Here is a 72,089-nt window from a genome sequence, read left to right on the forward strand (position 1 = left end):
GCATGTTTGAAGCCACCACTCATGCTTTGTAAAAATTGTGGTCATTGTCGTTTTGTGCCATGGAGTCGATCTCCCCTCACAGAGACCCTATAGGGCAGAGTAGAACTGCCGATTAGGGTTTCCTAGGCTGTAATCTTTATGGGAGCAGATTCCCTGCTCTTTCTTCTCTAAAGCCAGAGCCTCAGTTGCTGGGTATTTGGTTAGCAGCCCAGCGCTTAACCTTGCACCATCAGGGTTCCTTACCCAAAGCATACCCTTTGCCATGTAGTCCATTCCGAGGTACACCAATCCTATAGGACAGAGTAGAACTGACCCATAGGGTTTCCAAGGAGTGGACAATGGATTTGAACTGCCAAATTTGGGTTAGTAGTCAGGCTCTTAATCACTTGGCACTGCTTAAAATACAGTATCCTCGAATTGGGAATAGTGCTCTTACACATTTAGATACACTTTGGACCACATTCGTTTCTTCTTCTGAATGGACTTTCAAAAATACTGTTTCTTTTTCCTATTCACTTTGAAAGTTCTTTTACACAACGGCACGGCCAAAGAATTTTAGACCTGGGAAACACTGTAAGATATGCTTTCTTCTGACTCCATTCTTAGGTTTTTCCTACTGTATTTATTGTCACACAGTATTTTTCATGCTGCATTTATTTAATACATAGACATTTCACAATAAATATTGATGTACCAAGGTTTTGTCTGAAATGTACTTGTTACCTTGACTAAGACAGTTGAGGGGCAGGTCCCAGAAAGTAGCCCCTGGCCTCGCCTAGGTCCTTGCTCCTTACAAGCTGAATGGCTTAAGATGCATCCTTAGCATATACAAGTCGGATAATAAAATTTATGGAACTTTTATTCTAAAATAAATATTTATGGAGTGAAAACAACTCCATTTACAATAGCATCTAAGAGAATAAAATATATAGGAATAAACGTACCCAGAGATGTAAAAGGCTTCTACAGTGAAATTATAAAATACAGCTGAAAGATACTAAAGAAGGCCTAAATAGATGGAAAGACATTCTGTGCTCATGGATTGGAAGACTTAATATAATCAAGATGTCAGTACTACACAAAGTGATCTACAGAGAGAACAAAACCCTAATCAAAATTCCTACACCATTCGTTACAGAAATGGAAAAAAAAATCCTCATTTTTCTATTTAAAGACAAGAGACCCCGGATTGTGAAAGCAATTTTGAAAAAGAATGAAGTAGCAGACCTCACATTTCCTGACTTCCAAACATATTACAAAACTACAGTAGATCAAAGCAGCCTGGTACTGGTTAAATGACAGACACACAGACCAAGGCAACAGAATTGAAAACCCAGAAATAAATCCAAACCTCTATGGTCAACTGATTTTCAGCAAGTGAGCCAAATCCATTTAAAGGAAAAAGAGTAGTCTCTTCAACAAATGGTGCTGGCTAAACTGGATTTCCCCAAGCAGATAAATAAAACAAGAACCATACCTCACACCATACACAAAAATTAAATCAATATGGATCAAAGACCTCGATTTAAGCCTAAAACCATACAGTTCTTGGAAGAAAATATAGGAGTAAACCTTTTTGGACCAAACTAATTTTCAATGATAGATTAGCAAACACAATAATGAATGCACAAGCATCAGATAATATGTAAGTGGGACCTCATAAAAAGTTAAATACTTATGCTCATCAAAAGACAATAAAAATAGAGAAGAGACAGCCTACAGGCTGGGAAAAATTATTTGGGAAGGATATAAGTGACTGGAGTCTAATATCTAAAATATATAGCAAACTTCTACAACTTAATAACAAAAAGACAAATAACCATATAAAAACTGGCCGAAGAACATGAAAAGACATTTCACCAAAGGGAATATTCAAATGGCCAACAGACACATGAGAAGATGCTCAACTTCATTAGCCATCAGGGAAATGCAAATCAAAACCACAATGAGATACCATTTCACTCCCACTAGGATGACTAAGATAAAAAAAAAAAAACACTAAAAAAAATGGAAAATAACAAGTGTTGGAGGTGTCATGGGGAAATCTGAACCCCTCGTCCATTGCTGGTGAAAATGCAAAATGATACAGCCATTTTGCAAAACAGCCTACTGGTTCCTCAAAAAACTGGAAGTGGAGCTGCTATATGACCCAGCAATTCCACTGCAGGTATATGCCCTAGGAATCTGGTAGAAGTGACACAAACAGACATAAGGATACCTTTTTCATCGCAGCACTATTCACAGTAGCAAAACGATGGAAGAACCTAAGTGCCCATCGATCGATTAATGGATAAGTAAACTGTCATACATTCGTACAAGGAAATACTACTCAGTAATCCAGGAGTTCCCGAAACACCTTGGAACATGAAGGAACCTGGAGGGCATTACCTTGAGTGAAATAAGTCAGTCACAAAAAACAAATATTGTATGTTATTACTTTTTTGAAATGATATGAACAAATAAAAATATATAGAAAATAATGTTCATTAGTGTTACCAGAGATGGGGTGGGGGGAAATGAAAATTCACTCACTAGATAGTAAACACTTGTTATTTCTGGTGATGGAAAAAGTAACACCAAATGAGAGTGAAATGTATACAGCTTGATGAAGGCAAACCATGTCAGTAAAATGTACACAAGGAAAAAGAACTTGTTGGTGATAGCATGTAACACACAATTTTGAAAGATAAGCAAAAACAACCAAAAAATATATATGTGAGTATATATATATGCACATAGGCATATATGTGTATAAGTATATATAAGTATACATAAGTGTGTATATAGGTGTAAACATGCATGCATATTAATATATATAATAAATCACATAGAGGAAACAGTAATAAATATTTCTTAGATATAATCAAACACCTCACGGAATTGTTTTTCTGGATTTGAAGTGTTACGACCAGGGTCTCGCGGAACATCTTCGTCCACTGGCATGACATAGTTCATAAAGTTATATTTTACCTCTTAGTTTGCTGAATAGTGTCTGGGATTTCAAAAGCTTGAAAGCGGCCTTCTAAGTTACAACTATTGGTCTCTACTACTCCTCTGCAGCAAAACAGAATGTAGGAAGCCAAAGACTTAAAGAAACTTGTCTACAAGACAAATAGTCTACAGAAACCACGGCCTCATCTGCCCTGAGACCAGAAAAACTAGCTAGTGCCCAGCTATCACTACCATTCCTTGTGATTAGGGCCACAATAGATGGATTATGACAGAATGGGAGAAAAATGTGAAACAAAATCTCAAATTCATTAAAAAAAAAAAACAAGTTTACTGGACTGGTTCAGATTTGAGGACTCCCCAAAATCACTGCCCTGAAATACTCTTCAAATTTTGAACTGAATCAAACCCCTGAGGTCACCTTGTACCTGAATAACAGACTGGCTCCCAAAATAATGAACATCACCTGTAAACACTGTGCTCCTTAAAAATCACCTATATGGGACCAAACGGTCAACAATTTAAACAAAGATGAGAATGTCAGAGTCAGGGAAACGAGATTATAGGAAACAGAAAAACCAGAATGTAAATTAAGACAATGTTCAAGAATTGCGAAGAATGTAACCAATGTCACCGAACAAATTGTGGAGAAATTGTTGAATGGGAACCTAAAACACAGTAAAATATTATTTTTTAAAAAGTAACACGCTTAGAACAGACGGCAGTGGTGCTTGCACAACATGATGAACACAGTGTCACTGAATTGTGCATGTGAAGAAGGTGGGAATCACATGTGTGTTGTTACATATATATTGACCACAATAAAAAGAAAATTTAAAATGTTTATGGAATCAAATAAAGCTCCAGGATTCGTTATACTTTCTGATATATAAGACCTAAGCAAATACACTCCCATTTAAGAAATGCACGCTTAGTCCAAATCCAAAGATTGCTGCTTAAGAGGCCGTTCCTGAAATGAGAAATAAACTCGATTGACATGTGAACCCTCTCAAGCTTGCTCTTTATAAAACCCCTGATTCCAGACTTAACCCCCCAGCCTTCCTACCAGACAGGGCAGACAGCTGTGCTGCCTCTAAAAAGGAAGAAATCCATCACCCAAGGGTCAGTTTTGCCTCAGGCAGCCCTGCTGTTCATTCAAACATCCCAGGCTGCCTTGCAATAAGAAATGTTTGATTTTCACATCACCTGCCTTTGGCACTTCCTACTACATTGTATTTGCATTTTTACATGCACTATATCATTCTCTCAGTGTCCCCTGGCTCTACAAATCTTCTAGGAATGAATGTAAGAGATCTCCTAAGGAAAAGGTCCTCAATATATGTACTTCAGTTTACTTTTTCTTCTGTGTTGTGATTAGGAATACATGGCAACCCGTGTTATTTCCTTAATGCCTACACACTAGGTAATGTGAAAACAACATTTGGTTGCCAAGACAAAGGTGCCGGGAGAAGAGCTGTCACTAAAGAAGCTATCTGGAACTGTCTGACTTTTGAAATAATTATGTACAATTATTGAATTACATTCATTGTCAGAAATACAAACTTAAACACAAATATAAAATAAAATAACCTGAGAAGCAACAAGAACCTACTTTTGGTCATGGAACTAGAGGCTGCTGGCCTTCCTTTGAGGCCGTGGAGCTTATCCGGAAAGAGGATCATGAGTAAGGCTGGTCATGCTGGAGCTCCCAGAGCTTTCAGTAGTGGACAGGAATTTTGGGACACAAGGACTGCTTCCTAAACAATGATGCATACTGTTGTAGGTGAAAACATCACAAGGTTTAGTGAGAGCAAAAAGAAAGTTTTTTTCGGCATACATTCAAAGAGGCAAAAGTTGAAAAGCAGCCAAGCATGCTGGCAGAGCCATGTCTGCCCAAGTCCAAGGAAATATTACAGAATAAGCAAGAATGGGAAAATGGACAAGCATGCTGCCACAGCCATGCCTATCTGAGTCCAAAGAACATTACGAAGTCATCTGTATATATTAACACTACCACATGGGCAAAACCATTGAAAGCTTCACCTGTTCACAGGTTGGCTAGAAATTGTGATCCTACATTGCGAACTGTCTCTCTCAACAATCATTGGTACGGGTTTCAGTATTGACAGTTAGGCAGGTCTTCAATGGTCCAACAAATTTCTATCCACTAAATGTTAACAGAAAAAGATAAGAGTGGAAAGTCTTTTCTGTTCTGGCTTTTCCAAAAGGCTCCCTAAAAGATATTTTCCAAGATTATCTTAGCTATTGTCTTCATGCCTCGGGGCACAGTTGATGTGTCCTTGAGAGTCCTTGCAAGCCCTTGTGAGCCCAGCTTCAGCTGGGTCACCTTTTCTGTACTCAAGGAGAGGGAATAATGACTCCAATATTATTTCCTAAATCAATACACGCACTGTGTGCATACACACTCGAAACACAATGGAACTTCTGAGACAATCCTAATTTCAAACACTGAGTTTCCTTGTTGTCATATGTACCCCAGCCTTCATTAGACAACGTTTCCCAAATTTTGTTCATGAAGTATTGGTGCCCTTGTAATAATGCCAGAACCTACCACCTTGAGCTAAGGAGCAGGGTGAGTTTAGGGGCACAAAAGTAGATACGTTGATAAGAAGTCTAGAGTACAGCCTTTGTGCTGTCGATAAGAGAAAGAACCCACAAATGGCCCTAAGAGGTTCATACCACTTGTGTTGGCAATGTAATTTGAAGGAAACAGACGGTAGTGTTTTTTTTTTTTTTTTTTGTAGCATTTTGCCTGTCAGGTCCCCTTCAGGAATGTCTCCTCATCCCAACATGCCCTCCGCCCCTCCCCCACCGTAGAATGTCTTGAGTCCTACATTCTACTCCTGTCTAGATTGAAACTTCTCCCTCCTTTCCTTGGATCTCTGAACATCTGTTGGAGCCAGATCATACTGAGTCCAGGACGTGGCGACTTCACATGCTGAAGCTTGCCAGACAGCTGTGGTCAGTGACCAAGCCTGTGGAGATGACTTCAGCAGGAGATAAGTTGGTGGGGAGGTGGTGTGTTGTGTTATCAGACCCCTGCCACCCCCTCAACCTTTGGAAATTCAAATTTGACACTTCCCTTGGGGACAAGCTCTCTGAGCAGAAGTAAGGAGTAAACTCTTGATACCACCAAGGACATCCCACCAGGGGAGAATGAAGAGGCAGATGGGAAAAATGAAACAGGATGTCGGCAAAAAAGGAAAGGGGTTTTATACCGTGCATCATGAAAAGAAACACTAAGTAGCAGATGGGGAAACCACTCTTTTGAAGGCTCAGTCCTTCAAGAAAGTCTGGAGGATGTCTTTCACTTTAGAAGGTCCATTCCCTGCTATTGAGCTTGCTGGGGGCATTTCAGACAGAGTGGATGTCAACCCTGTTCCATGTGTTGGAAAGAGCATATGAGGATGGCAGGGTGTCTGTCAGGAATTCCTGAGACAGGCTCTGAGAGTCAGTGACACCTTGAGTCTCTTACTTCTGGGTACTCAGAGGCCTGGGGGTTTGGTTGAACTGCTCACAAGTTCTCTACTGGGAAACTTCTCAACTGGAGGGAAGGAACATAAAATTCACTGCAGGGACTTTTCCAATATTTACCATTTCTTCGTTCCATACTGCCACTCATCACTTGAGATTCATTGCGCTGATTCCCAGTGACCAGGCAGGGAATTCGGATGACCTAACACCTGGTTGCCTTTCCTCCACCTCCATTTGCACTTTTCCTTTGTCACAACAGTAACTCCAGTGCTGGAACCAAATATGACCATGAATCCTGGTGCCTCCACGTCTCCTTTCACTGCACTGCCCTTTCCCCAGCCCACTCTTGCACCCCCACACCAAACACCCTGGGAGCGGGACCCACTAACTATTACGACTTTATCATGCTCTCACCCTGCACTGCATGTCACTGTTCCAGTGTTCCTATTCCCTGTTGACTGTGCTTTTCTAAAGGCAGAAAGAATGTCCTTGTCTTCACTTGGACTAGGATATTAACACAAAACAACAATAATATTTGTATCTGCTATCATTTGCTGAATATTTCATGCGAGATTTTCCTCAGTGATTGTTAAAGATACAGTTAAATGTCAAAATTATCTCATGATTTAGAGACCATTCCCGTTGTACATATGGGGAACAACTCATCCAAGGTCACGAGTCAGTAAGAGGAACCCAGGTTGGTTCCAAAAGAAAAAAAAGCCGGTGTTGTTGGGTTAATTCTGACTCATGGTGATCCCAAGCATTTCACAACAGTGTTCCATGGGGTATTTAGTGATTGAGTTTCTTAAGGAGATCACCAGGCATTTGTTTCAGGAAGCCTCTGTGTAGGCTCAAACTACCAACCTTTCGATCACTAGCCGGATCCTTATTCCTTTGTGCCGGGGACTTCCCATGGTTTCAAATTGTATAGTCTTTTACTGTTACAAATAAGGCATTGACGCAGTTAAAAAAAAAAAAAAAAAGAATTCTTTCCGTTACAATTAATCTCCTCTGAAGTGTAATTTGCATGCAATGGAACTTGCCCATTTCAATTTATAATTTAAATACCATCGTGTAACCATCATCCAACCAACATTTAGAGCATGGATTCTGCATCACCTCACTGATGTCTTTCAGGTACTTAGTGAGGAATAGCTTTAGGCTCTGCTGATTTTGGCAGTCACCATTCGGAGGCCACAAGGTAGAGCTGGTGAGAAGCCCCTGAGGACTTCTTATATTTTTGAACAGGAAGAGGATTGACATCTGTCTCTGTGATGAGACCTCTTTACCCATGGTCTCATTAAATGGCTGTGTGGGGAGTTCTTATTATAAAAAGACACTTCCACACTATTGATGAGCACTGTGATGTTGGGAAAGTAGCTTCATTCAGAGAACATGCTGGCCCTGCCCATCTCCCAAAACTGTGATGCTATGGACTCTGCTACCTTGACCCTCCTTGTGCCCTTGATGGCAGCCAGGGCACAGCCAAGCATGCTTCACTTTTCTCCATCATAGGAGGACTTGATTCTTCAGGGTACATTCTCTCTCCAACCCATGACATAGATCTCACAAAAATGAGCCCCAGATCTCCCAGCTCTGTTCATCACCAGCCCTTCTGGCAATCTCCTTCATGCAAACCTGATGTGGAATTTTCAGTCCTGGGTCAAGATGCTGAGAATCTCCTATTACTCTCTCCTAATTCCCAGAATTCATGTCTTACCACTTACAAATTCAGTAAAACAGAGAAAAACAAACACGCAAGAACTCAAGAATATCTACCAAGTCTGTATAACATAAATATTGCAAACACACAGGGCTCTGAATATACAAAACAATTTTAGAAAAGAAGAAGAAAGTATGGGGCTCACACTTCAAGATTTAAAGTATCACTACAAACACACAGTAAACAAAACAGTTTCGTACTGGCATTAGGATAGACATAGAGACTAAAGGAATAGGGTGCCCAGAAATGAATTCATACATCTTTGCCGAATTTGTTTCAACAACGATGCAAGCCCATTCCATGGGAAAAGAATAGTCCCTTCAACAAATGATGCTGGGACAACTGGATCTCCACATGGAAAAGTATGAAGTTGGACACATACTCTACGTCAAATACAAAAATTAACTCTAAAAGGATCAATGACCTGAATATGAGAGCTAAAACCATAAAACCCTTAGAAGTATAACCCAGGGTTATATTTTAGGATTTTTTCCCACATCTTCGTAGATATGACACAGGAAACAATAGATAAATTTCTCTTGGTGAATATTTAAATCTTTTGTGCATCAATGAGCATTATCGAGAAAGTGGAAAGTGCAGACAACTACTGATTGTGAGAATGTACTTGGAATCTCTACTCTGCTTAAGGGTTTCATATCCTGATATATAGACTGCCTAGAGCTAAATACAAAAACACCAACAACCCAACTTAAAAAATGGACAAAAGACTTTAAGGCATTATTCCAAAGAAAATATACAAATCGCCAGTAAGCACATGAAAAGATGTTCAACATTATCAGTCAGTGGGGAAATGCAAATCAAAATGACAGAGAGGTATCATTCCTTATCACGTCGATGGATGTTGCCAGAATAAAAACGAACAAACAAGGAAAAAAAAAAAAAAGATTTGGTGAGGATGTGGACAAACGGGGAGTGCATTGCTACTGGGGATATGATGTGCTGCAGCCACTGTAAAATACACCTTGGTGGCTCCTCAAATAATTTAACACAGAATTACCATATGCCTTGTAATTCCACTCCTAGGCATGTACACAAATGAACTGAAAGTAAGAAAACAGGTACTTGGACACTCACGTTCATTGTAGCATTATTCACTGAATGAAAAAGGTGGAAACAACCCAAGTGTCCATCAAAAGGTGATTGGATAAGCAAAACATGACAAATACATACATGAAATATTACGCAGCCAGAAGAGCAGTGGAGTTCTGTTACTTGCAATAAATGGATGAACCTTGAAAACATTGTTATGCATGAAGTAACTGAAATCCCAAGAACAATTATTGCGTGATCCTACTTACATGAAAATCTACAACACACAAAGATAGAGAGCAGATTAATGGCTAGGAGAACTGAAGGCACAAAGCATAGGGAGTCATTGCTGAAAACAAAGCAACAAGAAAAAGAATATTCAAAACCAAAGGAAAAGAAACCTATGAAACCTAGCATGAATTATTAAATATTGTATTTAATATAAAATTTGTTTCAATAATGATGCAAGCCCATTCCATGGGCAAAGAATAGTCCCTTCAACAAATGATGCTGGGACAACTGGATCTCCACATTTTATATTGTAAAATATGTGGTATTTTACAATATAAAAGAAGGCCAACAACCATTCTGCCAAAAAAAGAGTACATAATTACTACAAAGTACGGTCATCATGTTGGGAATAATGCTACACTGAACATATAAAGCAGACTGGCCAGGCCACAAGGGATCCATTTGTAGTACAGAGAAGAAGTTACTTGATCATTCCAGAAAGAGGTGTCAGTACACTTTTACGCAGTAGAATCCACCAAAAGGAAAGAGAGTCGCCATAAGGTGCAGAAGTCCTTGAGTGGGTACAAGTGAGGTAGGAGGCCTATGTGCAGTCAACTGGGGTCCATCATGGTCACATGACACCCTCTGGTGTGTTTGATGTTGCACACGACATGGGGGAAAATAAAGAAGGTCAGATCACCCTATCAGAGGAAGAGGACGCTGAGATGAAACCTGCAGGATTGGTTTTCTGGATTTTAAGTTATTAGGACCAGAGTCTCATAGAACATCTTGGCATGATATAGTTCATACAGTTATGTTTTATATCCTCATTTGCTAAGTAGTGTTTGTGGTTTTAAAAGCTTGTGAGTGGCCTTCCATGATACAACTGCTGTTCTCCACTCATCTGCAGCAAAAGGCAATGTAGAAAACCAAAGACTCAAAGGAGAAACTTGCCTACAAGACAAAGTCTAAACAAACCTCGAGCTAATCTACCCTGAGGCCAGAAGAACTAGATGGTGCCAGATACCACTACCATCCCTTGTGATCAGGGCCACAATAGATGGATTCTGATAGCATGGGAGATAAATGTGGCACAGAATTTCAACTCATTTAAAAAAATTGGGGGGGGGGACCAAGATGGCTGACTGCGCGGAAGCTCCAGCTGACCCCTCTTGCAACAAAGATTCAGAAAAACAAGTGAAGCAATTACATACATGGCAATCTAGGAACGCTGACCATCAAACTGAGAACTAGGGAATTGACCTGAGTAATAGGGAAGTGAGAATCCGCGTACTGAAGGAAGGTGCAGTCCCGGAGTCAGGTGAGCTGCTCCCCAGCCCCGAGGCCTCAGGGGAATGAGAAACCGCTCGCTGAAGAAGCGACCAGTTCCAGAGCCAGGCAAGCCACGTCCCAGACCTGAACCCTTGCGGAGTCTTGGAAGCAGAGCTATGGAGATGATCGTGGCTTCCTGAGACAAGGCAAACAGGGATGCAGTACTAACCCCCTGGGCAATCTCCACAGGGACCTAGCCCATGCACACGGGCTACACACTCCTCCGGAATCTCAGATAAAACTGTCCTCACCAAACAAGAGAAGTGAGTTTATCTAATTTACTACCTCTGATCTATCTGATCCCTCCCCTCCCTGCCCCAGCCGGCTTCATTAACATTGGAATTCCCTGGGCCAGAAATTGAAGTGCTTTGCAGGTTTTTTTTTTTTTTCTTTTCTAACCCATTCTCCTGGCCTGGAAAAGCAGCAACTAACAATCAGATGAAAAATCCTTTCCTGATTTCTCTAAACTGGAATAGCATTACAGAACAAGCGCCATTCAGGCATAAGAGATCCACAGTCTTTGGCTTTCACCCCTACCTGGAACCAGGTGGCTATTTTAATGCAAAGGCAATTCTTTTAGAGATCAGCTGTAATTGTTGTAGCTGAGCAGTGGGAAGGCAAGTTTTGGACCACTCTACCTATTAAACAGAGACCTCACTGATCTGTAGCATGGAACTGAGGGCTGAGGCTCCATCCACACCACCTAACCACCTGCTAAAGGGGACAGAGGATAGCAATGCCTACCAATTTTTAGAGGTACAAGCATTGGGTGCCTAAGGTACAGCTGCAGAGCCCACCCACCAGACCACCCTAGAGAACATAGATGCTCTTTCCTCACTGGCACTTGGGGGGAAGGCTGTCCACACCCTGCCCTCCTCAGAGTGTGACCCCCTGCCATTACAAGAAACCAGTACATACAACCATCACCACTACTCCTCTAAGTTAGTAGCAGAGAGCCTACACCACACACTAGCTGACCCACTATCAGAACACCTGATTCTATTCAAGCATAGTGAATGGACACATCGGCTCATATACTGGGTAACAGCTCAAACCAGCTGGTAACAGGAATAAGCAATTCAAAAGCTCCAACAATTAAGTTAGCTCATTCTAGTAGTCCATCTGGGTGTATTGAAACAAAACAAAAGAAAACAAGAAGATAAGACTCAGCAAGCAAATATAAAATAAATCATTACAATAACTCATAGATGGCTTGGAGACAGCAGTCGATATCAAATCACATAAAGAAGCAGACCATGATTGCTTCTACAAACCCCCAAATCAAAGAATCAAAATCTTTCCCAAATGAAGATACATTCCTGGAGTTGCCAGATATAGAATATAAGAAACGAATGTACAGAATGCTTCAAGACATCAAGGATGACCTCAGAAATGAAATAAGGCAATCTACAGAAAAAGTCAAGGAACACACAGATAAAGCAGTTGAAGAAATTGAAAAGATTATTCAAGAATGTAGTGAAAAATTAATAAGCTGCAAGAATACACAGAGAGACAGCATTCAGAAATCCCAAAGATTAACAATAAAATTACAGAATTGGACAACTCAATAGGAAGTCAGAGGAGAAGAATCGAGGAATTAGAATGGAGAGTGGGAGAGTTGGAGGATAAGTCAATTGACACCAATGTAATTGAAGAAAAATCAGATAAAAGAATTAAAAAAAATGAAGAACCCCTAAGAATCATGTGGGACTCTATCAAGAAGAATAACTTGCATGTGACTGGAGTTCCAGAAAAGGGAGGAATAACAGAAAATACAGAGAGAATAGCTGAAGATCTGTTGGCAGAAAACTTCCCTGGCATTGTGAAAGATGAAAGGATATATATCCAAATGTTCATCGAACCCCATACAAGACAGATCCCAAAAGAAAATCACCAAAATATATTATCAAATGTGCCAAAACCAAAGATAAAGAGAAAATTTTAAAAGTAGCCAGGGATAAACAAAAAGTCACCTACAAAGGGGAATCAATAAGAATAAGTTCAGACTACTCGGCAGAAACCATGCAGGCAAGAAGGCAATGGGATGACATATATAGAGCTCTGAAGGAGAAAAACTGCCAGCCAAGAATCAAATGCCCAGCAAAACTCTCTCTCAAAGAGAAAGGTGAAATTAAGACATTTACAGATAAACACAAGCTTAGAGAAGTTGCAAAAAACAAACCAAAGCTATAAGAATTACTAAAGAAAATTATTTGGTCAGAAAATCAATAATATCAGATACCAACACAAGGTCACAAAACAGAACATCCTGATATCAACTCAGATAGGGAAATCACAAAAACAAAATAAGATTAATGAAAAAAAAAATGATCAAAACAGGGAATCATTGATGTCTTTATGTAAAAGATGACAATAATCAAAAAAGAGGGACTAAATACAGGAGGCATAGATCTTCCATACAGAGAGGAAACCAAGGCAATATAGGATGATACAAGTTAGGTTTTTACTTAGAGACATAGGGATAAATATTAAGGTAATCACAAAGAGGTCTAACAATTCCATACTTCAAAAAAAAAAAAAAAAAAACCAAGATAAACATAACGACTCAGCAAAAACAAATTCAACTGCTATGAAAATGAGGAACACACAATTTACAAAGAAAAACTTCTCAGCACAAAAAAAGGAAAGGGAAAAATGAAATTGTCAAGAACACACAGAAAAAGGCATCAAAATGACAGCACTAAACTCACACTTATCTATAATTATGCTGAATGTAAATGGCTTAAGTGCACCAATAAAGAGACAGAGTGCCACAGACTGGATAAAACAACATGATGCGTCTATATGCTGCCTACGAGAGACATGCCTTAGACTTAGAGACACAAATAAACTAAAACTCAAAGGATGGAAAAAATATATCAAGCAAACAACAATCAAAAAAGAGCAGGAGTGGCAATATCAATTCCTGACCAAATAGACTTTAAAGTTAAATCCACCACAAATGATAAAAAAGGACACTACATAATGATTAAAGGGACAACTTACCAGGAAGATATAACCATATTAAATATTTATGTCCCCAATGACAAGGCTGCAAGATATATAAAACAAACTCTAACAGAATTGACAAGTGAGATTAGACAACTCCACAATTATAGTAGGAGACTTCAAAACACCACATTCAGTGAAGGACAGGACATCCAGTAAGAAGCTGAACAAAAACACCGAAGATCTAATTGCCACAACCAACTAACTTGATCTCATAGACTTATACAGAACACTCCACCCAACAGCTGCAAAGTATATATTTTTCTAGTGCACGTGGAACATTCTCTAGAATAGACCACATATTAGGTCATAAAGCAAACCTGTACAGAATCCAGAACATTGAAATATTACAAAGCATCTTCTCAGACCATAAGGCCATAAAACCAGAAATCAATAACAGAAAAACTAGGGAAAACAAATCAAATACTTGGAAACTGAACAATACCCTGCTCAAAAAAGACTGGGTTATACAATACATTAAGGAGGGACTAAAGAAATTCATAGGATGCAATGCGACTTAAAACACTTCCTACCAAAACCTTTTGGACACAGCTAAAGCAGTGCTCAGAGGTCAATTTATATCAATTAATGCACACATATAAAGAGAAGAAAGAGCCAAATCAAAGAACTGTCCCTACAACTTGAACAAATAGAAAGAGAGCAACAAAAGAAACCTTCAGGGACCAGAAGAAAACAAATAATAAAAATTAGAGCATAATTGAAAAACAATTGAAAGAGTTAACAAGCCCAAAAGCTGCTTCTTTGAAAAAATCAACAAAATTGATAAACCATTGGCCAGGCTGACTAAAGAAATACAGGAAAGGAAATAAATAACCCAAAAAGGAAATGAGGTGGGCCATATCACAACAGACACAACTGAAATTAAAAGAATCCTATCAGATTACTATGAAAAATTGTACTCTAACAAATTTGAAAATCTAGAAGAAATGGATGAATTCCTAGAAACAGACTACCTACCTAAACTAACACAAACAGAAGTAGAACAACTAAATAGATGCATAACAAAAAAGAGTTGGCTTCACTGCAGAGTTCTACCAAACTTTCAGAGAAGACTTAACTCCACTACTACTAAAGGTATTTCAAAGCATAGAAAAGGATGGAATACTCCCTAACTTATTCTATGAAGCCAGCATATCCCTGATACCAAAACCAGCTAAAGACAACACAAAAAAGAAAATTACAGACTTATATCCTTCATGAACATAGATGCAAAATCCTCAACAAAATTCTAGCCAATAGAATTCAACAACATATCTAAAAAATAATCCACCTCAACCAAGTGGGATTTATACCAGGTAAATAATAAGGATGGTTCAATATTAGAAAAACAATTAGTGTAATCCACCATATAAATAAAACAAAATACAAGAACCACTTGATTTTATGAATTGATGCAGAAAAGGCATTTGACAAAGTCCAGCACCCATTCTTGATACAAACTTTCAACAAAACAGAAATAGAAGGAAAACTCCTCAACATAATAAAGGGCATTTACACAAAACCAACAGCTAACATCATCCTTAATGGAGACATTCTAAAAACATCCCCCTTAAGAACGGGAACCAGACAAGGATGCCCCTTATCACCACTCTTATTCAACATTGTGCTGGAGGTCCTAGCCAGAGCAATTAGGCTGGATAAAGAAATGAAGGGCATCCAGATTGATAAGGAAGAAGTAAAAATATCTCTGTTTGCAGATGACATGATCTTATACACAGAAAACCCTAAAGAATCCTCAAGAAAACTACTGAAACTAATAGTTCAGCAAAGTATCAGGTTACAAGATAAACATACAAAAATTATTTGGATTCCTCTACACCAACGGAAAGAAGATTGAAGAGGAAATCATCAAATCAATTCCATTCACAGTAGTCCCAAAGAAGATAAAATACTTAGGAATAAATCTAACCAGAAACGTAAAAGACCTATACAAAGAAAACTATGAGGTACTACTACAAGAAACCAAAAGGGACATACCTAAGTGGAAAAACATACCTTGCTCATGGATAGGAAGACTTAACATTGTAAAAATGTCTATTCTACTAAAACCCATCTATATATGCAATGCAATTCTGATCCAAATTCCAGCAGCATTTTTGAATGAGATGGAGAAACAAATCACCAACTTCATATGGAAGGGAAAGAAACCCCTGATAAGTAAACCATTGCTGGAAAAGAAGAACAAAGTGAGGGGCCTCACTCTTCCTGATTTTAGAACCTATTATACTACCACAGTAGATAAAAAAGACTGGTACAACAACAGACACATAGACCAATGGAACAGAATTGAGAATCCAGATATAAATCCATCCACATATGAGCAGCTGATATTTGACAAAGGCCCAGTGTCAGTTAATTGGGGAAAAGACAGTCTTTTTAACAAATGATGCTGGCATAACTGGATATCAATGTGCAAAGAAATGAAACAGGACCCGTACCTCACATCATGCACAAAAACTAACTCCAAATGGATCAAAGACCTAAACATAAAGTCTAAAACGGTAAAGATCATGGAAGAAAAAATAGAGACAACGTTAGGAGCCCTAATACATGGCATAAACTGAATACAAAACATTACTAAAAATGCTGAAGAGAAACCAGATAACTGGGAGCTAAAAATAATCAAACACCTATGCTCATCTAAAGACTTCACCAAAAGAGTAAAAAGACCACCTAGAGATTGGGAAAAAATTTTCAGCTATGACATCTCCGACCAGCACCTGATCTCTAAAGTCTACATGATTCTGCTAAGACTCAACCACAAAAAGACAAACAACGCAATTAAAAATGGGAAAACAATATGAACAGACACTTCACTAAAGACGACATTCAGGCAGCTAACAGATACATGAGGAAGTGCTCTCGATCATTAGCCATTAGAGAAATGCAAATCAAAACTACAATAAGATTCCATCTCACTCCAACAAGGCTGGCATTAATCCAAAAACACAAAATAATAAATGTTGGAGAGGCTGTGGAGAGATTTCAACACTTATACACTGCTGGTGGGAATGTGAAATGGTACAACCACTTTGGAAATCTATTCGGCACTTCCTCAAAAAGCTAGAAATAGAACTATCATAGGACCCAGGGATCCCACTCCTCGGAATATATCCTAGAGAAATAAGAGCCTTTACACTAACAGGTATATGCACACCCATGTTTATTGGAGCACTAAGATGGAAGCAACCAAGGTACCCATCAAAGGATGAATGGATAAATAAATTATGGTATATTCACACAATGGAATAGTACACATCGGTAAAGAACAGTGATGAATCTGTGAAACATTTCATAACATGGAGGAACCTGGAAGACATTATGCTGAGTGAAATCAGTCAGTTGCAAAAGGACAAATATTGTATAAGACCACTATTATAAGATTTTGAGAAATAGTTTAAACTGAGAAGAATGCATTGTTTTGTGGTTATGAGAGGGGGGAGGGAGGGAGGGTAGGAGAGGGATATTTACTAATTAGATTGTAGATAAGAACTACTTTAGGTGAAGGGAAGGACAACAGTCAATACAGCAGAGGTCAGCACAACTGGACTAAACCAAAAGCAGTTTCCTGAATAAACTGAGTGCTTCAAAGGTTAGCGAAGCAGGGGCAGGGGTTTGGGGACCATGGTTTCAGGGGACATCTAAGTCCACTGGCATAATAAAATCCATTAAGAAAACATTCTGCATCTCACTTTGAAGAGTGGCATCTGGGATCTTAAATGCTAGCAAGCAGCCATCTAAGATACATCAATGAGTCTCAACCCACCTGGATCAAAGGAGAATGAAGAACACCAAGGACACAAGGTAATTACAAGCCCAAGAGACAGAAAGGGCTACATGAACCAGAGACTACATTGTCCTGAGACCAGAAGATCTAGATGGTGCCTGGGCACAACCGATGACTGCCCTGACAGGGAATACAGTGGATGACCCCTGAGGGAGAGGGGAACAGTGGGATGCAGACCCCAAATTCTCATAAAAAGACCAGACTTTATGGTCTGACTGAGACTAGAAGGACCCTGGTGGTCATGGTCCCCAGACCTTCTGTTGGCCCAGGACAGGAACCATTCCTGCAGCCAGCTCGTCGGACATGCATTGGACTGGATAATGGGTAGTAGAGGGATGCTGGTGAGGAGTGAGCTACTTGGATCAGGTGGACACTTGAGACTATGTTGGCACCTCCTGACTGGAGGGGAGATGGGAGGGTAGAGGGGCTTAGAAGCTTGCGAAATGGACATGGAAAAAGAGAGTGGAAGGAGGGAGCAGACTGTCTCATTAGGGGAGAGAGTAATTGTGGGTATGTAGTAAGGTTTTTTTTAACAAGGTGTATAGGAAACCCTGGTGGAGTAGTGGTTAAGCGCTACAGCTGCTAACCAAAAGGTCAGTGGGTTGAATCCACCTAGGTGCTCCTTGGAAGCTCTACGGAATCGACTCAACGGCAGTGGGTTTGGTTTTGGTAGCAAGGTGTATATAAGTTTTTATCAGAGAGACTGACTTGATCTGTAAACTTTCACTTAAAGCAAAATAAAAAATATATATTTATCATCAAATACAGAAAAAGAGGGGGGCTTACTGGACTGGTTCACACTTGAGGACTTCCTGAAATCACTGCTTTGAGATACTCTTCAAACTTTGAACTGAAACTAATCCCAGTAGCGAAATAACAGATTGGCTCACAAAATAATGAATACCTCTCATAAGTAACGTGCCGCTTTAAAAAAATCATCTATATGAGAGCAAATGGTAAACAATTACTTTAAAACAAAGATGAGAATGTAAGAGTCAGGGGAAGTAGATTATTGGAAGGTTGCAATTGCCTATCTAGGATACAACTATTGGTCTCTACTCCTCCAGAATAAAAGAAAGAAAGAAACCAAAGGCTCAAAGAAGAAACTAGTCTACAGGACAAATAGTCTACATGAGCCATGACCTCATCTACCTTGAAACCAAAAAAAAAAAAAAAAAACTAGATGGTGCCCGGCTACCACCTCCGACCATTCTTATCAGGGCCACAGTAGATGGACCCTGATAGTATGGGAGAAAAATGTGGAATAGAACCTCAAATTCATAAAAAACTAAACAAAAACCAGACTGGTTGAGACTGGAGGACTACTGTCCTGAGATACTCTTTAAACCTTGAGCTGAAACTAGACCTGAGGTTATCTTTTAGCTAAATAATAGATAAAAAAAATCTTTTAGCTAAATAATAGATAGGCTCCTAAAATAAAGAATACCACCCATGACGACTGTGATCCTATAAAAAATCATCTTTATGGGACCAAATAGTCAACAATTACTTTAAAACCAAGGTAAAAATGCAAGGAGGCAGGGCAACTAGATTAATGAAAGTGGAACAACCATAACAGAAATATTGAGAATTTTCACGAATCATGAAGAATGTACCCAATGTCACTGAACAATCTGTGCAGAAATTGTTGAATGAGAACCTAAACTGCTATGTAAGCCTTCACTAGAAACATGTTATTATACTAAAAAGAGTATTTTCTAATTTCCTTTGTGATTTCTTCTTTGAACCAAGAATTATTTAGAAGTATACTGTTTAATTTTCTACTATTTGGAAAATTTATAGATATTTTATTGTTATTGGTTTCTAATTTCATAGCATTGTGGTCAGATAACATACTCTATGACGCCGATCCTCCTGAATGTATTGAAAGCTGTTTTAGGGCAGTGGCATAGTGGTTAAGGGATGTGGCTGCTAACCAAAAGGTCAGCAGTTTGAATTCACCAGTGGCTCCATGGAAACTTCATGGGGCAGTTCTACTGTCTGATGGAGTCACTATGAATCAGAATCGACTCAACAGTATAAGGTACTTAAGGTCCCCTGGTGGTACAATGGTTAAGCACTTGGCCGCTCACCGAAGGCTTAGAGGTTCAAATGCACCAGCCACTTTGTAGGAGAAAGATGTGGCAGCCTTCTTCCATAAGACTACAGCCTTGGAAACCCTATGAGGCACTTATACCCAGTACTAGGGTCGCTATGAGTCAAAACTGACTCAATAGCAATGGGTATCTAAAGTCCTCAGGTGGCACAAGTGGTTTGCTTTTGTCTATTAACCTAAAGGTTGGTGGTTCAAACCTACCCAGTGGCACCACAGAAGAAAGGCCTGGCAATCTGCTTCCATAAAGATTAGAGCCAAGAAAACCCTATGAAACAGTTCTACCGTAACACATGGGGTCAGCATGAGTTAGAATTTGGGTTATACGGTCTAGTTTGATGAATGCTGCATGTATACTTGCAAAGAATTAGACTCTGCAATGGTTAAGTGTATTATTTCTGTAAATGGCAATTAGGTTAATTTGGATGATAATGCTATTCAAATCTTTTATATCCTTACTGATTTGTCTATGTGTTCTAACAATTAATAAGGAAGAGGTGTCACTATCTCTTTTTGTTTGACTTTCTGCAATTTGAATATGATATGCCTGGGTGCAGATTTTTTCGTATATATCTTGCTTTGTCGCTATGAGTAGGAATCGGTCCGACAGCAACGGGGTTTGGTTTTGAATTTATCTTGCTTAGTGTTTTCTGGGGCTACTGGATTTGTAGTTTGGTGTCTGTCAACAATTTTGGAAAATTCTCAGTCCTTCCTGCTTCAAGTCTTTCTTCTGTTCCTTTCTCTCTTCTCCTCTTAGTATTCCCGTTATGCATATGTTACATGTTTTGTGATTGCCCCACAGTTCTTGGATAGTCCTTTTTTTTTCCTCCAATCTTTTTTTCTCTTTGACTTCCAGTTTGAGAAGCTGCTGCTGAAACATCTTCAAGCTCACTGATTCTTCCCTTAGCTATTTCCAGCCTACTAGTAGGGGCATCAAATGCCTTATTCATTTCTGTTGCAAATTTTGATTTCTCACATTTCCTTATTGTTCACAATTTTTTTGGTTAGACTACTCATCTATTCTTGCATGTTGTCCACTTTTTCCATGAGAGCCCTTAACATATTAATCATAGTTATTTGAAATCCCCAGTCTGATCATTCTAAAACCTCTGGCATTATCTGAGTCTGCTTGTGATACCTGCCCTTTCCCTTCAGATTGTTTTTTGCTTTATAGTATGCCTTGTAATTTTCTGTTGAAAGCCAGCATGATGTATAGGTAAAAGGAACTGTATTCTTTTGGATGTAAAGTTTTGTTAATGTTCATGCAGAGGTAAAGTGTGGGGGAAGGGAATGCTTGTCGGAACATAAGTCATATTATGTCACTCTTCTACTTAAACCCTGCCTTTTCTCTCAAAGGAAAAGTCAAAGTCCTTTAAGTGGCTGACAATTCCTACATGATCTGGCATCCATTACTACTTTGGTATCACCTCCTACTGCATTGCCCCCTTGCTCCATTACAGCCTCACTGGTTTCCTTACTGTTTCTCCAACACTTCAGGCATGCCCTTGCCTCAGGACCTTTGTACTTGTGCCCTCTCCTGAAATGGTCTTCCTTCAGCCATTCCCACGGCTTGTGCTCGACTCAAATGTCACCTTATCATAGACACCTTCCCTTCCACCCTACATTAAAAGCAATCCTTCCTTCCCCCATCTACCTTCTCACCCTCTCCTAGAATTACCTTTCCTCTTATGCAGCTTCATGTTTTTTCTCCAAAGCACATTTCACCATCTTATTTGTCTGTTTATTTATTATCTGTCTTCCTGACAATAGGAGGTATGTTCCATAAGGGCAGAGTCTTGCCGTTTTTCATTCACTGCTGGATACCCACTGCCTAGAACAGTGCCCGGTACATAGCAGCACTCAATAAGCATTTGTTGGATAGAATACTAAAGAACAGACTAATCAATGGAAAGATGCAATTATTGGGCAGCACTGAGAACTGGAAAACCTGCTTTAGAGCCTTGATTCTGACTCCATAAAAACTTTCCCAATGACTTCCCCTTTCTGCTTCCCTAGACTTCCTTGCTCCAGCCCCATCTCTTTCATAGCCTTTCCAGCTTTCCACCCAATGCTGGAAGCGGCAGTGCCTGAAGCAGATGGTCCACCGGGCACAGGTAGGACACAAAGTGATGGTGCAAGGGCAGGGAAGGCAGTTGCGATAGCTTATCCATATCCATACCTTAGCTTTGGTTGGCTGTGCTGAAAAAGAGCCACGTAAATCCTGTAGGATGCCACTAGACAACATAATAGACAATTTGCCATAAATAAGGAAGAGTTCACTGACTCAGCTGATAAGACATTGAGACTCTTCATCTTGGAGTTGTCCAGTCATCCAGGCTCTGGGCACAATCTTTAGTTCACAAAGAAGCCATGGTATAAAAGATCTAACTGTGAAAACAGATTGTTTGGGCTCAGATCCTGACTCTGTCACTTACCAACTATGGTATCTTGGAAAATTTGTGTCATTAAACTGGGTCAGTTAAAAGGATATAATATCAATCACATACAGATTTTGGAAGGACTAAATAAGTGTGAAGTGGTAACTACAGAAACGGGCACAGAGGGAGGGCTCTATGAGAGGTATCGTTACAATTATTAAATATTACCATCACCACCCCAGTACATACAAAATGAACTTCAGTATTTTCAAGGGTGGGAAAATTAATATACAGAAAAAAAATTATTTTTAATGCTCTTTTAACACAGATATCATCTAAGCCTTCGTAATTACACCATGTGATGCAAAAAGACCAAAACTGTCTATAAACCTTTGATGAAGAAAATCATCGTAATTTCAAAAAGAATGAAATATCTTACTGTAAAGTTTTCACCCACCTTGTTCTTCCCAACACCTATGAGAAGTCCTAAACGCACACAAAGATAAAAGAGCAAAATAGGATGAAAATCCCAATGAATTAATGTCGGAAAATTGTATGATGTTCTTTAACATTAAAAATAAATAAATCTGACTTTAAAGTATTACACACTACTAAAAACTTGATGATGACATGTGATAGTTTAACGTACATTTTCACCCATATGAATTAAAATTTAAACAATTCTTTGATGCATTTTTGTAACAGTTTTAGTATAACTAAAATACATGTAAACATTAGAAAACTCTCTGAAAATAAAAGTTTTTTTTTTTTTTTTTTTTTAAATCACTGCTTCATACTCCAAATCTAAATAGCTTCATATAAAGCACTGGTCTTTGTGATTCACAAAAAGCAGATGACAATTCCTGAACACGAGCTGAAGTGACAGGAGAAACTCCCAATACTACTATAGCCCTGAGTATGAGCCCTGATTCTAATAACCCGTCTTCATTAATTCCTTTTCATTTCATCTTTGTGAAAGAGGGAAGGGACAAGGCAGAAAGAGAGGGCTAGGTGTGCCTACTCTGTTCTGCACATCTAGTTCAGTGCCCGGAACAATAACATACAAGTATTCATCAGAGCACAAAAAGACGTTAAACACCAAATAAGGAGGAAGACTAACTTCCTAATATTTATATGCATACATTGATATATATAGATATAGATGCACTCGCACATACGAAGATGCACTCGCACAGACACGGATGCACTCACACAGATATACATATTTATATATATATTTCTGTATAGATATTTGTGATATGTGTATTTCTATATATATTTATATTTGTGTATATTTTATATACATTTATACGTATATTTATATATGTACGCTTATATATTTATACGGAAACCCTGGTGGCATAGTGGTTAAGTGCTATGGCTGCTAGCCAAAGGGTTGGCAGTTCAAATCTGCCAGGCACTCCTTGGAAACTCTATGGTGCAGTTCTACTCTGTCCTATAGGGTCGCTATGAGTCAGAATCGACTTCGACGGCACTGGGTGTATATTTATATACTCATACACTTATTTATACACTCACTCATATATGCACATTTGTATTATGTATATGTGTGTGTATATATATGTAGATATAGATAAACAGATACAGATATATAAGCAGTGGGTTTTTTTTTAATATAGAGCTATGTTGTTAGGTTGTTGTTAGGTGCCGTCGAGTTGGTTCCAACTCATAGCGACTCTATATGCACAACAGAACGAAACACTGCCCGGTCCTGCGCCATTCTCACAATCGTTGTTATGCTTGAACTCATTGTTGCAGCCACTGTGTCAATCCACCATACATAATACACTGTACATTACTATTATATACCCAAACCCACTGCTGTCGAGTCAGTTCCAACTTATGGTGACTCTACAGGACAGAGTAGAACTGCCCTATCGGGTTTCCAAGACTGAAAATCTTTACTGAAGCAGACTGCCACATCTGTCTCACGCAGAGAGGCTGGTGGTTTTGAACTGCTGACCTTTCAGTTAGCAGCCAAGCGCTTTAACCACTAAGCCACCAGGCCTCCCTACTGTCATGTACAGTGATTACATGAGCAAATTTTGAAACAAACTGCCTGGGTTTGAATTCTAGCTCAATTTTATCATCTGATTGATCTGGGCAAGTTACTTTCCATCTCTGTGCCTCAGTTTCCTCATCTCTAAAATAGATCTCACTCATAAGGTTGTTGTACAGATTAAATAAAACACACAAGACACTTAGAAAAAGGTCTCACGCACAGAATGTACACAATAAATATTAGCTTTCATTATTATAGAAGCAATACAAACAAATGGCTTAACTAAAGAAATTTCCATTGAGATATAGCTGAGTTCCAAAATTCATGTGCAAAGTCATTTACGTCAACTGCTGAAGTTGTACATTTAGATTCAAGTGATTACTGACGTATGTTATGATCTCCAATAGAGTTCTGGGGACTTTACAGGCAGCCTCTGCATGCCCTTCTCCTATACCATCCACTCCATCTCCCTTGGAGCCTAGGCATCATCTTATTAATTCAAATACTTCCATGAGTTAACTGTTTAGTACTTAAAGACACACCAAAAGCAACCACTAGCATGAAAGTACAGTAAAATGTTCTTATTTCAGAATAGCAAAACCTTTTTCTAACACAATGGTGAATTAGGGAGGACTGTGGGTCAAGAGGAGCCCTGGCACAGTGGCTAAGAGCTCAGCTGCTAACCAAAAGGTCAGCAGTTAGAATCCACTAACCACTCCTTGGAAACCCTGCGGGGTAGATCTACTCTGTCCTAAGGGTTGCTATGAGTTGGAATCAACTCAGTGGCAAGGAGTTTGGTTTGGTGGGTCAAAATGGAAGGGTTGGATGAAGGAGAAAAAAAGAAAAATGGAGAAGAGGAGAAATACGAGAATTTAGACAACTGTGAAAATTTAATTCCTGGATATTCTTTCTTTCTCCTCGCTATAACTGTAAGGACTTTTCTCATATACGGCATATATAAGTAAATCACTGCAATATTTAAAACACTTAGATTTTTGTAAAATTCATTCTCTGAAAACTCTTAGTGGCCCCATTAATCCGTCCCTTAAAAAATCTCAGAATTAAAAAGAAGCGTACACACACAAAAAATAGATAAATAAAAGCATTGCTGTCATTTGAGGGTTTTTTTTTCCTGCAATCAACAAACTGCACACTTGGGAGTTGCTTTTCCAGCGTCAATTTTCACAGACCATCCACTTTTTCTTACCATCATCCCACCACCCTTAATTTAGAAAAGACAGGGCCAGTAAGTGCTCCAAACATCAAGTTTTCTCTCCAAAAGGCCATGTGGCACTTGGGAACACTCCACATTCTCAATTGTCAGCACTTCTGCTAACCCCTGCAGATAAGGAGTATGACTCCGCTGACTTATTGCAAAAAAAAAATACTGATTGTAAAAAACTGTTTCTTAAAATCAGGCATATTTCTATTACCTACCCACCCCACTCCCCACCCTCATTGCTCCCCCACACACAGGTACCCTCAAATAGTCCACGTCAGGGGGGTGCCCCAAGCGGGGTGACCGGCTCCGCTCTTCGTTTATACCACCTGGAGGCCTCTGGAGACACCATACCTTTGGCTGGCAATTCCGTGAACCCTGTCTATTTTAGTTGGCACCTATTCAAAAAGGCAGGTGAGTCTACAAGTCAGGTCTTTAAAACGAGTTTAATAGGAGTCAGCCGGTATGCCCACTCACCTCAAGTTTCTTAAACAGAGGTAATAATTTCTTAAGATGTTTACAATGTCTTAACTATGGGTTAATTAAATCCCTTAGTAAGGATGGTGCACTACGGAAAATCCTCCAGCTTAATGACCCCATTTTCATATACAGAAGGGGAATCTCCAAAATTACAAATTTGAGCTTCTACATGCTAAAAAGCCTGTCAAAATGATGAATTTGAGATAAACGCATATTACATATTATATTACATACGTGATTGCATAGAAACAAGACTAGAAGCCCGTAAACCGGTACGGAGTGTAATAAGAATGCATATATTGAAATACAGTCTTATATATTTATTTCTTAGACCACACCCTCCCTGGGTGGTTTCTCAGGCTCGCCGGGCCAAATGGTCAGCATCACGCTGTCCAGGCGCCCACTGGGTGGAGGCGCCGGCTGTGATGCAGCATCCAAACAGACACCCAGCGTCGTGGTCGCCCCGGGGAAGGTGGACACTCCAGGTGCCCCAGGGAGCCCTCCCCAGGCCCGCCCAGCCCAGCCCGGCCCGGCCCAGCCCTGTCCCGCAGCTCCCCAGGCCGTGGGCCTGCCCCCTGCCACCCCAGTGCTGCCCGCCCGACCCTGAAGTCGGCTGTACAGAACCTGGCCCTGGTGGAGAAAGCAGGGCCATCTTGCGGGCGAGGGCCCCAGGCTCACCTAGGCTTAAGAGCCGCTAGCGCAGGCACAGTAGTCACAGAGCCTCAGAGAGGCCTGTTGTCCTGGTGATGACAGACAGGCGCCTCGCCCGTCCCTAACTTGGGTTCTCTGGCAGCCACTGGCAGTCACAGAACACGTGACCTGTAGGGGCGGTACCCTTTGGGCTGCCCGGCCCCTGACTCTTGGGCGTGGCCTCCTCTCCTCTCCCTTTGGTCTGGAGCATCCTAACTTGGTCACTCTGACGCCCGTCACCTGGCCAATAAAAAAAAAAATAACACAGGTGAAAAACTGTTGAGCTGGAAGCCATCTCAATGGATTTTCTTTATTTAAAAAACTGGCTACACAAGTATTCTTTTGATTATTTTTGATCTTTTGATAACTGAAGACATGTTTTAAACTACCCATAACAGAAGAATTTAAAAAATAAAACCATGCTAAATCCCACCACCTGAGGTAACTAAGGCTCATACTCTAACCTGCTTCCAATCTTCTGTGCAAATACATATCACACTACAGTGTATTATATTTTTTAAATCGGGGGCTAGTCATGCACATTATTTTATAATCTACTTTTTTCCCATTAAAATGATTATCTTTCCCGGACTATTATTTTTTTATAACGAGAGCTTTTTTTTCTTTTTAATTTTATTGTGTTTCAGGTGAAAGTTTACAGCACAATCTCCTATTAAAAAATTTACACACAAATTGTTTTGCGACATTGGTTGCAACCCCCTCATTGTGTCCGCAGTCTCCCCCTTTTCTTTTCAACCCCACGATCCAGGTGTCCATTCATCCACATGATTCTTTGCATGAGGGCTCTCTCCCCATTGGATTTGAAGTTCACTGATAGCAGGGACCTGGGACTCCTTGCCATTTTATCCTCAACAGCAAGGGCAGTGACTGGAATATGGGAGCTACTTAATAAATACCTGTTAAGTTAATGAACCTTTTCCTATAATCATAATCCAGACAGTACATTTGCGTTCAGTTAATGTGAGGATTTTTCAGCTTCAAAAGTATTTTAAAAGTACAGCAGTATGAGATGCATATCTAGTCAATTTTTTTAAACTAAATGTTTTCATTTGAATTTTTTCTCATCGCCTTTTTTAAAGAACTTAAAAAAAACCGTTGCTTTTGAGTCGATTCTAACTCATAGCAACCGTATAATTCCTCTCTAATTCTATGTTTTCAAATACCTGTAACGCATCAGTGTGGGTGAAACTTTCTTATTCCTCCTCCCATCACTGTAGCCTTTTCCCCTAAATCTACACAACTCACTCAGTCTGGGAAGTGGTGGTATTTAAGAGTTCATTTCCTGAAGAAAAGAAACCTTTCATAACATACTTATAAATTCATAATATACTTATAAATTCTGATAAATGTATTATTAAAGCTGAGCTCAGCAAATGGAGTTTCCTAAAAGGAAGTGTAACTATAATTCTCTACTAGAAAAGGAAGAAGGGAGGAAAGGAAGCATTCCTGACAAAACAAGGAAACGTGTGTTCTGCTGCTGTTGTTACTTTCTTTTTATCCAACGATGTTTCTGCCTATAATTTTCTATGACCAACATCAAGTCAAATACGCACAAAATATTGATCCCTATCCATCTGCCATCCTGCTTAAGCCGTTATAATGGGGTGAAACTTGAAAACCTGGACTGCACGGATATATCTGTAAAAGGAATGAAAATTGGTGCAACAGTACACACAATTCAAAAGTTAATAGGGCTCCTATTTATTCTACTTGCCTTCTCTAAAATTAGCTTAATTTTCATATCTCAGTATCAATCAAGCAGAAAAACAATACTACCATAACAAATTAATAGTGGACTGACTGGTATTAGTTTTTTTTCTCTTCCAGGATGTTCTGAAATCAGATAGTGGTGATGGTTGCACACCACAGTGAATAGAGTAAAAGCAACAGAACTGGACACTCCAAAATGGTGAATTTTATGTTATGTGAATTATATCTCAACTTAAAAATAAAGACTTAACAATGGTCTTTAGCAGCAATAAGACATTCATCCTTGATCAGGAGCAAGGAGCCCTTTAAGTGATATTAAAGACAAAGAGCACTAAAAATTCTGAGATAGTATCTGGAGTTCTTTTTCCTCTTGGTCTTCCCCTTTCCCCAAAACACCACTATTCTTTTTGCCCTGTCTTCTAGTTTTTCCCAACACTGCTAAATAGGAAAGACATTTTATAATATATCATTACAAAGTACCCTAAATCAGCTGAGAGTTTTTCTCCTTCATCAATCTGATTTGTCCCAAGCTTGGACTTACTGGAAACCTCTCATTGGTGTGAGAACTGCTGGCCTTAAAGTTTTCTTCTTTCAGATCCTCCTGCACCAAGTCAAGTGGGTTTTGTTTCAAAATCAAAACACATCTGAATTAGTTTTTGGAACGGACTTGACGGCAGGGCTCTGATCACACTAATTTCAGGAAAGTATTAAAAGCTGAGTGCAGCTTCGAACAACAAAAGTAGGTCGATTCTCTGAGATTCTGCAATAAACTAGCCCATACCTCTTTCTCCAGCCTCATCCGGCACAACATCCTCAACTTGCGCTCTTGGCTCCAGCGACTCTATCTGATACCGTTTCCCATTCTCCCTGCCACTCACAGGGCCTTTGCAAGTGCTTTTCCCTCTGCCCAGGGCACGCTGTCTGCCCCTCTTTGCCTAGTTTATTCCCACTCATCTTTCAGATCTACCTGAACCAAATCAAAATATTGGAAGGAGTCGTCAAAACACTGGCCTTGCCTTCTGAAGACAAGGTATTTATTAGGCGTTGAGAAATGAGAGATGGTGGAAAATTAAATCTCTGCAGAATAGGTCCAAGGGCACCCTAGAGGTGACTTCATTTTAAAGAATTTTCATGGAGATCTTGGGAAAGCTAGCGGAGGGACTGAAGAGCTAACCACAGGCTCCCTTCCATTGTACCTGGCACTAAAGGGAGGGTTCAGAGGCATAGGGAGAGTGCCGGAGCACAGGCAAGAGGAGAATTGAAGGGTCCGGAGTGGGATGCTGGGTCGCAGGAGGGCTGTTTGCTTCATTCCCTCCCACGCTCTGCTTGCCCGTTCCTTCTGAAGGAGCAGCCTCAGGGAGCTTCGCCTTCCCCACCGGGACCCCAGGCGCCACTCAAGGCCCCGCGCCTCCTGGCTACTCACCATTCGGGGGCACTGAGGAACGCTGCAGACCGAGCTGGAGCAGCGCTGCTGCCCAGAGTCCTGGTAGGCGGCTGCGCGGTGGGCCACGGGGGCCGGTTCGCTTGGCAGCCATGCCATGGTCAGGGCGTTCGCGGGGTGGCGCGCTACGGTGCGGGCTCTGGCTGCACCAGAACTGCCTAGCCTGCGCCACTCCGCGCTGCGCTCTGCTATGGGTCACAGGCTTCGCGCTCAGCGGGCGGAGAGGGAGGAGAGCAGATCCGGAAAGGCTTGAGGCTCTGGGGCCTGCAGGGGCTGACGGATCCCCAGGGGATGCAGGGTGGATCCTTCGGCCAGGGAGGTGGCTGCAGCTGGTCTTCGCCTTCGCTCTGGACACCTGCAGGCTTCAGTGCCAAAAGGGGCTGCGCACTACGTGGGCGCCGCTGTGGCAGATGGTGAGGGCTGGGAAGGTGAGGAGAAGAGGCTGCTGGGAACCCCCCACCAGTTTGGGTAACCCTTGGTGAGAGGGTGGTGCCATCTCAGAAGCTGAGCCCCCTCTGAAAGGACTGTTAAAGGGGTACTAAGTCTGCCCTTTGCTTCTTGACATTCCACTGGTGTTCTGTTATAAAAGAGGGAATTTTTTTTTTTTTTTTTCAAAAAGAGAATCCTACATGACAACTGCACTCTAAGGAGTCAAACTCACAAAATAGCAAGATTCCACTTCCCTAAAGCATTTTTTTTTTAAAGCATAGCTTGGAAGTTGCTCAGAAAGGGCATGTCCAGGGCCACTTCCATTACTATTTCTGGTACCCCTAGCATTCCTCAGGAGTGCTGGTGGGATTGTCACCTTTATTAGCCACCTCCCAAACCTGGGCTCCATGGCCTGAAGAAGGCCTGAGATTGGGATTTTTTTTTTTTTAATCTGGTCTTAGGAATCAACACTAAATAAGGGTCCCAACGAAGTCTGCTCTAGAGGTCCTGCCCTGGCTAACTCACCGCCTAGCCTGTACCCCCAACATCAGCATCCATCAGTGGAGGATTTGTATTCTTCAGAGGTGGAGTAATAATGGTCAGTATTGCTATAACTAGGGGCATGGGTGGCACTTTGCAGCTTACAAATCCCTTCCATATTCATGGACTGCCCAACAAATATCTACTGAGTGCTTGCAGCATGTCCTCCCCTGTGCTGGACCCTGAATGAGGCTTAAAATGTCCTAAAATGTTCACACTCGAGTGTGGAAGACAGATACTTAAGTTTGAACAGGTGATTGGTGCTCTGTGGAACAGATGACTCTCACCATCTGATGAACTCAGAAACGGATACTGGAAGAGTTTAATTTGCCTACTTTCTTTCGTAGTAACAACTGGGATTGGAACCCAGATCTGATTTACTACAGGTGGACATTTTTCAACTCAATTTGTGAGGGTCAATGAAGAGATATTATCTCCTGTTCTCTCTTCAGGTCAGTCTAAGTGTCAGCTGCAGGGCTCCTATTAGTGTTTAATTTCTTTGGGAAATAAAACTTTGCTTTTAAATACAGATAACTCTAGGATGTTAAATGCAGTGAATCTTGACAGTCATTCACACATAAGTGTAAATTACTTTATTTAGCTTCTTCCTGCCTGACAGCTAGCTGGTACCACAAGGAGTGAGACTTGGCATATCTGGGCAGGAGGGGACATTTTAAAACCTGTTAGTGCTGAGAGTGGAGAGGAGGTGCCTCTGAGCACCTGCAGGAGATACTGACTGACCCACTCAGGATCTGTGTCGAGTACTGCCTTCAGAACACTCAGCTGGATATTACTACCTACATTAGTTTCCTAGGCTGCTGGACAACGTGCCACAAACTGAATGGCTTATGTTGTTGCTGTTAGATACTGTCGAGTCAGTCCTGACTCATAACGACCCTATGTAAAACAGAACGAAACACTGCCTGGTCCTGTGCCATCCTCACAATTGTTATGTTTGAGCCCATTGTTGCAGCTACTGTGTCAACCCATCTCCGTGAGGGTCTTCCTCTTTTTCACTAACCCTCTACCTTACCAAGCATGATGTCCTTCTCCAGGGACTGATCCCTCCTGGCAACATGTCCAAGGTGTGTGAGACGAAGTCTCACCATCTTTGCTGCTAAGGAGCATTCTGGCTGTATTTCTTCCAAGACAGATGTGTTCGTTCTTAGAACAGAAATTTATTGTTTCACATTTCTGGAGTGCGAGTATCTGAAATCAGGCTGTCAGCCTTGTTGACTTTAGCAAGAGCTGCGGTGGTGACACAGGCTGCCTCACAGGAGCAGTGGCCATAGGTAGAGGAACACAGTCACTGCCACTGCTAAGGCCGGAAGGGAGAGAAGAAATACCCCAGCATCTCTCTAAGGCTTTGAACTGATTCTTTACTGCTCGAATCCCTGCTGAGAATTTGCATTTTCACCCCAGATGGATTGAATCAGAATCCACATTTTAACAAGATCCCCCAGTGATTCTTATGTATATTAAATTTTAGAACCACCGCTCTACTAGTAAAGGAGCCCTGGTGATGCGGTGGTTAAGTGCTCAACTACTCACTGAAAGATCGGTGGAACAAACCCAGCAGCTGCTCCAAAGAAGAAATATGTGGCAGTCTGCTTCTGTAAAGATTTATAGCCTTGGAAACCCTATGGGGGCAGTTCTACTCTGTTCTATAGGATTGTTCTCAGTTGTAGTTGACCCGATGGCAGTGAGTCTGGTTTGGGTTTGGCTCTGCTAGTGGTTCTCAGGATTGGTCCCTAACCAGCAGCATTAGCATCACCTGGGAACCTTTAGAAATGCAAGTTTTCAGCAGGAGTTAGAACCAGAATGAAGCAGGTGGAAGCCCTGCCTCTCTTTCCTTCTACCCTTCAAGTTTTTGTAGGTACATCCTATTGGATCAGTCATGTCAAAGCTTGAGGGCAAAGGAGCACAGGTGCTGTGCCCATGAGTGACCATCCTCCCTGTGCAGAACAAGGCAGAGAAAGGTGGAGAGTGGATCTGGGGGGGGGGGGGCAAATGGAAAACATCCAGCATAGTCCATTTAGTCTTTTTTTTCATTTGGATACAATAGTTTAAAAAAACAGGGACATTTCAAAGCCCTGTCAGCCTGTACTACCTGAGAATGAAGCCAACTCAGTCATGCTATCTTGGAAACTAAATTTTAATACTAACCGCCACCAGTGATCTTCATACAAGTTAAATAGAAACGGGGAGATGTAAACAATTATCATAAAATGTAGAGGCTACAGTCCACACTTCCGTAACTGGTCGTGAGTCCTTATTTGGTAATCACTGCTTCCTTTACAGGCTCCTCATTTACTGTTCCCCTTCTACCCTCTGAGGACCTGGGCTCCTAAGAGGTTTATTTTGTTTTTTAAACCTGGTCAAACCAAAAATAAAAACAAAAAACAAACCTAAACCCATTGCCTTTGAGTCCATTATGACATCAAAAAAAAAAAAAAAAAACCGTTGCCATCAAGCTGATTCTAACTCATAGCGACCCCATAGGAGAGGAGAACTGCTACATAGGTTTTCCAAGGAGCGGGTGGTAGATTTGAACTGCCAACCTTTTGGTTAGCAGCCATCTGATTAACCACTGTGCCACCAGGGCTCCTTCTGACTGATAACAACCTTATAAGACAGTAGAACTACCCCATGGGGTTTCCAAGGCTGTAATCTTAAAGAAGCAGACTGCCACATCTTTCTCCTGTGGAGCCACAGGTGGGTTCAAACGTCTAACTTTTCTGTTAGCAGATGAGCGCTTTAACCACTGTGCCACCAGGGCTCCTTTTAAAACTGTTCATGGGTACCCAAACTTTCATTCCTACTAAGGACCTGTCTTTATTAGGCTGCCAGTCCACCTCCTACTGACCATTATTGTTGGACATGAGAGTCACCTTTGGTCCAGACATAATCATCCATGTTCCTATTATGTACCAGCGTTCCAATTTCCCCTTGGCAATCAGAATCAATCACCCCATCCAGTAGAGTGATCTACTCTCCCTGTTGCTTCTGTAACATGAGAAACTTAAAACTACCAGGAAGCAATTTCAGCTCCCACTTCACAGGGCTTTGACTGTGTGTTTATGGATGGAAACATTTCTCCCTTGGGTACCTGGACCTATAAACCCACCAAGGCTGTGAGATGAGATTTAGAACTTTGGTAGGTGTCTTAGTTTTCTAGTGCTGCTATAGAAGAAATACCACAAGTAGATGGCTTCACAAAGACAAATTTATTCTCCTACAGTCCAGGAGGCTAGAAGTATGAATTCAAGGCACCAGTTGCAGAGGAAGGCTTTCTCTCTCTGTTGGCTCTAGAGGAATGTCCTTGTCATCAATCTTCCCCGGTCTAGGAGCTTCTCAGCACAGGTACCCTGGGTACCAAGGATACACTCTGCTTTCTTGGTAGTATGAGGTCCCCCGTCTCTCTGTTCGTTTTTCTCTTTTATACTTCATAAGAGATTGACTTAAGACAAAACCTAATCTTATAGATCGAGTCCTGTCTCATTAACATACCTGTTGATAATATCACCTCATTGACATCATAGAGGTAGGATTTACAGCTCATAGGAAAATCATGTCAGATCACAAAATTTTGGAGAATCACACAATACTGGGAATCATTGCATAGCCATGTTGAAACACAGTTTTGGGGGCATGATTCAATCCATGAGAGTAAGTAATAGTAATGTCTTAGAAGAAATATAGCCAGAAAGCTCATTTGAAGCAAGGATGGTGAGACTTTGTTTCACAACTTTGGACATGTTATCAGGAGGGATCAGTCTCCGGAAAAGGACATCTTCCTTGGTAAATTAGATGGTCAGTGATAAAAAAAAGAAGACCCCCAACTAGATGAATTAACACTGTGGCTGCAACCATGGATTCAAATATAGAAACGATTATGAGGATGGTGGGTGCAGGACCAAGCAGTGTTTTATTCTGTTGTATGTACTGTTGCTATGAGTTGGAATGAACTCAACTGTGCCTAACAACAAAAACAGTAATAGTAATGGTAATATGTAATAATATGGTGGCATTCTTATTTCCACCTTTTGGTTCTTAGACCACTATATACTGTCTATGAGGGAAATGACACCTTACATTTGTTGTTGGTATAAGACATATACTGTATGCTGAGGGAGCACCCCCACCTCACAGGATATTGTCTCCCAGATGGTGTCCTGTGACCTCACATTTCAACCAAGCCACGTGCTTCTGGGTGATGGGGCATATAGTAAAACTCATGGCATGAGCCCATAGCCCCGGTGCCTTTTCTGTAAGATCATTTTCTTGGTTATAGATGGTGTTATGGGTGATTCTATGGCATAGATGAGGCATTTATGAGTCCGCATATGGTGGTGCTACTAGAAGCAAAAATCAAAGGGCACAGTGCATTGGGCAAATCTGCTGCAAAAGACCTCATTAAAGTGTTAGAAAACAAAGCTGTCACTTTAAGGAAGAAGGTGCGCCTGACCCAAGCCATGGTGTTTTCATTCACTTCATATGCATGTGAAAGCTGGACAATGAAGGCAGGCCAAAGAAGAATCGACAGCTTTGAATTACAGTGTTGGCAAAGAATGTTGAGTGCACCACAGACTGCCAAAAGAATGAACAAATCTGCCTTGAAGTACAGCCAGAATGCTCCTTAGAAATGAGGATGGTGAGACTTCATTTCACATACTTTGGACATGTTATCAGGAGGGACCAGTCACTGGAGAAGGACACCAGGCTTGGTAAAGTCGAGGGTCAGTGAAAAAGAGGAAGTCCTTCAATGAGGTGAATTGACACACTGGCTGCAACAATGGGCTCAAGCATAACAATGATCATGAGAGCAGTGTAGGACTGGGCAGTGTTTTGTTGTACATAGTGTCACTATGAGTTGGAGCCAACTAGATGGCACCTAATAGGAACAAACTAGAAGCAAGGCTGGCAAGGAAGGAAAAATCATATGTAGAATAAGGATCTATCCCAATGTTGATAAATAACGGTGATAAAAGGGCATGATAAAAGGGCTCCAATGTACACAGTCTGTCCCCATAGCCAACATCAGGGGCCAAATGGGGAATGATGCCTATGGAGACCCAGGGTTCTTATTCTGCTGCTGTCAAGTTTAACACTCAGCTGTGGTGATGACCAGATCAATAGCCCCTGGTAACCATTAATTTGTCTCTATGAATTTGCTTAATTTTGTTATTTCATATAAATGAGATCATACAATGTTTTCCCTTTGTGTCTAGCATATATCACTTAGCATAATGTTTTCAAGGTTCATGTTGTAGCATATATCGGAACTTAATTTCTCTTCATGGCTTAATAATATTTGACTCTATGGGTATATGATATTTTGTTTATCTAATTGTTCATCGATAGTCATTAGGTTGTTTCTACCTTCTGGCTATCGTTCATAATTCTGCTATGAGTTTTCATGTACCAGTCTCTGTGTGGACATATATTTTCATTTCTCTTGGGTATATGTTTACTAGAGTGGAATAGCTGGGTCACATGGTAACACCATGTTTAATCGTTTGAGAACTGCCAGGCTGATTTCCAGCTGCACAACTTTACATCTCTACCAGCAGTGTATGAGGGTTCTTATTTCTCCACATCCTTGCCAGCACTTGATGTTATCTGACTTTTTGAGATGTCTTGTAATCAAGAGGTCAGTATTTACCAGTGTCCAATACTTAGGTACTACTAGACTACCAGTTCCATTGACTTGACTCTGACTCATGGACACCCCATGCATATCAGAGTAGAACTGTGCTCCATAGGGTTTTCAATGGCAGATTTTTCAGAAATAGATCTGCAGGTCTTTTTTTTTTTTTTTTTTTTGACTTGACTTTGGGAGGGAGTACACAGTCAAAGTTTTAGTTATCATTCAAGAATGTTAACTACTTATACCACCCAAGGAAAATAGGCAGGTAGCAACATGCCTTGCCTTGCAACTTGCCTTGTAACTGGCCTTGCAACGTGCATAGCAACCTGTCTTACAACCTGCCTTGCCCTGCAACATGCCCTGCATATTCCCTTGCAAACTGCCTTGCACCTTTCTTGCAACTTGCCTTGAATCTTGCCTTGCAACCTGCCTTGGAACCTGCCTTGGAACCTGCCTTACAACCTGCATTGCAACTTGCCTTGCAACATGGCCTGCAACCTGCCTTACAATCTTCCTTGCAACCTCCCTTGAAAGTTGCCTTGACTTCCAAATTGACGTGCAACAGGCCTTGTAACTTGCCTTGCAACCTGCTTTCCAACATGCATTGTAAACTGCCTTGCAACGTCCATTGCAACATGCTTTTCAAATTGCCTTGCAAACTGCCTTACAAATTGTCTCACAACCTGTTCTGCAACTTGCTTTGCACCTTCCATTGCAACCTGCCTTACAAGCTGATTTGCAACATGCATTGCAACCTGCCTTGCAACCTCCCATGAAACCTGCCTTGCAATTTGCTTTGCCTTGCATCTTGGCTTGCAACATGACTTGTAACTTGCCTTGCAAATTGCCTTGCAACCTGCGTTGCACCCTGCCATACAACCTGCCTTTCAACCTGCCTTGGAAACTCCCTTGCAACTTGCCTTGCAACCAGCCTAGCAACCTTCATTGCAAACTGCCTTACAAGCTCCCTTTCAACCTGCCTTGCAATTTGCCTTGCAACATGGCTTGTTTTGAAAATTGTCTTTCAACATATCTTGAAATCTGTGTTGCAACGTGCCTTACAATGCATTGGAACCTGGCTTGGAATTTGCATTGCAACATGCCTTGCAACTGTCCTTACAACCTTCCTTGCAACCTGCCTTCCCTTTCAATTTTTCTTGCAACCTGCATTGTAACCTGTCTTGTAACCTGCCTTGCAAACTGCATTGCATCCTGCCTTGCAAACTCTCATGAAACCTACCTTGAAATATACGTTGCCTTGCATCAGGCCTTGCAATATGACCTGTAAGTCACCTTGGAAATTCCCTTGAAAATTGCCTTGCAAACTGCCTTGCATCATTTCTTGCAACGTACCTTGCAACCTGCCTTGCAAGTTGCAGTGCAACCTGCCTTGCAACCTGCATTGCATCATGCCTTGCAACCTCCCATGAAGACTGCCTTGCAATTTGAGTTGCTTTGCATCTTGCCTTGCAACCTGCCTCGCAGTCTTCCTTGCAACCTGCCTTGCCTCCTGCCTTGCAACTTGCTTTGCAGCCTGCCTTGCAACCTGTCTTACAACATGGCTTGTCTTGAAAATGTCTTTCAACATACCTTGCAATCTGTGTTGCAACATGCCTTGCAATGCATTGGAACCTGGCTTGGAATTTGCACTGCAACGTGCCTTGCAACCATCCTTACAACCTTCCTTGCAACCTGCCTTGCCTTTCAATTGCTCTTGCAACCTGCATTGTAATCTGCCTTGCAAACTGCGTTGCGTCCTGCCTTGCAAACTCCCAAGAGACCTGCCTTGAAATATACGTTGCCTTGCATCTGGCCTTGCAATATGACCTGTAAGTCGCCTTGGAAATTCCCTTGCAAATTGCCTTGCAACCTGCTTTGCAAGATGCAGTGCAACCTGCCTTGCAACCTGCATTGCATCGTGCCTTGCAACCTCCCATGAAAACTGCCTTGCAATTTGAGCTGCTTTGCATCTTGCCTTGTGACCTGCCTTGCAATCTTCCTTGCAAACTGCTTTGCCTCCTGCCTTGCAACTTGCTTTGCAACCTGTCTTACAACATGGCTTGTCTTGAAAATGTCTTTCAACATACCTTGCAATCTGTGTTGCAACGTGCCTTGCAATGCATTGGAACCTGGCTTGGAATTTGCATTGCAACCTGCCTTGCAACCATCCTTACAACCTTCCTTGCATCCTGCCAACATAGTCTCAAGTGCCCACATGGTGCAAGTAGCTCACTCCTCATCAGCATCTCTCTCCAACCCATTGTCCCGTCCAATCCATGTCCAACGAGAAGAATTCTAGAATGGTTCCTGTCCTGGGCCAACAGAAGATTTGGGGACCCTGACCGCTGGGGTCCTTCTAGTCTCAGTCAGGCCATTAAGTTCGGTCTTTTTATGAGAATTTGGGGTCTGCATTCCTCTGTTCTCCTGCTCTCTCAGGGGTTGTCTGTCGTGTTCTCTGTCAGGGCAGTCATCGGTTGTGGTCGGGCACCATCTAGTTTTTCTGGTCTCAGGATGATGTAGTCTCTAGTTCATGTAGCCCTTTCTGTCTCTTGGGTTCATAATTACCTTGTGAGCTTGGTGTTCTTCATTCTACTTTGATCCAGGTGGGTTCAGACTCATTGACGGATCTTAGATGGCCACTTGTTAGCATTTAAGATCCTAGATGCCACACTTCAAAGTGAGATGCAAAATGTTTTCTTAAGAGATTTTATTTTGCCAATTGACTTAGATGTCCTCTGAAGCCATAGTCCCCAAACCCCTGCCCCTGCTTTGCTGATCTTTGAAGCAGTTTATTCGGGAAACTTCTTTGCTTCTGGTTTAGTCCAGTTGCATTGACCTCCCCTGTATTTAGTGTTGTACTTCCCTTCACCTAAAGTAGGTCTTATCTACTATCCAATCAGTAAATAACCCTCTCCCACCCTCCCTCCCTCCCCATTCTTGTAACCACAAAAGAATATGTTCTTCTCAGTTTAAACTATTTCTCAAGATCTTATAATAGTGGTCTTATACAGTATTTGTCCTTTTGCAACTGACTAATTTCACTCAGCATAATGCCTTCCAGGTTCCTCCATGTTATGAAATGTTTCACAGATTCATCACTGTTCTTTATTGATGTGTGGTATTCCATTGTGTGAATATACCATAATTTATTTATCCATTCATCCGTTGACAACACCTTGGTTGCTTCCATCTTTTTGCTATTGTAAACAGTGCTGCAATAAACATGGGTGTGCATATATCTCTTCGTGTAAAGGTTCTTATTTCTCTAGGATATATTCCAAGGAGTGGGATTGCTGGGTCCTATGGTAGTTCTATTTCTAGCTTTTAAGGAAACACCAAATCTGTTTCCAAAGTGGTTTTAACATTTTACATTCCCACCAGCAGTGTATAAGTGTTCCAATCTCTCCACAGCCTCTCCAAGATTTATTGTGTTTTTTGGATTAATGCCAGCCTTGTTGGAGTGAGATGGAATCTCACTGTAGTTTTAATTTGCATTTCTCTAATGGCTAATGATCGAGAGCATTTCCTCATGTATCTGTTAGCTGCCTGAATGTCTTCTTTAGTGAAGTGTCTGTTCATAGCCTTTGCCCAATTTTCAGTTGGGTTGTTTGTCTTTTTGTGGTTGAGTTTCAGGAGAATCATGTAGATTTGAGAGATCAGACGCTGGTCGGAGATGTAGTAGCTGAAAATTTTTTCCCAGTCTGTAGGTGGTCTTTTTACTCTTTTGGTGGTCTTTAGATGAGCATAGGTGTTTGATTTTTAGGAGCTCCCAGTTATCTGGTTTCTCTTCATCATTTTTAGTAATGCTTTGTATTCTGTTTATGCCTTGTATTAGTGCTCCTAAGATTGTCCTTATTTTTTCCTCCATGATCTTTATTGTTTTAGACTTTATGTTTAGTTCTTTGATCCATTTGGAGTTAGTTTTTGTGCATGGTGTGAGGTATGGGTCCTGTTTCATTTTTTTGCAGATGGATATCCAGTTATTCCAGCATCATTTGTTAAGAAGACTATCTTTTCCCCAGTTAACTGACACTGGGCCTTTGTGAAATATCAGCTGCTCCTATGTGGATGGATTTATATCTGAGCTCTCAATTCTGTTCCATTGATCTATGTGTCTGTTGTTGTACCATTACCCGCTGTTTTGACTGCTGTGGCTGTATAATATGTTCTAAAATCAGGTAGAGTGAGGCCTCCCACTTTCTTCTTCTTTTTCAGTAAAGCTTTATTTACCCGGGGCTTCTTTCCCTTCCATATGAAGTTGGTGATTTGTTTCTCCATCACATTAAAAAATGTAGTTGGAATTTGGTTCAGAAGTGCATTGTATATATACATAGCTTTTGGTAGAATAAATATTTTTATAATGTTAAGTCTTCCTATCCATGAACAAGGTATGTTTTTCCACTTATAGAGGTCCCTTTTAGTTTCTTGCAGTAGTACCTTGTAGTTTTCTTTGTATAGGTCTTTTACATCTTTGGCAAGATTTATTGTTATTTTATCTTCTTGGGGGCTACTGTGAATCGTATTGGTTTGGTGATTTCCTCTTCGATGTTCTTTTTGTTGGTGTAGAGGACTCGAACTGATTTTTGTATGTTTATCTTGTAACCTGAAACTCTGCTGAACTCTTCTATTAGTTTCAGTAGTTTTCTTGAGGATTCCTTAGGGTTTTCTGTGCATAAGATCATGTCATCTGCAAACAGAGATAATTTTACTTCTCCCTTGCCATTCCGGGTGCCATTTATTTCCTTGTCTAGCCTAATTGCTCTGGCTAGGACTTCCAGCACAATGTAGAATGAGAGCGGTGGGTGATAAAGGGCATCCTTGTCTGGTTCCCATTCTCAAGGGAAATGCTTTCAGACTCTCTCCATTTAGGATGATGTTGGCTGTTGGCTTTGTATAAAAATAAAAAATAAAAATTTTGTATAGATGCCCTTTATTATGTTGAGGAATTTTCCTTCTATTCCTGTTTTGCTGAGGGTTTTTATCATGAATCGGTGTTGCACTTTGTCAAATGCCTTTTCTGCATCAATTGATAAGATCACGTGTTTTTTGTCTTTTGTTTTATTTATATGGTGGATTACATTAGTTGTTTTTCTAATATTGAACCAACCTTGCATACCTGGTATAAATCCCACTTGGTCATGTTGGATTTTTTTTTTATATTGTTGAATTCTATTAGCTAGAATTTTATTGAGGATTTTTGCATCTATGTTCATGAGGGATATAGGTCTGTAATTCTCTTTTTTTTGTGGTGTTTTTACCTGGTTTTGGTATCAGGGGTATGCTGGCATCATAGAATGAGTTAGGTAGTATTCCATCCTTTTCTATGCTTTGAAATACCTTTAGTAGTAGTGGTGTTAACTCTTCTCTGAAAGTTTAGTAGAACTCTGCAGTGAAGCCATCCAGGCCAGGGCTTTTTTTGTTGTTGTTGGGAGTTTTTGATTAACTTTTCAATCTCTTCTTTTGTTATGGGCCTATTTAGTTGTTCTACTTCTGATCGTGTTAGTTTAGGTAGGTAGTATGTTTTTAGGAATTCAATCATTTCTTCTAAGTTTTCAAATTTGTTAGAGTACAATTTTTTGTAATAATCTGATATGATTCTTTCAATTTCAGTTGGGTCTGTTGTGATATGGCCCATCTCATTTCTCATTCGGGTTATTTGATTCCTTTCCTGTATTTCTTTAGTCAGTCTGGCCAATGGTTTATCAATTTTTTAAATTTTTTCAAAGAACCCGCTGTTGGCTTTGTTAATTCCTTCAGTTGTTTTTCTGTCCTCTAATTCATTTAATTCTGCTCTAATTTTTATTATTTGTTTTCTTCTGGTGCCTGATGGATTCTTTTGTTGCTCGCTTTCTATTTGTTCAAGTTGTAGGGACAGTTCTCTGATTTTGGCTCTTCCTTCTTTATGTATGTGTGCATTTATTGATATAAATTGACCTCTGAGCACTGCTTTCACTGTGTCCCAGAGGTTTGATAGGAAGTGTTTCAGTCTCGTTGCACTCTATGAATTTCTTTATTCTCTATAATCTTCTATAACCCAGTCTTTTTTGAGCAGGGTATTGTTCAGCTTCCAAGTATTTGATTTCTTTTCCCTGATTTTTCTCTAATTGATTTCTACTTTTATGGCCTTATGGTCTGAGAAGGTGCTTTGTAATATTTCAGTGTTTTGGATTCTGCAAAGGATTGTTTTATGACCTAACATGTGATCTATTTTAGAGAATGTTCCACATGCACTAGAAAAAAAGTATACAATGCAGCTGTTGGGTGGAGTGTTCTGTATAAGTCTATGAGGTCAAGTTGGTTGACTGCAGCAATTAGATCTTCCATGTCTCTACTGAGCGTCTTACTGGAAGTCTTATCCTTCACCGAAAGTGGTGTGTTGAAGTCTCCTACTATAATTGTGGAGGTGTCTATCTCACTTCAATTCTGTTGAAGTTTGTTTTATGTATTCTACTGCCCTGTCATTGGGTGCATAAATATTTAATATGGTTATATCTTCCTGGTCAATTGTCCCTTTAATCATTATGCAGTGTCCTTCTTTATCCTTTGTGGTAGATTTAACTTTAAAGTCTATTTTGTCAGAAATTAATATTGCCACTGCTGCTGTTTTTTGATTGTTGTTTGCTTGATGTATTTTTTTCTGTCCTTTGAGTTTTAGTTTGTGTCTCTACGTCTAAGGTGTGTCTCTTGTAGGCAGCATATAGATGGATCGTGTTTTTTTATCCAGTCTGTGACTTTCTGTCTCTTTATTGGTGCATTTAGTCTATTTACATTCAGCGTAATTATAGATAAGTATGAATTTAGTACTGCCATTTTGATGCCTTTTTCTGTGTGTTGTTGATAATTTCATTTTTCCACTTACTTTTTTGTGCTGAGAAGTTTTTCTTTATAAATTGTGTGTTCCTCATTTTCATAGTAGTTGAATTTATTTTTGCTGAGTCGTTACATTTATCTTGGTTTTCGTTTTGAAGTTTGGAATTGTTAGACCTCTTTGTTGTTACCTTAATATTTACTTCTATTTTTCTGAGTAAAAACCTAATTTGTATCATCCTATATCTCCATGTTTTCCTCTCCATACGGAAGATCTATGCCCCTGTATTTAGTCCCTCTTTTTTGATTATTGTCATCTTTTACATAACTACTTCAATGATTCCCTGTTTTGAGCATTTTTTCTTTTTTAAATAAATCATATTTTGTTTTTGTGTTTTCCCTATTTGAGTTTACATCAGGATGTTCTGTTCTGTGACTGTTTTGTATTTGTATCTGATATTATTGATCTTCTGACCAAAGAATTTCCTTTAGTAGTTCTTGTAGCTTTGGTTTGGTTTTTGCAAATTCTCTAAGCTTGTGTTTATCTGTAAATGTTTTAATTTCGCCTTCATATTTGAGAGAGAGTTTTGCTGGATATATGATCCTTGGTTGGCAGTTTTTCTCCTTCAGTGCTCTATATATGTCATCCCATTGCCTTCTTGACTGCATGGTTTCTGCTGAGTAGTCAGAACTTATTCTTATTGATTCTCCTTTGTAGGTAACTTTTCGTTTATCCCTGGCTGCTTTTCAGATTTTTTCTTTATCTTTGGTTTTGGCAAGTTTGACGATAATATGCTTTGGTGATTTTCTTTTGGGATCTAACTTGTATGGTGTTCGATGAGCATCTTGTATAGATATCCTTTCATCTTTCACGATGCCAGGGTAGTTTTCTGCCAACAGATCTTCAACTATTCTCTCTGTATTTTCTGTTTTCCCTCCCTGTTCTGGAACTCCAAACACATGCAGGTTATTCTTCTTGATAGAGTCCCACATGATTTTTAGGGTTTCTTCATTTTTTTAAATTCTTTTATCTGATTTTTCTTCAACTATATATAAAATAAAAAACACTTTTTTTTATATTGGTGTCAATTGCCTTATCCTCTAACTCCCCCACTCTGCATTCCAGTTCCTCAGTTCTGCTCCTCTGACTTCCTATGGAGTTGTCTAATTCTGTAATTTTATTATTAATCTTTTGGATTTCTGAATGCTGTCTCTCTATGGATTCTTGCAGCTCATTGATTTTTTTCACTATGTTCTTGAATAATCTTTTTGATTTCTTTCAACTGCTTTATCAGTGTGTTCCTTGGCTTTTTCTGTAGATTTCCTTATTTCATTTCTGAGGTCATACCTGATGTCTTCAAGCATTTTGTGTATTGTTTTTTTATATTCTACATCTGGCAATTCCAGGAATGTATCTTCATTTGGGAAAGATTTTGATTCTTTGATTTTGGGGTTTGTAGAAGCAATCATGGTCTGCTTCTTTATGTGATTTGATATCGACTGCTGTCTCCGAGCCATCTATAGGATATTGTAATAATTTATTTTATATTTGCTCACTGAGGCTTTTCTTCTTTTTTTGGTTTGTTTCAATATATCCAGATGGGCTACTAGATTGCGCTATCTTGATTATTGTAGCCTTTGAATCACTTATGTCCTATTACCAGCTGGTTTGAGCAGTTACCAGATATATGAACCTATGAGTTCATTCACTGTTCTTGAGTAGAATCAGCTTAGGTGTGCTGATTGTGGGTCACCTAGTGCGTGGTGTAGGCTGTCACCTCTTTACTTAGAGGAGTAGTGGTTGTATGCACCAGATTCTAGTTGTGGCATGGGGTCACACTCCGAGGAGGGCAGGATGCTGACATCCTTCCCCCACGTACCAGTGAGGTAGGAGTTTCTCTATTCCCAGAGCACTTTGGTGGGTGGGCTGTGCTGCTGTACATTAGGCACCCAAAGCTTGTACCTCTAAAGAGTGGTAGGCGTCACTATCTTCAGACCCCTTTAGCAGGTGGTTAGGGGGTGTGGGTGGAGCTTTAGCCCTCAGTTCCCAGCTGTGGATCAGTGAGGGATCTGTTTAATAGGTAGAGAGGTATCAGACCTCCAAAACTTGTCTTTCCACTGCTTTGCTAAAAGAATTCAGATCTCTATCAGAATTGCCTTTGCATTATAATAGCCACCTGGTTCCCTGTATGGATGAAAGCCAGAGACTGTGGATCTCTTTTGCTTGGCTGGTGCTGGTTCTGTATTATTATTCCAGTTTAGGAAAGAGAGGGAAGGATTTTTCTCTCCCAGATTGTTAATTGCTGCTTCTCTCAGGCCAGGAGAATGGGTTAGAAAAAAAAAAAAACCTGCAGAGCACTTCACTCCCTGGCCCAGGAAATTCCAATGTTAATGAAGGCATCTGGGTCAGGGAGGGGAGGGATCGGATAGATAGGAAGGAGTAGCACAATATAGACAAAGTTACTTATCTTGTTTGGTGAAGACTGTTTTATCTGAGATTCCAGAAAGGCATGTAGCCTGTGTGTGCTGGCTGGGTTGAGATTGCCCCTGAGGCTCAGGGCATCCTGTGCTTGTGCTGTCTCAGGAAGCCGTGATCAGCTCCTTTGCTCCTAGTCCAAAGCCCATTGCCAAGGTTTTCTGGCTGGGAAGCTGCACTCCAGGCACCGAAGCCAGTTGCTCCTTCCCTGTGATTTCTCCTACTTCTGTCAGCTGCGTCGGCGTGTACCCTGCATGCGCTGGCTGGGTTTCCCACTGAGGTTTCTCCAAGGGGTTAGGGCTTTGTCCTGTGCTTGTGCCATCTCAGGGAGCTGTGATCTGCTTCTCTGTGCTTAGAACAAAGGCCAGCGCCAATGTTTTCTGACTGGGACACTGGCTCCAGGCTCCGAAAGCAGTCTCTGCTTCCCTGTGGGTTCTCATCCTCCTGTCAGTCACGTCAGTGTCAGCCTGCTCGCACTGGCTGAGCCTCTGCCGAGGTTACTCCAGGGGGTTAGGGGTTAGGGCTACGTCCTGTGTTTGCCCCATCTCAGTAAGCTGTGATCAGCCCAACCACTCTGGTACCAGGGAACTGTGAGGGCTCAAGGCTGTGGCAGAGGACACCAGTTCCAGAAGCAGTCGTTGCTTCACCGTGCGCCTTTTCTCTCCCCTGTCACTCAGGTCAACTCCTTAGTTCCGTGTTTGATGGCCAGAGTTCATAGATTGTCATGTATGTGATTGATTCACTTGTTTTTCAGAGTCTTTTTTGCAAAAGGGATCCGTGGTAGCTTCTACCTAGTCAGCCATCTTGGCCCTGCCTCCAGCTAATGGAGTTTCTTAAAAGGAAGTGTAACTATAATTCTCCACCAGAAAAGGAAGAAGAAGGGAGGAAAGGAGGCATTCCTAACAAAACAAGAAAACATGTGCTCTGCTGCTGTTGTTACTTTCTTTTTATCCAATGATATTTCTGCCTATAATATTCTCTGACCAACATCAAGTCAAATAAGTACAAAATATTGATCCCTATCCATCTGCCATTCTGCTTAAGCAGTTATAACGGGGTGAACTTGAAAACCTGGATTACACAGGTATCTCTTTAAAAGGAATGAAAATTGGCGCAACAGTACATGTAATTCAAAAGTTAATAGGGCTCCTATTTATTCTATTTGGCTTCTTTAAAATTAGCTTAATTTTCATATCTCAGTGTCATTCAAGCAAAAAAAAAATACTACCATAAAGAATTAATAGTGGACTGACTGGTATTAGTTTTTTTTTTTTTTTCTCTTCCAGAATGTTCCGAAATCAGATGGTGGTGATGGTTGCACAATACAGTGAATAGAGTAAAAGCAACAGAATTGGACACTCCAAACTATTGAATTTTATGTTATATGAATTATATCTCAACTTAAGTAAAGACTTAACAGCGGTCTTTAGCGGCAATAAGACATTCATCCTTGATCAGAAGCAAAGAGCCCTTTAAGTGGTATTAAGGACAAAAAACAGTGAAAATTCTAAGATAGTATCTGAAGTTCTTTATTCTCTTGGTTTTCCCCTCTCCCCAAACCACCACTATTCTTTTTGCCCTGTTGTCTTCTAGTTTTACCCAACATTGCTTAATAGGAAAGACATTTTATATTATTACAAAGCATCCTAAATCAGCCAAGGGTTTTTCTCCTTCACCAAGCTTGGACTGACTGGAAACCTCTCATGAGTGTTAAAGCTCCTGGCCTTGAAGCTTTCTTCTTTCAGATCCCTCAAATCAAGGGGGTTTTGTTTCAAAATCAAAATACAGCTGAATGAGCTTTTCCGAATGGACTTGACAGCAGGGCTCTGACCACACTAATTTGAGGAAAGTATTAAAAGCTGAGTGCACCTTCGAACGACAAAAGTGGGTCGACTCTCAGAGATTCTGCAATAATCTACCCCTACCTCTTTCTCCAGCCTCATCTGGCACGACATCCTCGCCTTGTACCCTTGGCTCCAGAGACTCTATCTGATATCCTGTTTCCCACTTTCCCTGCCATGCACAGGGCCTTTGCACATGCTATTCCCTCTACCCAGGGCATACTCTCCTCCCGTCTTTGCCTAGTTTGTTCCCACTCATCTTTCAGATCTTTCTGAACCAAGTCAAAATATTGGAAGGAGTCTTCCAAACACTGGCCTTGCCTTCTGAAGGCACATTTATTAGATGTTGAGAAATGAGGGATGGTGGAAAATTAAATCTCTGCAGAATAGGTTTGAGGGCACCCTAGAGGCAACTTCATTTTAAAGAATTTTCATGGAGATCTTGGGAAAGCTAGTGGAGGGACTGAAGGGCTGACCACAGGCTCTCTCTGGATGCACCTGGTGCTAAAGAGAAGGGTCAGCGGCATAGGGAGAGTGCCGGAGCACGGGCAAGAGGAGACTTGAAGGGTCCGGATAGGAATGCTGGGTCACAGGAGTGCTGTCTGCCTCATTCCCTCCCAGGTTCTCTGCTTGCCCATTCCTTCTGAAGGAGCAGCCTCAGTGAGCTTCCCCTTCCCCACCGGGACTCCAGGCACCACCCCAGGCCCTGCACCTCCCAGCCACTCACCATCCACTGGCACTGAGGGACACGGCAGACCAAGCTGGAGCAGTGCTGCTGCCCAGCGTCCTGGTAGGCAGCTGCGCGGTGGGCCACGGGGGGCTGCCTCGCTCTGCAGCCATGCCATGGTCTGGGCATTCACTGGGTGACACACTCCGGTGTGGGCTCTTCGGTAGGTCGCTTAGTTACCTAGTGCTGCTATAACAGAAATACCACAAGTAGATGGCTTAACAAAGGCAAATTTATTCTCTTACAGTCTAGGAGGCTAGAAGTCTGAATTCAAGGTGCCAGCTATAGGGGAAGGCTTTCTCTCTCTGTTGGCTCTAGAGGAATGTCCTTGTCATCAATCTTCCCCTGGTCTGGGAGCTTCTCAGCACAGGGACCCTGTATCCCAAGGATACATTCTGCTCCTGGCACTACTTTCTTGGTGGTATGAGGTCCCCCTGTCTCTCTGCTCATTTTTCTCTTTTATACCTCAAAAAAGATTGACTTAATACAAAACCTAATCTTATAGATTGAGTCCTGTCTCATTAACATACCTGTTGATAATCCCACCTCATTGACATCATAGAGGTAGGATTTACAGTGCATAGGAAAATCACATCAGATCACAACATCTTGGACAATCACACAATACTGGGAATCATTGCATAGCCAGGGTGATACACAATTTTAGGGGTAGGATTCAATCCATGACAGTACGTAATAGTAATGTCTTAGAAGGAGTATAGTCAGAATTCTCATTTGAAGTGAGGATGGAGAGACCTTGTCTCACATCTATGGACATGTTATCAGGAGAGACCAGTCTCTGGAAAAGGACATCTTGCTTAGTAAATTAAGGGGTCAGTGAAAAAGAAAAAAAAAGTCCCTCAACTAGATAAATTAACACAGTGGCTGCAACAATAGATTCAAATATAGAAATGATTGTGAGGATGGTAGGGTGCAGGATCAAGCAGTGTTTTATTCTGTTGCACCTACAGCTGCTATGAGTTGGAATGAACTCAACCGTGTCTCACAACAAAAACAACAGTAATAGTAATATGTAATAATATGCAGGCATTCTCATTTCCATCTTTTGGGTTTTAGACCACTGCATACTGTCTATAAGGGAAATGACACCATACATTTGTTGCTGGTATAAGACACATACTGTATGCTGAAGGAGTGTCCAACCTCACAGGGTATTGTCTGCCAGATGGTGTCCTGTGACTTCACATTTCAGTCAAGCCACCTCCTTCTGGGTGATGGGGCGTATAGTAAAACTCATGGCATAAGCCCATAGCCCCAGTGCCTTTTCTGTAAGATCATCTTCTTGGTTATAGATGGTGTTATGTGTGACTCTATGGCATAGATGAGGCATTTATGAGTCCCCATATGGTGGTGCTACTAGAAGCAAAAATCAAACGACCGTGCATTGGGAAAATCTGTAAAGGACCTCTTTAAAGTGTTATAAAGCAAAGATGTCACTTTAAGGAATAAGGTCCGCCTGACCCAAGCCATGGTGTTTTCATTCACTGCATATGCATGTGAAAGCTGGACAATGAAGGAAGACCAAAGAAGAATTGACAGCTTTGAATTACAGTGTTGGCAAAGAATGTTGAGTGCACCACAGACTGCCAAAAGAATGAACAAATCTGCCTTGGAAGAAGTACAGCCAGAATGCTCCTTAGAAATGAGGATGGTGAGACTTCATTTCACATACTTTGGACATGTTATCAGGAGGGACCAGTCACTGGAGAAGGACACCATGCTTGGTAAAGTCGAGGGTCAGTGAAAAAGAGGAAGACCAAAAATGAGGTGAATTGACACAGTGGCTGCAACAATGGGCTCAAGCATAACAATGATCATGAGAGCAGTGTAAGACTGGGAAGTGTTTCATTCTGTTGTACACAGTGTCACCATGAGCTGGAGCTCACTAGATGGCACCTAACAACAACAAAGTAGAAGCAAGGCTAGCAAGGAAGGAAAAATCATATGTAGAATAAGGATCTATTCCAATGTTGGTAAGTAGCTGCAACTTCCATGATAAAAGGGCTCCAATGCACACAATCTGTCCCCATAGCCAACATCAGGAGCCAACTTGGAAATGATGCTTAGGGAGGTTCTTATTCTGCTGTTGTCAAGTTGAACACTCAGCAGTGATGATAACCAGATCAATAGCCCCTGGTAACCATTAATCTGTCTCTATGCATTTGCCTAATTTCAGTATTTCATATAAATGAAATCATACAATATTTGTCCCTTTGTGGCTAGCTTATTTCACTTAGCATAATGTTTTCAATGTTCATACATGTTGTAGCATAAATCAGAAATTCCTTTCTCTTTATGGCTGAATAATATTTGTATGGATATATGACATTTTGTTTATCCAATTGTTCATTGATAGACTTTGGGTTGTTTCTACCTTTTGGCTATTGTTCATAATTCTGTTATGAGTTTTCATGTACAAATTTCTGTGTGGACATATGTTTTCATTTCTCTTGGGTATATATCTACTAGAGTGGAATTGCTGGGTCATACGGTAACACCGTGTTTAATCGTTTGAGAACTGCCAGACTGATTTCCAGCTGCACAATTTTACATCTCTACCAGCAGTGTATGAGCGTTCCTCTTTCTCCACATCCTTGTCAGCACTTGATGTTATCTGACTTTTTGATTCTAGTCATCTTAATGGGTGTGGAGTGTTATCTCATTGTGGTTTTTATTTACATGTCTTGGCATGAAAAGATGCCAAATATCTTCTCATGTGCTTATTAGCTGTATGTATACGTACTTTGGAGAAACACGTATTCAGGTCCTTTGCATATTTTTTAGTTGGATTGTTTGTCTCTTTATTCTTGGGCTGTGAGAGTTCTTTATTCTAGATATAAGTACCTTACCAGATACATGATTTGCAAAAAATTTCCCATATTCTGTGGGTCGTCTTTTCATTTCCTTGTTTCTTGAAATGCTGACTTATGGTTCCAATGACCTCTTTTCTGATAGAGGCAGCTAAGGCCTCATACTCACATGGTGTCTTGTGATCAAGAGGTCAGTATTTACCAGTGCCCAATACTTAGGTACTACTAGGCTACCAGTTTCATTGACTTGACTCTGACTCATGGGCACCCTATGCATGTCAGAGTACAACTGTGCTCCATAGGGTTTTCAATGGCAGGTTTTTCAGAAGTAGATTTGCAGGCCTTTCTTCCGATGTGCCTCTGGGAGGGCTTAAACCGTCAAACTTCTAGTTATCATTCAAGAATGTAAACTATTTATAACACCCAGGGAAAATAGCCAGGTAGGAACTGCCTATCAAATGGAGAATAGTTGACAGTACTCTACAACGCTAAGGGTCTCAACTGCAATTCTACTCTTTGATTTTTCCAAGGCTTTCCCTATGAAAACCCTGGTGGTGTAGTGGTTAAGAGTTTGGCTGCCAATCAAAAGCTAAGCAGTTCGAATCCACCAGGCAGTCCATGGAAACCCTATGGGGCAGTTCTACTCGGTACTACAGGGTTGCTGTGAGTTGGAATCTACTCAAAGGCAAGGGGATCTACCATAGAAAAAAGAAAGAATACCCATTGCTGTCGAAGTGATTTTGACTCAGTGACCCTGCAGGACAGAGTAGAACTGCCTTATAGGGTTTCCAAGGATGTAATCTTTATGAAAGCAGACTCCTACATCTTTCCCCCGCAGAGCACCTGGTGGGTTCGAACTGCCAACCTTTCAGTTAGCAGCTAAGTGCTTTAATTACTGCACCACCAGGGCTCCTTTTCTATCTGCCATGGACATCTAAATTAGCATTGCATTTCTTGTGGCATGAGGCCAAAGTGGTAAGGCAGCTTGCACTGCAGCCTGGATCTGCTCCAGAGCGCTCTCTTGCTATGAACTGCCTTTAGAGCTGTAAGCCTTATGGGTTACCACATAGTAAGTTGTCCCGAAAACACTGTGTCCTTTATTCATGGTGGTAGTACATGAAAGTTCCCTGGGTTCTAGATATAGTCATAGATCAATCGTCTGTAGACATAGTCCTGAGAAAGTGTGCTGCTGTCCTTGCCAGGCGAAGGCAAACTGCTTCTGATTATTTTTGCTGATAGAATACAACTTAAACCCTTTACTGAATCAAAAGCTACATGAGAGTTTCCAGTAGTGACAATGGATCTGGAAGACAGCTGCAATTGGCATCAACAATTGAGTAAGTTGAGGATTAACCACCAATATTCTCCAACTCCTCTGGCTTTTGCTCTGGCAAATCAGACAAGTAACACTGAATGATTAAATATCCTGATTTAACTGTCTTGTTTACACCTCTTGTCTTACCACCCCATGCAATTTAATATTTGACCAAGATTTTTCATTTTTTAAAGAAATATCAGTAGTAGTAGAACTAACATAAGCTAAAAGTAGAGACCTCAGTTTTGCACTTCCATCTCCTGCATGTTCCCGTCTAGTACCGTAATATGTGAGATGCACATGCAGCTCTCAGCTGAAAACATTATTAAACATGGACAATAACCATTCCCCCATCTCTTTTTTCCTGCTCTTGTCCTGGTGCATATAACTAAATTTTATCATCCAAGGACAGTATGCAGAATGATCAATAATAAAACTCAAGCATCTCTAGATAACTCTTTATGGCCTCTGGTCGTGGTAGGAGAAGTATTAAAGCTTCTGCCAGCTACTTCATTTAGCAGGTAGTTTTTCAGTGGCTTGTGCTATGGCCTGTAAGATGCATAAAGTCACCAGGCTGCCAGTCAGATGGTCAGTGAATGTGGGACATTATATATTAGGTTTATGTGAAATATAGGCAGAACATAGGGACTGGGAGAAATCCTGTCATAGAGCATTTAGCATGTAGTTTGAATGCTCTTGCTTCATAGAATGAGCATTTTTGTCTGGTGTAAATCTACAACGACTTAGTTATTTTTTGTTTAGTAACACTTTTTATTTTGCAAGAAATACTTTCAGTAGCAATTTGTTTAAGAATTGAAGTGCATGTTTAGTAAAATATTAAGTACTACATTTTCATGTCTCAGGATAGTTGATTATAAACATGTAAGTTCCCAAAATATCTGTTGACATTTTCCGTCCATCATGGAGCTCAGAGATATCACTGACAACCTGAAAATCTAAATACACATATCTGCTGAAGAAACATCAACAACCACTTCAAAAGTTCCTGGTTATTTTAAGAACACTGCTCAAAGACAGTATTTTTAAAGACATTTTGACATATACAGCACAGGTCTATTACATATCACTCCATGAAATATGACTTTCCAGTTAGATCAAATGGCTGGTCTTCTAAATTAATTTTGTTCATTTTTTCAAGTTCTCTTGTGCACATATGTTGGTTCTATTAATGGGTAAATGATGCTAGTTCTATAGTGGTACCAAGAGATACTTTAAGTAGAAAATCAGTTAAACCCATTCATGGTTCAATTTTTTTTTTGTCTAATACATGAAATCAAAATAATTGTTTTCAAAACTCCTTCTTTTAAAGAAAAATATTTGACACTATTTAAAGTCTATTGTAAATTTAATTCCCCCCGTGATTATATAAATTCGGTTGATAAAATAATACAATTAATAAACTTCTCAATGTTTCTTGAATAAATTTTGATGCCATAATTCATAATTCCAGGATGCTATGATATTCTTTAGTTTTTGAAAAATTTTTGAATTATTTGATGTTTTCTTCCCCCAATGAAACTCCTTCTTCTCTCTCTTCCCCCCCCCCACCTTTTGATTCCCTATTTTTAACAAGTTGGATCTCCTAGAATAGTTTTCTAATTTCTTATTTTCTATCTCTTTGCCTTTCTGCTATACCTTCTGGGAGTTTTTTTCAACTTTATCTTCTAATCCAGCTATTGAGTTGTCATTTTTGATACATCTTAATTTCCTAGAACTATATTTTTGTACTCTGAATAGTCCCCCCTTTTTTTGTTTGTTTTTATAACATCTGTTCTACATTCCTGATAAAGAACAAATGACGAATCTGTGAAGCATCTCCTAACAGGGATGAATCTGGAGGACATTATACTGAGTGAAATGCCAGTTACAAAAGGACAAACATTGAGTGAGACCACTACTGTAAACACTCACGAAAAGTTTAAGTACAAAAAGGAACAATCTTTGATAGCTATGAGGGCAGGGAGGGGTGGGGATGGAAAAACATTTAATAGACAATAGATAAGTAGAAGCTTTGATGAAGGATAAGACAGTACACAATACTGAGAAAGCCAGCACAACCTGAATGAGATATGGTCATGGTAGCTCCATAGACACACCCAGACCCCCTGAGGGCCTGAATTGCTGGGCTGAGAGCTGTGGGGACCATGATCTCAGGGAATATCTAGCTCGATTGGCATAACATAGTTTATAAAGAATATGTTCTACATTCTACTTTGGTGAGTAGCATCTGGGGTCTTAAAAGCCCATGAGCAGCCATCTAGGATACTCCACTGGTCTCACCCCTTCGGGAGCAAGGAAGAATGAAGAAAACTGAAGATACAAGGGAAAGATTAGTCCAAAGGACTAATGGACCACGTCTACCATCGCCTCTACCAGACTGAGTCCAGAACAACAAGATGGTGCCTGGCTACCAATACTGACTCCTGTGACATGGATCACAGTTTAGGGTCCCAGACAGAGCTATAGAAAAATGTAGAAGAAAATTCCAACTCAAAAAGAAAGATCAGGCTTGCTGGCCTGACAGAGATTGGAGAAACCCTGAAAGTATGGCCCCCAGGCACCCTTTCAGGTTGCTCCTGAGGTTCACCCTTTAGCCAAAAAATTGAACAGGTCCATGGAACAAAGCAAGACTGAAGGGGAGCACCAGCCCTGGGGCAGGGACTGGAAGGTAGGGGGTAACAGGAAATCTGGTAACGGGGAAACCAGAGTTGAGAGTGGAGAGTGTTGACATGTCATGGGGTTGTTAACCAATGTCATAAAACAATTTGTGTACTGACTCTGTGATGAGAAACTAGTTTGTTCTGTAAACCTTCATCTAAAGTACAATAAAACGAAAAATAAAAAAGGAGAAAAAATGGGCAAAGGAAATGAACAGATACTTCACCAAAGAAAATATTTAAGAGGCCAACAGACACATGCAGAAATGCTCACAATTCACTAGCCATTCCCCACCAGAGAAATGCAATTCAAATCACAATGAGCTACCTTCTCAACCCAGGATTACCGGCCCAAATCACTAAAACAGGAAATAGCAAATGTTGGAGAGGCTGCAGAGAGATCGGAACTCTTATGCATTGCTGGTGGGAATGCAAAATGATACAACCATTTTGGAAAATAATATGGCACTTCCTTAGAAAGCTAGAAATAGAAATACCATATGATCCAGCAATCCCACTCCTAGGAATATATGCTAGAGAAATAGGAGTCGTCACAGGACACAAGAACACCCATGTTCCTTGCAGTATCGATCACAATAGCAAAAAGGTGGAAACAACCTAGATGCTCATTAACGGATGAATGGATAAGCAAACTGTGGTACATACACACAACGGAGTATTAAACAATGATAAAGAACAACGATGAATCTGTGAAGCATGTCATAACATGGATGAATCTGAATCTGGAGTGCATTATGCTGAGTGAAATAAGTTAATCACAAAAGGACAAATATTGTATGAGACGACTACCGTACTGAAAAGGTTTATACAGAAAAAGAAACAATCTTTGATGGTTACGAGGGAAGGGAGGGGGACTGGAGAAACACTAAATAGACAATTCATAAGTGGTTATCTTTGGTGAAGGGTAAGGCAGTAAACAATAATGGGAAAGCCAGCACAACTTGTACAAGGCAAGGCCGTGGAAGCTCCACTGACATATCCAAACTCCCTGAGGGACCAAATTACTGGGCTGAGGGCTGTGGGGACCATGGTCTCGGGTAATGTCTAGCTCAATTGGCATCACATAGTTTATAAAGAAAATGTTCTACATTCTACTTTGGGGAGTAGCGTCTGGAGTCTTAAAGCCTGTAAGTGGCCATCTAGGATACTCCACTCTTATCACCCCTTCAGGAGCAAGGAAGAATGAAGAAAACTAAAGACATAAGAGAAAAATTAGTCCAAAGGAGTAACGGACCACGATGGCCTCCACCGGCCTGAGTCCAGTACAAATAGATGGTGCCCGGCTACCACCACTGAGTGCTCTGACAGAGATCACAATAGAAGGTCATGGACAGAGCTGGAGAAAAACGAAGAACAAAATTCTAACTTAAAAAGAAAGACAGGAGAGGCGGAGCCAAGATGGCTGACTGGGTAGAAGCTACCTCGGATCTTTCTTGCAAAAAAGACTCAGAAAAACAAGTGAGTCAATCACATACATGACAATCTACGAACCCTGACCATCAAACACAGATCTAAAGAGTTGACCTGAGTGACAGAGACTGAGAACGAACAACCACGGGGAAGCAGCGACTGTTTTCGGAGCCTGGAGCCAGCGTCCCAGTCAGGCAACCTTGGTGCCAGGCTTTGGACTGGGCGCAGGGGAGCTGAGCACGGCATCCTGAGAGGGTACAAACACGGGGCGCAGCCCTAGCCCCCTGAGCTGACCTCAGGGGAAGCCCCGCCAGTACACGCAGGCAGTGCGGCGACGTGGCTGAAAGGAAGAGAAGTCACTGGGAGGCAGCGACTGGTTTTGGAGCTGGGAGTGCAGCGTCCCAGCCGGGGAACCTTGGCGCTGGGCTGTGGACTGAGAGCGGAGGAACTAACCGCGGCAAGCTAGGGACGTGGGCCTGACCCTTGGGGGCAATCTCTACCAAGCCAGCACACACAGTTGATGCACCCACCTTGGGAATCTCAGATAAAACAGTCATCCCAAGCAAGATAAGTAACTTTGTCTATATTCCGAGTTGTTATTCTCTCCTGTTTATCTGACCTCTCCCCTCCCCTTCCCAGACGGCTTCATTAACATTGGAATTTCCTGAGCCAGAGAGTAAACTGCTCTGCAGTTTTTCTTTCTTTCTTTTTTTTTTTTTTTTGGTATTTTCCTAACCTATTCTCCTGGCCTGAGAGAAGCAGCTAAAAAACACCAGGGACCAAAAATCCTTCCCTAATTGGACTAAAAACACAGAACCAGCTCCGGCCAAGAATATGTGATCCACAGTCTTGGGCTTTCATCCCTACAGGGAACAAGGTGGCTATTATACTGCAAAGGCATTTCTGATAGGGATCTGACTGTAATTGTTTTAGCAGATTACTGGAAAGACAAGTTTCCCAGGTCTGATACCTCTGTATATTCAACAGAGCCCTCACTGACCCACAACAGGGAACTGAGGGATAAAGCTCCCCCCAGACCACCTAACCTCCTTCTTTAGGGGTCTAAGGGGGGTGACACCTACCAAGGGCCCGAGGATCCCTCCGGTATGTGGCGAACAGGTCATCCGTGTATACACGTCCATAAAGCATTGGACTGCTGGGGCCCGGGCTGCCAGGATTTCGGCCTTGCCTTCGGAGCCCGGCCATATAGGCAGCCTTGCACTGGAGGCAGCAGCTATTTTCCCTGACCTTTGGCCCGTGCCCTCGTGAGTGTGTCATCTCTACTTCCACTTCTCTTCCCACCACACTGAATCCGCCACCTGCGGATACCTGAGTGTGGACATCAACATCTATCACTGGCTGCAGTGTCACAGGTCACTAGGTGTCTAGGCTCAGGCTGACCTTGGCTGTCTTCTGCCCAGGCAAGGAGCCTAATCCTTCCAAGGAAATCAGGACACGTGCTCACTGGCCGACATCCTTTCTTTCATCCACACAACGGTCGAGATGAGGGGAAAGAGGCCAGGTAGGCCAGGTGAAGGCTGAGTGTGGGGCCTAAGGCTTCTTTCCCAATCGCCATGGTGAGAGCCACCGGAAGGCTGGGCGGAACTTCTGACGGGGACGAGTCACAAACACTGAGCCAATAGGAGAGGTCCGGCCTAACCGGCCAGTTCCGCAGACCCCTCCATTTTACCCATGGACACACAACGGCCCCTTGCGTCTTTGGCCACAAAATCGAGGGCACCCGGGGAATAACTTCACAGTAGGCAACCCCTGATGTGAACACGTTCGACACACTGGGACAGCAGGCAGGTACCTCTTTTCCACTTACGCTAGGATATCACTAGGCAAGGCGCCCTTCCTCAGCATCTGTGGCCTCTCTGTGTGTGTCCACTCAGAGGAATCTCTTCATTCTACCCCTGAGACACATCACAAGTATGAGGGGCCTGAGAGAGAGCCTAGAGATGGAACGGTGGAGGCTTCTGGCTGTACTGCTTCCGCGTGGGTAGAGAATAGCAGGTAGTCTCTCTGGAAGGTCTTAGCTTCTGTTGACTGACACGCGCAATACAGTAGGGGCGGACCCTGGCCAGGTGGAGCTTGTGGGCAGATGCAACCTCTCCGGCGACGAATGATTGCGCTGCTGCTTTGTATGGTGAAAAGCTCCCCCCGCCAAGGGGGATGGGTAGAGAACATTGACCCACACCCGCCAGGGGCCTTTCCTGGGACTAAAGATCCCAACATGGTCTCAACGTCGTCACCCTCTCAACACACACCTTTCCTGCACACGTAATCCTCCTTTCTCCGTCAGGGCCCTATCCTACCAGGAAAAAAAGCAAGCCGCTCAAAAAGGCCGATGCCAGGGAAATCAAGGAAACACGGCCAGTTTCCAAATATTTGCTGTCTACATGTCCCCACCTCCGGTGCAAGGCTGCCTATGTGGCCGGGCTCCGAAGGCAAGGCCGAAATCCTGGCAGCCTGGGCCCCAGCAGTCCAATGCTTTATGGACGAGGGGACACGGATGACCTGTTCGCCACATACAGGAGGGATCCTTGGGCCCTTCACTGGCTCGCCATTCAGCTCCACGACGTCCGCTACTGGCCCTGGCCTTTGCTTTGGCTGGTGCCCCATTGAACGTGTGCTCCGGAGCCATGTTTCTCCACCCACCACTATCATTCTGCCACCAGGGGATATGTGAGTGTGGGAGTCACCATTTGTCACTGGCAGCAGTGTCACAAGTCACTAGACTTCCAGCTACCCGCTGACCTAGGCTGCCTTCTGCCCCAGGCAAGGTCCCGAATCCTTTATCCCAGATGCTGACACCTGGCCACTGGCGGACATTCATTTTTATCAACACAGAGGTCTGAGCGAGGGTCAACGGGCCAAGTAGGTGAAGTCAAGGCCAGGTGGGCAGGATTAAGGCTTCTTTGCCATCACCATAGAGTTCCCCGATCGAAAGAGTGGGCGGAGATTACGGTGGGCCTGGTGAATAGACTGAGCCAATGGCAGAGATCCGGCCTGGCAGGCAGATGACACAGGGCCCTCCATTGTGACCTATGACACCTAGTGGCCACAGGGTTGGAGCACACCCTGGGAAAGGCTACACAGGCACAAGGGAGCCCCTGGTGCGGACTGCTTCAGGGCAGTGGCAGAGCAGGCCAGGTAACTCTTTCCCACTTTCCTGAGGATATCCTATACAAGGCATCCCCACTCACCATCTCTTGCCTCTCTCTCTCTCTGTCTCTCTCTGGATGTGTTCCTTCTCTGAAATCTCTTTCCTTCTCCCCCTGAGTCACTTTACAGCTTGGAGTGCCTGACACAGGGCCTAGAGACAAAAGAGCAAAGGGGTAAGGCCTCTGGCTCTACTGGTTGCCCATGGGCAGAGAAGTTCTGGAAGTCTATCTGGAAGGTCTAGAGAGTAGTGATTGATTGGGGAGCAACATCACGGGCGGACCCTGGCCACGTGAAGCTTGCTGACATGTGGCAGCCTCTCTGGAGACTACTAATTCTGCTGATGACATTCTATGCAAATACCCGGGTGAGTGCAAAGGGCAGAAAACCTTGACACATACCTGCCAGAGGCCTATTCTGGGTCTGAGGAGTCCACCCTGGTCTCCAGCAACTCATCATCTCAGCACACACTTTGCCTGGACGCATGGACACCGCCTCTCTCCACGAATGTCTTCACCTGCTAGGAAACACACGATGTCACTCAGCCAAAGGAGAGCACAGGCAAAGTCAACTGAAGCCCCCATTTTCAAGACTTTGCCCTCTGCTGCTCCACAGCCTCCGGTGGCACACTGCATGTGCGTCACTTCTCGGTAGACAAGGCCGAAATCCGGGCATCCAGGGCCCCAGCCGTCCAGAGTCTACGGATGGCGGCATATGGATCACCTCTTTGCCTCGTACAGCAGGGAGGCCTGGGCCCTAGACTGGCTCCGCTAGAGCTCCACGACCTCAGCTATTTTCCCTGACCTTTGGCCCGTGCCCTCGTGAGTGTGTCATCTCTACTTCCACTTCTCTTCCCTCCACACTGAATCCGCCACCTGCGGATACCTCAGCGTGGACATCAACATCTATCACTGGCTGCAGTGTCACAGGTCACTAGGTGTCTAGGCTCAGGCTGACCTTGGCTGTCTTCTGCCCAGGCAAGGAGCCTAATCCTTCCAAGGAAATCAGGACACGTGCTCACTGGCCGACATCCTTTCTATCATCCACACAGCGGTCTAGATGAGGGGAAAGAGGCCAGGTAGGCCAGGTGAAGGCTGTGTGTGGGGCCTAAGGCTTCTTTCCCAATCGCCATGGTGACAGCCACCGGAAGGCTGGGCAGAACTTCTGACGGGGACGAGTCACAAACACTGAGCCAATAGGAGAGGTCCGGCCTAACCGGCCAGTTCCGCAGAGCCCCCCATTTTACCCATGGACACACAATGGCCCCTTGCGTCTTTGGCCACAAAATCGAGGGCACCCAGGGAATAACTTCACAGTAGGCAACCCCTGATGTGAACACGTTCGACACACTGGGACAGCAGGCAGGTACCTCTTTTCCACTTACGCTAGGATATCACTAGGCGAGGAGCCCTTCCTCAGCATCTGTGGCCTCTCTGTATGTGTTCACTCAGAGGAATCTCTTCATTCTACCCCTGAGACACATCACAAGTATGAGGGGCCTGAGAGAGAGCCTAGACGTGGAACGGGGGAGGCTTCCGGCTGTACTGCTTCCCCGTGGGTAGAGAATAGCAGGTAGTCTCTCTGGAAGGTCTTAGCTTCTGTTGACTGACACGCGCAATACAGTAGGGGCGGACCCTGGCCAGGTGGAGCTTGTGGGCAGATGCAACCTCTCCGGCGACGAATGATTGCGCTGCTGCTTTGTATGCTGAAAAGGCCCCCCCTCCAAGGGGGATGGGTAGAGAACATTGACCCACACCCGCCAGGGGCCTTTCCTGGGACTAAAGATCCCAACATGGTCTCAAAGTCGTCACCCTCTCAACACACACCTTTCCTGCACACATAAACCTGCCTTTCTCTGTCAGGGCTCTATCCTACCAGGAAAAAAAGCAAGCCGCTCGAAAAGGCCGATGCCAGGGAAATCGAGGAAACACGGCCAGTTTCCAAAGTTTTCCTGTCTACACGTTCCCGCCTCCGCTGCTAGGCTGCCTATGTGGGCGGGCTCCGAAGGCAAGGCCGAAATCCTGGCAGCCTGGGCCCCAGCAGTCCAATGCTTTATGGACGTGGGGACACGGATGACCCGTTCGCCACATACAGGAGGGATCCTTGGGCCCTTCACTGGCTCGCCATTCAGCTCCACCACGTCCACTACTGGCCCTGGCCTTTGCTTTGGCTGGTGCCCCATTAAACGTGTGCTCCGGAGCGATGTTTCTCCACCCATCACTATCATTCTGCCACCAGGGGATATGTGAGTGTGGGAGTCACCATTTGTCACTGGCAGCAGTGTCACAAGTCACTAGACTTCCAGCTACTTGCTGACCTAGGCTGCCTTCTGCCCCAGGCAAGGTCCCGAATCCTTTATCCCAGATGCTGACACCTGGGCACTGGCGGACATTGATTTTTATCAACACAGAGGTCTGAGTGAGGGTCAGAGGGCCAGGGAGGGGAAGTCAAGGCCAGGTGGGCGGGGCTCAGGCTTCTTTGCCATCACCATAGAGACAGTCCCCCCACCGCAAGAGTGGGCGGAGCTTGTCATGGGCCTGGTGACAAGACTGAGCCAATGGCAGAGATCCGGCCCGCCAGGCAGATGACACAGGGCCCTCCATTGTGACCTATGACACCTAGTGGCCACAGGATTTGAGCACACCCCGGGAAAGGCTACGCAGGCACAAGGGAGCCCCTAGTGCGGACTGCTTCAGGGCATTGGCAGAGCACGCCAGGTACCTCTTTCCCACTTTCCTGAGGATATCAGTAGGCAAGGCATCCCCACTCAGCATCTCTTGCCTCTCTCTGTCTCTCTCTGCTTGTCTTCGTTCTCTGAAATCTCTTCCTTCTCCCCCTTGTCACTTCACACCTTGGAGTGCCTGACAGAGGGCCTAGAGACCAAAGAGCAAAGGGGGAAGGCCTCTGGCTCTACGGCCTGCCCATGGGGAGAGAAGTTCTGGTAGTCTATCTGGAAGGTCTAGAGAGTAGTGATTCATTGGGGAGCTACATCGTGGGCGGACCTGGCCAGGTGAAGCTTGACATCACCGTGGGACCTGGCCAGGTGAAGCTCCCTGACAAGTGGCAGCCTCTCCGGAGACGACTAATTCCGCTGATAACATTCTATGCAAATAACCGGCTGAGTGCCATGGGCAGAAAACATTGACACATACCTGCCAGAGTCCTATTCTGGGTCTCAAGTGTCCACCCTGGTCTCTAGCAACTCATCATCTCAGCACACACTTTGCCTGGACGCATGGACACCGCCTCTCTCCACGAATGTCTTCACCTGCTAGGAAACACACGATGTCACTAAGCCAAAGGAGAGCACAGGCAAAGTCAACTGAAGCCCCCATTTTCAAGACTTTGCCCTCTGCTGCTCCACAGCCTCCGGTGGCACACTGCATGTGCGTCACTTCTCGGTAGACAAGGCCGAAATCCGGGCATCCAGGGCCCCAGCCGTCCAGAGTCTACGGATGGCGGCATATGGATCACCTCTTTGCCTCGTACAGCAGGGAGGCCTGGGCCCTAGACTGGCTCCGCTAGAGCTCCACGACCTCAGCTATTTTCCCTGACCTTTGGCCCGTGCCCTCGTGAGTGTGTCATCTCTACTTCCACTTCTCTTTCCTCCACACTGAATCCGCCACCTGCGGATACCTCAGCGTGGACATCAACATCTATCACTGGCTGCAGTGTCACAGGTCACTAGGTGTCTAGGCTCAGGCTGACCTTGGCTGTCTTCTGCCCAGGCAAGGAGCCTAATCCTTCCAAGGAAATCAGGACACGTGCTCACTGGCCGACATCCTTTCTATCATCCACACAGCGGTCTAGATGAGGGGAAAGAGGCCAGGTAGGCCAGGTGAAGGCTGTGTGTGGGGCCTAAGGCTTCTTTCCCAATCGCCATGGTGACAGCCACCGGAAGGCTGGGCGGAACTTCTGACGGGGACGAGTCACAAACACTGAGCCAATAGGAGAGGTCCGGCCTAACCGGCCAGTTCCGCAGAGCCCCCCATTTTACCCATGGGCACACAACGGCCCCTTGCGTCTTTGGCCACAAAATCGAGGGCACCCAGGGAATAACTTCACAGTAGGCAACCCCTGATGTGAACACGTTCGACACACTGGGACAGCAGGCAGGTACCTCTTTTCCACTTACGCTAGGATATCACTAGGCGAGGAGCCCTTCCTCAGCATCTGTGGCCTCTCTGTATGTGTTCACTCAGAGGAATCTCTTCATTCTACCCCTGAGACACATCACAAGTATGAGGGGCCTGAGAGAGAGCCTAGACATGGAACGGGGGAGGCTTCAGGCTGGCTGTACTGCTTCCCCGTGGGTAGAGAATAGCAGGTAGTCTCTCTGGAAGGTCTTAGCTTCTGTTGACTGACACGCGCAATACAGTAGGGGCGGACCCTGGCCAGGTGGAGCTTGTGGGCAGATGCAACCTCTCCGGCGACGAATGATTGCGCTGCTGCTTTGTATGGTGAAAAGCTCCCCCCCCGCCAAGGGGGATGGGTAGAGAACATTGACCCACACCCGCCAGGGGCCTTTCCTGGGACTAAAGATCCCAACATGGTCTCAACGTCGTCACCCTCTCAACACACACCTTTCCTGCACACGTAATCCTGCCTTTCTCCGTCAGGGCCCTATCCTACCAGGAAAAAAAGCAAGCCGCTCAAAAAGGCCGATGCCAGGGAAATCGAGGAAACACGGAGAGTTTCCAAAGTTTTGCTGTCTACACGTTCCCGCCTCTGCTGCAAGGCTGCCTATGTGGCTGGGCTCCGAAGGCAAGGCCGAAATCCTGGCAGCCTGGGCCCCAGCAGTCCAATGCTTTATGGACGTGGGGACACGGATGACCCGTTCGCCACATACAGGAGGGATCCTTGGGCCCTTCACTGGCTCGCCATTCAGCTCCACCACGTCCACTACTGGCCCTGGCCTTTGCTTTGGCTGGTGCCCCATTGAACGTGTGCTCCGGAGCGATGTTTCTCCACCCATCACTATCATTCTGCCACCAGGGGATATGTGAGTGTGGGAGTCACCATTTGTCACTGGCAGCAGTGTCACAAGTCACTAGACTTCCAGCTACCCGCTGACCTAGGCTGCCTTCTGCCCCAGGCAAGGTCCCGAATCCTTTATCCCAGATGCTGACACCTGGGCACTGGCGGACATTGGTTTTTATCAACACAGAGGTCTGAGTGAGGGTCAGAGGGCCAGGTAGGTGAAGTGAAGGCCAGGTGGGCGGGGCTCAGGCTTCTTTGCCATCACCATAGAGACAGTCCCCCCACCGCAAGAGTGGGCGGAGCTTGTCATGGGCCTGGTGACAAGACTGAGCCAATGGCACAGATCTGCCCGCCAGGCAGATGACACAGGGCCCTCCATTGTGACCTATGACACCTAGTGGCCACAGGGTTGGAGCACACCCCGGGAAAGGCTACGCAGGCACAAGGGAGCCCCTGGTGCGGACTGCTTCAGGGCATTGGCAGAGCACGCCAGGTACCTCTTTCCCACTTTCCTGAGGATATCAGTAGGCAAGGCATCCCCACTCAGCATCTCTTGCCTCTCTCTGTCTCTCTCTGCTTGTCTTCGTTCTCTGAAATCTCTTCCTTCTCCCCCTTGTCACTTCACACCTTGGAGTGCCTGACAAAGGGCCTAGAGACCAAAGAGCAAAGGGGGAAGGCCTCTGGCTCTACGGCTTGCCCATGGGGAGAGAAGTTCTGGTAGTCTATCTGGAAGGTCTAGAGAGTAGTGATTCATTGGGGAGCTACATCGCGGGCGGACCTGGCCAGGTGAAGCTTGACATCACCGTGGGACCTGGCCAGGTGAAGCTCCCTGACAAGTGGCAGCCTCTCCGGAGACGACTAATTCCGCTGATAACATTCTATGCAAATAACCGGCTGAGTGCCATGGGCAGAAAACATTGACACATACCTGCCAGAGTCCTATTCTGGGTCTCAAGTGTCCACCCTGGTCTCCAGCAACTCATCATCTCAGCACACACTTTGCCTGGACGCATGGACACCGCCTCTCTCCACGAATGTCTTCACCTGCTAGGAAACACACGATGTCACTAAGCCAAAGGAGAGCACAGGCAAAGTCAACTGAAGCCCCCATTTTCAAGACTTTGCCCTCTGCTGCTCCACAGCCTCCGGTGGCACACTGCATGTGCGTCACTTCTCGGTAGACAAGGCCGAAATCCGGGCATCCAGGGCCCCAGCCGTCCAGAGTCTACGGATGGCGGCATATGGATCACCTCTTTGCCTCGTACAGCAGGGAGGCCTGGGCCCTAGACTGGCTCCGCTAGAGCTCCACGACCTCAGCTATTTTCCCTGACCTTTGGCCCGTGCCCTCGTGAGTGTGTCATCTCTACTTCCACTTCTCTTTCCTCCACACTGAATCCGCCACCTGCGGATACCTCAGCGTGGACATCAACATCTATCACTGGCTGCAGTGTCACAGGTCACTAGGTGTCTAGGCTCAGGCTGACCTTGGCTGTCTTCTGCCCAGGCAAGGAGCCTAATCCTTCCAAGGAAATCAGGACACGTGCTCACTGGCCGACATCCTTTCTATCATCCACACAGCGGTCTAGATGAGGGGAAAGAGGCCAGGTAGGCCAGGTGAAGGCTGTGTGTGGGGCCTAAGGCTTCTTTCCCAATCGCCATGGTGACAGCCACCGGAAGGCTGGGCGGAACTTCTGACGGGGACGAGTCACAAACACTGAGCCAATAGGAGAGGTCCGGCCTAACCGGCCAGTTCCGCAGAGCCCCCCATTTTACCCATGGGCACACAACGGCCCCTTGCGTCTTTGGCCACAAAATCGAGGGCACCCAGGGAATAACTTCACAGTAGGCAACCCCTGATGTGAACACGTTCGACACACTGGGACAGCAGGCAGGTACCTCTTTTCCACTTACGCTAGGATATCACTAGGCGAGGAGCCCTTCCTCAGCATCTGTGGCCTCTCTGTATGTGTTCACTCAGAGGAATCTCTTCATTCTACCCCTGAGACACATCACAAGTATGAGGGGCCTGAGAGAGAGCCTAGACATGGAACGGGGGAGGCTTCAGGCTGGCTGTACTGCTTCCCCGTGGGTAGAGAATAGCAGGTAGTCTCTCTGGAAGGTCTTAGCTTCTGTTGACTGACACGCGCAATACAGTAGGGGCGGACCCTGGCCAGGTGGAGCTTGTGGGCAGATGCAACCTCTCCGGCGACGAATGATTGCGCTGCTGCTTTGTATGGTGAAAAGCTCACCCCCCGCCAAGGGGGATGGGTAGAGAACATTGACCCACACCCGCCAGGGGCCTTTCCTGGGACTAAAGATCCCAACATGGTCTCAACGTCGTCACCCTCTCAACACACACCTTTCCTGCACACGTAATCCTGCCTTTCTCCGTCAGGGCCCTATCCTACCAGGAAAAAAAGCAAGCCGCTCAAAAAGGCCGATGCCAGGGAAATCGAGGAAACACGGAGAGTTTCCAAAGTTTTGCTGTCTACACGTTCCCGCCTCTGCTGCAAGGCTGCCTATGTGGCTGGGCTCCGAAGGCAAGGCCGAAATCCTGGCAGCCTGGGCCCCAGCAGTCCAATGCTTTATGGACGTGGGGACACGGATGACCCGTTCGCCACATACAGGAGGGATCCTTGGGCCCTTCACTGGCTCGCCATTCAGCTCCACCACGTCCACTACTGGCCCTGGCCTTTGCTTTGGCTGGTGCCCCATTGAACGTGTGCTCCGGAGCGATGTTTCTCCACCCATCACTATCATTCTGCCACCAGGGGATATGTGAGTGTGGGAGTCACCATTTGTCACTGGCAGCAGTGTCACAAGTCACTAGACTTCCAGCTACCCGCTGACCTAGGCTGCCTTCTGCCCCAGGCAAGGTCCCGAATCCTTTATCCCAGATGCTGACACCTGGGCACTGGCGGACATTGGTTTTTATCAACACAGAGGTCTGAGTGAGGGTCAGAGGGCCAGGTAGGTGAAGTGAAGGCCAGGTGGGCGGGGCTCAGGCTTCTTTGCCATCACCATAGAGACAGTCCCCCCACCGCAAGAGTGGGCGGAGCTTGTCATGGGCCTGGTGACAAGACTGAGCCAATGGCACAGATCTGCCCGCCAGGCAGATGACACAGGGCCCTCCATTGTGACCTATGACACCTAGTGGCCACAGGGTTGGAGCACACCCCGGGAAAGGCTACGCAGGCACAAGGGAGCCCCTGGTGCGGACTGCTTCAGGGCATTGGCAGAGCACGCCAGGTACCTCTTTCCCACTTTCCTGAGGATATCAGTAGGCAAGGCATCCCCACTCAGCATCTCTTGCCTCTCTCTGTCTCTCTCTGCTTGTCTTCGTTCTCTGAAATCTCTTCCTTCTCCCCCTTGTCACTTCACACCTTGGAGTGCCTGACAAAGGGCCTAGAGACCAAAGAGCAAAGGGGGAAGGCCTCTGGCTCTACGGCTTGCCCATGGGGAGAGAAGTTCTGGTAGTCTATCTGGAAGGTCTAGAGAGTAGTGATTCATTGGGGAGCTACATCGCGGGCGGACCTGGCCAGGTGAAGCTTGACATCACCGTGGGACCTGGCCAGGTGAAGCTCCCTGACAAGTGGCAGCCTCTCCGGAGACGACTAATTCCGCTGATAACATTCTATGCAAATAACCGGCTGAGTGCCATGGGCAGAAAACATTGACACATACCTGCCAGAGTCCTATTCTGGGTCTCAAGTGTCCACCCTGGTCTCCAGCAACTCATCATCTCAGCACACACTTTGCCTGGACGCATGGACACCGCCTCTCTCCACGAATGTCTTCACCTGCTAGGAAACACACGATGTCACTCAGCCAAAGGAGAGCACAGGCAAAGTCAACTGAAGCCCCCATTTTCAAGACTTTGCCCTCTGCTGCTCCACAGCCTCCGGTGGCACACTGCATGTGCGTCACTTCTCGGTAGACAAGGCCGAAATCCGGGCATCCAGGGCCCCAGCCGTCCAGAGTCTACGGATGGCGGCATATGGATCACCTCTTTGCCTCGTACAGCAGGGAGGCCTGGGCCCTAGACTGGCTCCGCTAGAGCTCCACAACCTCAGCTATTTTCCCTGACCTTTGGCCCGTGCCCTCGTGAGTGTGTCATCTCTACTTCCACTTCTCTTCCCACCACACTGAATCCGCCACCTGCGGATACCTGAGCGTGGACATCAACATCTATCACTGGCTGCAGTGTCACAGGTCACTAGGTGTCTAGGCTCAGGCTGACCTTGGCTGTCTTCTGCCCAGGCAAGGAGCCTAATCCTTCCAAGGAAATCAGGACACGTGCTCACTGGCCGACATCCTTTCTATCATCCACACAGCGGTCTAGATGAGGGGAAAGAGGCCAGGTAGGCCCGGTGAAGGCTGTGTGTGGGGCCTAAGGCTTCTTTCCCAATCGCCATGGTGACAGCCACCGGAAGGCTGGGCGGAACTTCTGACGGGGACGAGTCACAAACACTGAGCCAATAGGAGAGGTCCGGCCTAACCGGCCAGTTCCGCAGAACCCCCCATTTCACCCTTGGGCACACAACGGCCCCTTGCGTCTTTGGCCACAAAATCGAGGGCACCCAGGGAATAACTTCACAGTAGGCAACCCCTGATGTGAACACGTTCGACACACCGGGACAGCAGGCAGGTACCTCTTTTCCACTTACGCTAGGATATCACTAGGCGAGGAGCCCTTCCTCAGCATCTGTGGCCTCTCTGTATGTGTTCACTCAGAGGAATCTCTTCATTCTACCCCTGAGACACATCACAAGTATGAGGGGCCTGAGAGAGGGCCTAGACATGGAACGGGGGAGGCTTCCGGCTGTACTGCTTCCCCGTGGGTAGAGAATAGCAGGTAGTCTCTCTGGAAGGTCTTAGCTTCTGTTGACTGACACGCGCAATACAGTAGGGGCGGACCCTGGCCAGGTGGAGCTTGTGGGCAGATGCAACCTCTCCGGCGACGAATGATTGCGCTGCTGCTTTGTATGGTGAAAAGCTCCCCCCGCCAAGGGGGATGGGTAGAGAACATTGACCCACACCCGCCAGGGGCCTTTCCTGGGACTAAAGATCCCAACATGGTCTCAACGTCGTCACCCTCTCAACACACACCTTTCCTGCACACGTAATCCTGCCTTTCTCCGTCAGGGCCCTATCCTACCAGGAAAAAAAGCAAGCCGCTCAAAAAGGCCGATGCCAGGGAAATCGAGGAAACACGGAGAGTTTCCAAAGTTTTGCTGTCTACACGTCCCCGCCTCTGGTGCAAGGCTGCCTATGTGGCCGGGCTCCGAAGGCAAGGCCGAAATCCTGGCAGCCTGGGCCCCAGCAGTCCAATGCTTTATGGACGTGGGGACATGGATGACCCGTTCGCCACATACAGGAGGGATCCTTGGGCCCTTCACTGGCTCGCCATTCAGCTCCACCACGTCCACTACTGGCCCTGGCCTTTGCTTTGGCTGGTGCCCCATTGAACGTGTGCTCCGGAGCGATGTTTCTCCACCCATCACTATCATTCTACCACCAGGGGATATGTGAGTGTGGGAGTCACCATTTGTCACTGGCAGCAGTGTCACAAGTCACTAGACTTCCAGCTACCCGCTGACCTAGGCTGCCTTCTGCCCCAGGCAAGGTCCCGAATCCTTTATCCCAGATGCTGACACCTGGGCACTGGCGGACATTGATTTTTATCAACACAGAGGTCTGAGTGAGGGTCAGAGGGCCAGGTAGGTGAAGTGAAGGCCAGGTGGGCGGGGCTCAGGCTTCTTTGCCATCACCATAGAGACAGTCCCCCCACCGCAAGAGTGGGCGGAGCTTGTCATGGGCCTGGTGACAAGACTGAGCCAATGGCAGAGATCCGGCCCGCCAGGCAGATGACACAGGGCCCTCCATTGTGACCTATGACACCTAGTGGCCACAGGATTTGAGCACACCCCGGGAAAGGCTACGCAGGCACAAGGGAGCCCCTGGTGCGGACTGCTTCAGGGCATTGGCAGAGCACGCCAGGTACCTCTTTCCCACTTTCCTGAGGATATCAGTAGGCAAGGCATCCCCACTCAGCATCTCTTGCCTCTCTCTGTCTCTCTCTGCTTGTCTTCGTTCTCTGAAATCTCTTCCTTCTCCCCCTTGTCACTTCACACCTTGGAGTGCCTGACAAAGGGCCTAGAGACCAAAGAGCAAAGGGGTAAGGCCTCTGGCTCTACGGCTTGCCCATGGGGAGAGAAGTTCTGGTAGTCTATCTGGAAGGTCTAGAGAGTAGTGATTGATTGGGGAGCTACATCGCGGGCGGAACTGGCCAGGTGAAGCTTGACATCACCGTGGGACCTGGCCAGGTGAAGCTCGCTGACAAGTGGCAGCCTGTCCGGAGACGACTAATTCCGCTGATAACATTCTATGCAAATAACCGGCTGAGTGCCATGGGCAGAAAACATTGACACATACCTGCCAGAGTCCTATTCTGGGTCTCAAGTGTCCACCCTGGTCTCCAGCAACTCATCATCTCAGCACACACTTTGCCTGGATGCATGGACACCGCCTCCCTCCACGAATGTCTTCACCTGCTAGGAAACACACAATGTCACTCAGCCAAAGGAGAGCACAGGCAAAGTCAACTGAAGCCCCCATTTTCAAGATTTTGCCCTCTGCTGCTCCACAGCCTCCGGTGGCACACTGCATGTGCGTCACTTCTCGGTAGACAAGGCCGAAATCCGGGCATCCAGGGCCCCAGCGGTCCAGAGTCTACGGATGGCGGCATATGGATCACCTCTTTGCCTCGTACAGCAGGGAGGCCTGGGCCCTAGACTGGCTCCACTAGAGCTCCACGACCTCAGCTATTTTCCCTGACCTTTGGCCCGTGCCCTCGTGAGTGTGTCATCTCTACTTCCACTTCTCTTCCCACCACACTGAATCCGCCACCTGCGGATACCTCAGCGTGGACATCAACATCTATCACTGGCTGCAGTGTCACTGGTCACTACGTGTCTAGGCTCAGGCTGACCTTGGCTGTCTTCTGCCCAGGCAAGGAGCCTAATCCTTCCAAGGAAATCAGGACACGTGCTCACTGGCCGACATCCTTTCTATCATCCACACAGCGGTCTAGATGAGGGGAAAGAGGCCAGGTAGGCCAGGTGAAGGCGGTGTGTGGGGCCTAAGGCTTCTTTCCCAATCGCCATGGTGACAGCCACCGGAAGGCTGGGCGGAACTTCTGACGGGGACGAGTCACAAACACTGAGCCAATAGGAGAGGTCCGGCCTAACCGGCCAGTTCCGCAGAGCCCCCCATTTTACCCATGGGCACACAACGGCCCCTTGCGTCTTTGGCCACAAAATCGAGGGCACCCAGGGAATAACTTCACAGTAGGCAACCCCTGATGAGAACACGTTCGACACACTGGGACAGCAGGCAGGTACCTCTTTTCCACTTACGCTAGGATATCACTAGGCGAGGAGCCCTTCCTCAGCATCTGTGGCCTCTCTGTATGTGTTCACTTAGAGGAATCTCTTCATTCTACCCCTGAGACACATCACAAGTATGAGGGGCCTGAGAGAGAGCCT

This window comes from Loxodonta africana, unplaced genomic scaffold (assembly GCF_030014295.1).
Source record: "Loxodonta africana isolate mLoxAfr1 unplaced genomic scaffold, mLoxAfr1.hap2 scaffold_50, whole genome shotgun sequence".
NCBI classification, from domain to species: Eukaryota; Metazoa; Chordata; class Mammalia; order Proboscidea; family Elephantidae; genus Loxodonta; species Loxodonta africana.